The sequence below is a fragment of the Pan troglodytes genome, chromosome 3 (genome assembly GCF_028858775.2).
Source record: "Pan troglodytes isolate AG18354 chromosome 3, NHGRI_mPanTro3-v2.0_pri, whole genome shotgun sequence".
In the NCBI taxonomy this organism is placed as follows: Eukaryota; Metazoa; Chordata; class Mammalia; order Primates; family Hominidae; genus Pan; species Pan troglodytes.
In genome coordinates, this window is record NC_072401.2 from 11,982,072 (window position 1) to 12,054,160 (window position 72,089).

A 72,089-nucleotide genomic window follows, 5' to 3' on the forward strand; every position below is an offset into this window, starting at 1 on the left:
GGCTGGTCTCGAACTCCTGACCTCGTGATCCGCCCGCCTCGGCCTCCCAAAGTTCTGAGATTACAGGAGTGAGCCACTGAGCCCGGCCTCAACAACTCTTTTATAGATAATCTTCGCTCCAGCTTTACAAAGTTACAAACTTAGAGGCTTCTCAGAAATTTCCTTTTATATACCCAATTACTCCTCTCCTATTTGCCCCACTACATTTTACACATCCAATAGTATATATATCAAAAACCCCTTCTTCCAGGGAAGTCTTCTGCATTAATTTTCCGTGACTCCTGTAACAAATACCACAAACTTGGTTGCTTAAAACAACACAATTCTTTTCTCTTGTAATTCTGGAGTCCAGAAGAAATACAAAATCATTGAGCCCAAGTCAAGATGTTAGCAGGCTGCACTCCCTCCGGAGGCTCTAGGGAAGAATCTGTTCATTATCTCTTCCAGCTTCTGGTGGCTGCCAGCCCAGCATTCCTTGGCTAGTGGCCTCATCATTTCAGTCTCAACAATCATATGTCCTTCTCTGCCAGGTCCTCACATGGCCTTCTTTGTGTAACTGAGTGTCAATCACTGTCTGCCTCTTTCTTATAAGGATACTTAGGATTGTATTTAGAACACAGGTAGATATCACAGGATATTCTGTCCGTCTAAGTTGAGATCTTAAATTGATCACATTTGTAAAGACTTTTTCTGAATGGAGTAACATTTACAGATTACAGAGATGAGGAGCTCTTATCTTTGCGGGGCATTTTTTAGTCTGCTACACCTTCCTTGATCTTTTTCTTCCAGTTCTAGCTGGGCTTCCAAGGCAGGACTATGGACTTTTTTTTTTTTTTTTTTTTTTTTGAGACAGAGTCTCACTCTGTCACCCAGGTGGGAGTGCGGTGGTACTATCTCGGCTCACTGCACCCTCTGCCTCCGAGGTTCAAGTGACTCTCCTGCCTCAGCTTCCCGAGTAGCTGGGATTACAGGCACCCACCACTGCACCTGGCTAATTTTTGTATCTTTAGTAGAGACAGGGTTGCATCATGTTGGCCAGGCTGGTCTTGAACTCCTGACCTCAGGTGATCCGCCCGTCTTGGCCTCCCAAAGTGCTGGGATTACAGGCATGAGCCACTGCGCCCGGCCCTGGACTTCTTATCTGAATGTTGATTTAAAACTTTTTAGTTGGCCAGGCACGGTGGCTCATCCCTGTAATCCCAGCACTTTGGGAGGCCGAGGCTGGCGGATCACAAGGTCAGGAGATCGAGATCATCCTAGCTAACACGGTGAAACCTGTCTCTACTAAAAATACAAAAATTAGCTGGGTGTGGTGGTGGACGCCTGTAGTCCCAGTTACTCGGGAGGGTGAGGCAGGAGAATTGCTTGAACCTGGGAGTCAGAGGTTGCAGTGAGCCGAGATCGTACCACTGCACTCTAGCCTGGGTGACAAAGCAAGACTCCATCTCAAAAAACAAAACAAAACAAAAAACAACAAAAAAAACTTTTTAGTTAACTTTATCATGGTACATGTAATGACAATGATGATGACATTTATGTTGATGATAGCTAAGACATATTGATTACTTTACAGTATGCTGAGCACTACTCTAAGAGCTTTTTAGGTATTGTAGCAATTAATTTCTTCAGCAATTTTATGATATAGGTCCAGTCTTCATTCCCATTTTTCAGGAGATGAAACTCAGTTACCCTATAGAATAAGTGGAGGATCAGAGATTTAAACCCAGGCAGTTTGTTCCAGAGCCTCTGTAGTGTTGTTATATGGATGTTAATTCATCTGCTGTATCTACACTTAACTTTAAGGTATTGGAAGTGAGCCAATATCCCCCACTTCTAGCATACGTCTGGTGTTCAATGGTGTTTGTAAGTAAATTTATAGACTTTGATTCTCAACTGGCTCTTTCTATAACTTGTTATGGGCCCTCAGGCATGTTTATAAACTTTCCTGGACCTCAACTATTTAATGAAAGTATTGAATTTTAGATGGTTTTTAAGACCCCTAATGCCTTTTGAACAGATCATCTCAGAAGTCCATCTGAGGTCTAAACTCTGGCTCTGGGATCAAAGTGACTGAGACACATGGCCCATATTGTTGAGAACACTGAGCACATAACTCAGGGCACTGTTAATGATTTATCACACTGGGGGAGTTACCTTTTGTAGTAGAAGTCATTACATAATGTCTGTGTCTCAAAAGCTTCAGAACAGGGTAAAAAGTATTGATAACATCTGTTTGCCCAAGATGGGTAAGCTGCTTTTATTGCTGGTTTTATATATATATATATTTGTTGTTGTTGTTGTTGTTTGTTTGTTTGTTTTGTTTTGTTTTGTTTTTTGAGACGGAGTCCCACTCTGTCACCCAGGCTGGAGTGCTGTGGCGTGATCTCGGCTCACAGCAATCTCTGTCTCCCAGGTTCAAGCGATTCCCCTGCCTCAGTCTCCTGAGTACTGGGATTACAGGCCTGTACCACCACGCCCGGCTGTTTTTCGCATTTTTATTAAAAATGGTGTTTCACCATGTTGGCCAGGCTGGTCTCAAACTCCTGACCTCAGGTGATTCACCCACCTCAGCCTCCCAAAGTGCTGGGATTACAAGCCTGAGCCACTGTGCCCAGCCGACTTTAGCTTTTATAAATGATCTCAGAAGACTGCACTTTATTCATTTATTACCTGTCATCCCCACAGCCTAACAGCAGAGAACCATTTCACCTGAGTGACCTACCCACATAATAAATGAATACTAATATCTCAATGCTTGGGTTTGAGGACTCAGGTCACGTACGTATATAACATTCTGCCAATGGGTTAATGAAATGTGAATCCAATAAATTCCGAAATTAACCTCAGATGTAAGAGTTGCATGCATGCACACACATTCAGTGCCTTCTACACAAGTCACTTCATAAAGCAGTTCTCAAATGCTGGGATGTGAACTTTCTAAATACTTATAAATATTAATTGATAATAAAGGGGAAAAACTGAAAAAGTTATCAACAGCATTATATAGTGCTTTCTTGGTCTCTGAGAGTCCTCACAAACCCTCTCCAGTTAGAATAATAATCATGGAAGTACAGACAAAATAAAACACTTTAGACTAAACTCAGAATGGAGTTGCACGCGATTAACTTTCAGTATCATTAATATGTGCTATGGCCATAACCGCAATGATGTGTGAATGGAAGCAGTGCTTTTTTAGTGGCAAACTTTTGTGGTTGTTTTTGCTTTGATTTCAGCTCCTGCTTTGTTATTGTTGTTATTATTGTTCCTTTTGTTATTGTTGTTGTTGCTTTGATTTCAGTTCACCTCCTGGTGAGAGGTGATGTTTGCGCAGTGCTCAGAAGCTGCTTATTATAATGGAAGCAGTGCAGGCGTTGGAGCCAGACAGGTCTAGACTCAAATCCCAGATACCACTGGTTAGTTGTGTGGTCATGGGAACAATGCCTAACCTCTATTCTTGTAAAATATGGGAAACAAGGTAGGGGTTTCATGGAGACAGAAACGGAGAGATGAGAGGATGGCCAGGAGGAAGAGTCCATATGACCACTATTCCCATACTGGGTTTCTCTACTAGGCTCTTGAGGGAGAAATGCTTTGTGATAACCCTCTTCCCAAACACCACACACACAGAAAGTCACTGTCTTCCAGCTTTGGTTCCAACTCTGTATCTAAATTTTTTAATCTAATTTTTTGTTACATGTTTTTTGAAAAATAATTACGTACCATAAAGTCCACCTTTTTAAAGGGTATGATTTAGTGATTTTTTTTTTTTTTTTTGAGATGTAGTTTTGCTCTTCTTGCCCAGGCTGGAGTGCAATGGCGCGATCTTGGCTCACTGCAACCTCTGCCTCCTGGATTCAAGTGATTCTCCGGCCTCAGCCTCCTGAGTAGCTGGGATTACAGGCGCCTGCCACCATGCCCGGTTAATTTTTTTTGTATTTTTAGTAGAGACAGGGTTTCACAATGTTGACCAGGCTTGTCTCAAACTCCTGACCTCAGGTGATCCTCACACCTCGGCCTCCCAAAGTGCTAGGATTACAGGTGTGAGCCACTGCGCCTGGACGATTTAGTGAGGTTTATAGTCACAAAATTGTGCATTGATCACCACTAATTCTAGAATATGTTTATCACTCCTCCCCTTACCCTCCACGTACACAAAGCTCCACACCCATAATCAGTTACTTCTGACTCTTCCCTCAGTCCCTGGAAACCAATAATCTACTTTCTTTCCCTATAAGTTTGCCTACTCTGTAGGATTCATATAAATGGAGTTATACAATTAGTTTACTTTTGTGCCTGGCTTATTTTGTTACCATAATGTTTTCAAGGATTATTCATGTTGTAGCATGTATCAAAGCTTCATTTCTTTTTATGAACAAATAATATTTCACTTTATAGATATAATACATTTTATTTATCCACTCAATAGTTCATGAACATATGGGTAATTATATTGGGCTCTTATAAATAATGCTTCTTAGAGCGTTCTTATACACATTTTTTTTAATGGGCATATGTTTTCAGTTATCTTGGCTATATCTAGGAGTGAAATTGCTGGGTCAAATGGTGCAGTGAGAAGAATAATAGCCCTGTAAAGATGTCCATATTCTAATTCCTGAAGCCCATGAGTCATTTATGTAACATGACAAAGGGGAACTAAGTTTGCAGATGAAGTCAAGGTTGCTAACTGACTGACCTTAGAATCGGGAGATTATCCTGGATTATCGGAGCACGCTCAGTAGTGGGGTCCTTAAAAATGAAAGGAGGCAGTGTCAGAGTGTCAGAGAGAGATGTGATTGTGGAAGAATTTTCAAAGAGATGCAACTTTATTGCATTTGGAGATGGAGGAGGGGATTCTGAGGCAAGCACTGCAGGCAGCCTCTGGCAGCAAGAAAAGGCAGACAAATGCCTTCTCCCACACAGCCTACAGAAGGAATGAAGCTTTCTAACTAATACCTTCATTTTAGCCCAGTGAGATTGGTGTCAAACTTCTGACCTCCAGAATCATAAGATATTAAATGTGTGAGGTTTTAAGCTACTCAGTTTTAAGTTTTTTGATCAGACTCTTCTTAGTAACAACTGGTAATGCTGCTGTGGCAACTGTGATGTTAAATGATCGTGGCTGATTATTTTTGCCAAATACCTTGCGGGTAGTGCACAGCAAGCTTTAAGTTATGTCAAATAAAGACTAACTCTGAAAATGGAGTTTTTCAGCAAGCTCTAGACCCATCAAATGGAGCTGATCCTTTGGGGAAGGACTTTTCATAGGTCTAAATCAGTTTTGCCCCTCCAGTGGCATGCAGGCATGTCGCTGCCTTCACAGCTACTGCTGTGGGAAGTCTCTGGCTTTAGTGACTACTTTGGAGCTGGGGAGACTGATGAGATTAGGGCACATGAAAAGGCTACCAGGCTCTGTGCTTACTGAGATTCAGCCGTGTTTCTTGAATAAATATTGCTTTGATTGTTATAATCTTACGTTCTGAAAAGGCAGCTTTTGGCAGTTTTTGCCAGTGTTCTCTTCACTTTTTAAAGACGTGAATTTTCAGAGGTCCTTTGTCTACCATTCTGAAATCTGAGCCCTTCTTTTACTGGATTTCCATTCTGGAGAGTTGGGCAGTTCAAGAATGGGACTGAAGCCATGCCTCCTCATGCTTATCTTTTCTCAAGGTGGACTCGAGTAGCCTACTTCCTATGTCCTAAATCCAAGAGTCTCACCCAGGTCATATTTATCCCTCTGGATTTTACCATTTATTGTCGCTTCCTGTACCTGAGTCTATTGTACAAATAATTAGGTTGGTGCAAAAGTATTGCCGTTTTGCCATTGAATGTAATGGCAAAACGGCAATTACTTTTTCGCCAACCTAATACTTAGCTTTCCACCATGAAACCCTTTCCCTGGCAATATCTGAGTCTAACTGGTCATCTGAATGTGACAAAGCCTTGGGAAAACAAACACATCAGCTTATTTTGAAGGAGACTTTACAAATCTCTGGTCTGTAGCTTTACTTAGGATCTAAGAGTTCCCAGGAATGCCTTCTCTATCAGCTCCCTCTCGCTTTCTGCTAAGCAGCTATACGCAACCTCTCCTCTCCTCTCCTTTCCTCTGCACTATGCTCTTGAAGTCAGAAAAACTGCCTCCAGACCCGAATCTGGTGTTTTGTAGCTTTGTGGTGTTAGACATGCTATGGTACTTCCCAGGAACTGATAGGCAAAAGCAATAAAGATAGCTGTATCACAGACTATTTTGGATATGACATATGTTAATTACTAGAAAGTGCCCTCTGCAGTCTCCAACTCATTTAACCAACTTATTTTAGGTTATAGGAATCAACATACCTCAATATTCCTTTTGCTAGAGCTGTTTTTATTCGATTTTTGTTTTAGAGTTCTCTCTAAAGATTTTTTTAAAAATATTTTTGCCTTAAGTCAAGTAACTCAGCAACAGAAAGTCAAACACCACGTGTTCTCACTTATTAATTGGGAGCTAAATCGTGTATACCTGTGGACATAGAGTAGAATAATAGACATTGGAGACTTAGAAGGGTAGGAAGAGGGTGAGGAAAGAGAAGTTACTTAATGGAGAAAAATACACTTGTGTAGGTGATGGCTGCATTAAAAACCCAGGCTTCACCACTGTGCATTATAGGCACATAACAAAACAGCACTTGCACCCCCTCCATCTATAAAAATAGAAAATAAAAAAAAATTAGCGATACGTTTGAAAACAATCTTTAAAAATTAACTTTAGTCTATTCTAGATGATTTAGAGGACTTCATAACCTCATATGTAGTACTTTGGAACTATATATTGGCAAGTAATTTCCTTCCCCATGTTTGTGTGCTTTTCATTGTGTTGCCATCAGCTAACATGATTTTAATTGTGGGAAAAGAACCAAAGTCAAATTTAATAGGAAAATAATACATTTGCTTCAAATAAAAACCAAATGACATTATAACTCACACACTCGTAAGTCTAACGGAAGAAACTGTTGAAAGATTTGAATTATTAATTCACACCAAAGTGATAAAGACAACACACACACACACACACAAAGACACATCGCCAAAGCCATCAATACTATAGTCATACTGCAAACAGACCTTTTAGTTTTAGCAAAATCATATCCATAGGCATGTGAATCTGATGTTGATCTTTTCAACTATAATTCTAATTTTGTTTGTGATTACTTTTGTAAATATTTTTAGGTTTGTACCAGTATAAGACTCATAAGCCTATGATGATTATAATGAGTTTGTGTATATGCATATTTGTTAAATTATAATAAAATTATCCAGCCAACACTTGGTAGGGGAGTGGCATCCATAAGTAGGAATTTTTTTACAGAAGCCATCTGTATATTACTCACATTTGAGAACATTGCTGTCTCTTATAGAAACCAGAAACCAGGCACAGCTCTGGGGGAGCCTTGAAAGGAGTTTATATGCAGGCTGAAGACATATCTTTACGCCACAATGACAAAATAAAGAGATGAGAGAGACTTCCTCAACATGAAGGCTAGGAAGCTGTGCATTACCAAAAGGCACATAAAACTCCTGGGCAGAAACCAATTAAAAATAATGAGGAGAGGAGGGTTTACTGGGAAGGGAATAAGTAAAATAAGAAAACATTTTGGAGGCCCATTTTTAAGAGGGTAGGCTGGGATAAAGAAGACCTGACTTAGAATTCTCTTTTCACCCCTCATTGAATGAGTCCCATTGGCTGCATAGCTTAATGTTCCTGAGTCTCAATTTCTGCAACGTTAAAATGCCACCTTCACAGATTTGTTATGTGGGTCAAATAAAATTAGAGAAGTGAAAGTACTTTGTGAGCCACAGAGCACGGTGTATATGTTAGTGGTGCCACTATATTTCATGATTTAGATGTTCATGAGGGATCCCTAGAAATTTTTTCAATTCTTTATAATTAAACATTTCAGCAAAAAGATAAAAAGCCCTAGAAAGCTCAAGGTCAATGAAATAAGCAATTCTTGCATCTAGTCTAGGCTCAGATCTTGGCAAATACAGAGTTGATGTATTTTATTAAAACAAAACCTTGGGGAGACTGGTTTAGGCCAAATGCCTAACTGATGGGGAATTTTTATTTTGTCAATAGATTTTCTTTTTGTTAATCACAAGGTTTCTTTTATACATTAAAACACACACACATTCCCATAGTTTGGCACAAATATGTTCATGCATATATTCATGCACAGAAATATCCAGGCTTGTCCATTTATTGATACTTCCAGAGACCCACAGAGTTTCATGCTTTTATATGCACAAACCACCTGCATACACTTGCCCCACTCACCCTTGAATGAGCCCAGTTCTTGTCAACCATAGTGACCAGAGTCTCTCAAGGATTCATTTCAAGCCTGATTCATAAGTAAGAGGCAAAAATGTCAAACTATCCCATCTCACAGCATTCATCTCAGCCAGTGATGCCATGCTATCCTAGTCTTTAGATCATTCTTAGAAAGCATTTTGGAACCCGTGAAGATAGATTTCAAAGGCAGTCATGCCTAGGTTCAAATCATGACCTTAGGCAAGTGGCTTGATATTTCTGAGCCATAATTTCATTGTTTCTAAAATACTGGACAGTGAAAACTACCTCACCGATGTGCAAACATGAGGTGCAATGATGTAATATATATTTCCTCTATGCTCTTCTGGGCTATTTTAAGGTGAATTTTTTGGTTGGGGGACCATACACACACACACACACACACACACACAAACACACAAACACACACACACACATAGAGTAATCTTAACGTCCCAAAATGGCCCAGGACCCAGGACCCCCAGCTGGAGGAACTCATGGACCTCTTAATGCTCACCTGCTACTGGCTTGATGACTTCTCTTTCTACACACCTTCTCCATTCTCCTCTCTCTAGCATCAAACTTTCTTTCTTTGCATAGATTTAACTACTGTCTTCTGACTTCCCATGGCCTTACTGAATGGGGCTCTAACATAAGGCATCCTCTTAGCTTCTGACCCAATTATAATGACTATGATCTCTCCATGTTGATCAATTCTACATTTGTGAGAGAGGAATTTGATAAGACTTATCTTTTACACAACAGGCCATAAGAATTTAACTTTGGAGTCCCACAGACTTCAGATAAAAATATAGTTCCAGCACTTCTTAAATCTCTGACCTTAGGCAAGTTGCTAAACTCTCAGAATCTTAGTTTTCTCATAGCTGTATAGGGAGAATTATAGTTTTTACTCCCATTGGATTGTTGTGAGGAATAAACCAGATAATGCATGGGAAGTGCTCAGCCTAGTACATGGTACTTGTTGAGCCATAAAAAAATGCTAACCACAGTAAGTGTCAGTTCTGGCCCTGGGCCAGAGGTCAACCTAAAAGCGGGTTGTCTTTTTGTTAGCTGACAACTGCTGAGCCTGTCAGCCATAGCCACTGGGCAACAGAGGCTGGGGTTGTTTCCTTAGATAGAAGTGTAAGCAGGCTGGGTGCAGTGGCTCACGCCTGTAATCCCAGCACTTTGGGAGGCTAAGGTGGGCAGATCACTTGCGGTGAGAAGTTTGAGACCAGCCTGGCCAACATGGTGAAATTCTGCCTCTACTAAAAATACAAAAAAAAAAAAAAAAAAAGTCAGCCGGGTGTAGTGGCACGCACCCCTAGTCCCAGTTATTCAGGAGGCTGAGGAAGGAGAATTGCTTGAATCTGGGAGGCGGAGTTTGCAGAGAGCCGAGATTGTGCCACTGCCCTCCAGCCTGGGAGACAGAGCGAATCTACAACTCCAAAAAAAAAAAAAAAAAAAAAAAAAAAAGCGTTAGCAGTCCAGGCTTTCTGTAGTTAAATCTACTAGCATATGAGATGTGGGTTTTCTTTACCTCTACATAAAGTTGAAAGATAATGCAATACAATCAACATATACATGGTACAATGTCAGCATTGGGAAAATACATTACTACTCAAAAAATAAAAAGTTTTCTCTTACATATTCACTACCGAAAGAAAACAAAAGCCACCTGATGAATATTTTAAAAGATGTGCCCAGGGTGTTATGGGGGCTGTAACCAAACCTGGGAAGCTGGTAGAGTAAGTGGAGTTTCCTGGAACTGATAACGTAAGCTTTGAAGAATGAGCAAAAGTTAGCTAAAAATTGTTAAATTTGTTAGCTAAAGTTAACAAATTTAACAATGGAGACAATTGGATAATTTAATTGGACAAAAAAAGTTAGCCAGGTTAACAAATTTAACAATGGAGACAATTTAACAATGGAGACTCTTCAAGGAGAAGATAGGAGGCTCACGTGTATCCATATTATTGGTAGATGTACACCTTACCTGTTCAAAGTGAGAATCTTCATCCCACAAATCATTTTTCTTCAGAAAAGTAATGATGACCTTAGGACTTGAGTTTCTCAACATGTGTATCAGGAGTGTCCAATTTTGTGGCTTCCCTAGGCCACACTGGAAGAAGAAGAATGATCTTGGGTCACACATAAGATATGCTAATACTAACAATAACTGATGAACTAAAGAAAAGGGCAAAAAACTCATAATGTTTTAAGAAAGTTTATGAATCTGTGTTGGGCTGCATTCAAAGTTGTACTGGGCTGCATGCGGCCAGTGGGCTGCAGGTTGGACGAGCTTGATGTATATTCTCATTGATAAGATGGTTTGAGTTCAGAATAAGGGAAATCTAGGTACTGTTAACAATTGCTGCTTAGAAGAATTTACTGAGAGCTTACCAAGTGTCCAACACATAGGTTGGAACAATCTTTATCCATTATTCTATAGATCACTATAGGAAGTTTCCAGAAAGTGTCAGAATCTACAGTGCAGTCAAAAGAGGAACCCAGGCTATGTTAAGAGTGCCTAGAAATATTTCTGGGCATCTAAACGGAGGGTCAGACACAGGCTCAGACTTCCACTTCCACAGTGTGCATCTCATTATGCCAGTCACTCAGGGTCCCTTCTAGGGACTGCTCTGGGCCTTAGGGTGGCCAAAGCAGTGTAGTCTGCGACAGATGGAGGAACACCTCTCAGACCTTAAGTTTGTGTTCCCACAAACTGCTCAGGAATCCCAGAGCAGGTGTGCTTGGCTCTCAAGGTGAATTTATTAAATAGATATGTTTTGATTTATTTTTAAAAGCAAATACTGAACAATACAGAAGAAAAAGAGAATAATTTAGCAACCATCTGTGTGCTTGCCATTTATAATTAACAGGTATTAGCATCTTGTAATATTTATTTCACACATTGTTATTAATAAAATAACATTATTGTAAAGTTGATGCTTGCTGCCCAGTCCATCTCAGATCACACCCTTCTTTACAGAAGACAATTATTAGGATTACCTTGATTTGTAACTTACCAGTCAAATGGTAAAGTTTTAATCCATTAACAATATATTGATGTTTTCAATATTTTATACAAATATTAATCATATGATTTTTGTCTTTCTGTAATTAACTTTGATTTCACTCATGTGATGTTTTTTAAAGGTCTGTCTTGATGAATATAGGTCTAATGAATTCATCTTAATTGCTGAATTGAATTTCAATGATGGATGCTTAAGTTGGGTTTTCAAATTTTGCCTGAGTCATTCAAGGACTTGTCATAACATACTTGATAGAAATTTGTACAGATCAGGTGTAGAGGACAGTCACTGTGTGATACTGAGATACCCATGGTTCTCTTGGGATTAAGGCTGGTTTTTGTTATTGTTGTGGTTCGCCCTTCTAAATCTAGTTTACTGTTCTATATACTTTTTTTCTTAGGATGAAACTTCACTTTACTGTAGTGTTGTAAATTAACTTTGATTAGGCCATGCAGCAACTTCCTTGATACTTCAATGTATGTTTTAAACATACCTATATATTTACATAGATCTATCTCTATATATCTCACCAGCAAACATGATAGAAATAGATTTTCATGTCCCATTCCTTCCATTTATCACGCATTTTCACACATGCCAAAAATCAGCAGCAGAGGGGAACAGCATGCTCAAATATACTAATCACAGCTCAACCTACCACTCTTCATCATACATTGTTCTCTGTCTCCTGCAGGAGTTCTCAAGTATAAAATTGCTTTTAGACAAAACTTAATATCTATACTTCTTATGTTTTTGTGAATGAGTAGCACACCACAGGCCATATAATATTTTTGCTGTGGCTGTTAGAAAGCTCAAAACCAAATTTGTGACTAGATCATTTAATCAGAATTGCACCCCTTTCCCTTGCTCTAACAGTCTACTTCTGCCTCATTTCGAGCTTTACAATGTGTCACATTTATTGCAAACCAACTGGATTTATTTGTTTAAAAAAAGTCATAATGTATGTGACCATATAATTATTGTGCAAACTGGACACTTTTAAAAATAAAAGGGGCTAATAAAGTAAGTTAACATTATATACTTTTTGAAACATCGTACTGTATTGAATGATATGTAAATAAAATCTTATAGCTCTGTAAGACAAATATTTACCTTCAGACATGGTCTTATTTAAATGACTTCCAACTGTTGAGAAAGACATCGATATTTTTGTGAGTTTGGGTCTTTGGTCAGTCCTGTGGATATTGACACTGCTTTGACCATGCCCCCTCCCCCTTGGTGGTTTGTAAAAATTAAATACCTGAAATATAGAATCATTCTTGACTCATAGTAAACACTATGTGTGATTTTGCCAACATTTTTTTTTTTTTACCTTCTGTAGGGTATAGTTTTCTTCCACTAGTGGACTGAAGGAAACAAAGAAACCAGTCATCATCATCATCATCATCAACAATAAAACAACAATGCAAAGTACCTTTGGTGATATTTTCACAGCCCATCTTATAATATGAAGGCTTCTTATCACGTATTCAATGCTTAACATGTCAAATGCAATGCAATGTGCTCTACCTATATAACTTACATATTTTAATCTTTGCTACAGCACTCGATTCCGATATTTATTTCCTTGTTTTACTGAGATGAAAACATGGGCTCAGAAAGAAAGAGCTACTTTTCTAAGATCACACAGCATGTGAAAAAGGATTTATATCCTGGTCATTTCACTCTAGGGTCAGTGCTTGTAATCACTAAGCTTCTCTATGTTCATAAAGTAGGCAGAATTAAAAAGACATAAAGCAATGATGTTTCTTATCAGCATAGCCATTGATTCCATCATTGAGTTGGAGAGGGCATTGTAATTACTAACATGAACAATAACTTAAAGAGAGGCTTGTTCAGGCTAAAGACATGATTAATAAAAATGAACAGCCCTTATCTAGCAATGATTATGAGTCATTCTTGCTCATGACGAACTAAGTTCCTGTCCTTTATAGGGTCAAAAGGGGAAGACTGTTTGGCTGCACATGGCTGATCAAGTCCCTCTTCGTCTACTTCCTTCTCCCTGGTTGTTTTCCCCACCTTACTTTCTTCCAATCCCTGTCTTCAGGATCACTCCAAGCTGTGGTGCTTAAGAGAGAAGTTGCTAAGAAGGCTTCTGTTGCAAATGGCACAAGCTGAATGTTTCCCAGTGCCAGGCAATCCCTCACCCAAGACAACTTGTACAGGCCCTTCACATCCTCTTGGTGCTTTTTCAACACAGCAGCTGTACAGGCTGACTTCTGTCAATCTGTGTTTTCCAAAGGTATGCCAGTGCTCAACAACCTCTGTTTTATGCTCTCCTGCTTCTTCCTGTTCCATTTACCTTTTTTTCTGATTATCTCCTAGAATATATTTGTCATCTAAATATATGACAACCCCAGTCCCACATCTCTCTAGCCTTACAAAGTTTTGTACTCAAATGTTGTTCTTATCCATTACATTTGCTTCTGTCTCCGTCCATCCTGATTTTGGCTTAGCTTTTCTGGATGAGTTATACTTGAATAAGATCTACTGGTAACACTCTCTCCATTGGACAAGCCCCAAAGCTGACTTCTCTTAGAATTCTGTTCTTGGAGGAATCTCTTGCTCAAATATTCCCTAGCTTGTTCCCAGATAATCTCTTCTTAATAGTCATAGAAGGAAATTGTTGTCATGGTTAAAGTAGAACCTCCATAGTTCAATTTAATATGAACAAGGATGTAAAGCATTTAGGCATCATGCATAGAGCTGAACATATAACAAATATATAGCCAACAGGTTATCTAAATGACAAAGAATGTTCTAGAATAACTCCTGACTTGAATCCACACAGATACAGAAAATGATTGAGCCAAAGGCAGGCTTAGCAGCAACTAATAAATTATTTCCCTCCCCAAAACATGCTTGTTCTAACATGGCATTTATTCAGAGTTATGTTTAATTTGGCTGTCGTAAATGCAAAAAACATATACGGACACAAACACATATTTTAAGACATAGTTGTTGTTTTTTTCTCCAGAGAAATGGCTCCTTTGATATACTGAGAGAGTGGAAGTAAATGTTGCTTTGAACTAGTCTCTTTGTTCAGCTGCTAACTGTGCTACTTATAGCACACACACAAAATTCTGGAGGGGCCATATCATAATGTATGACAGCCCGGGTGCTGGAATCAGCCCGCCTGAATTCTGGCTCTACAGTTTCCAGCTGCATGATGTTTGTTAAATTACTTTAGCAACCTAATCTTCATTGTCACCATTTTTTTTTTTAAATAACATAAACCTCCTTGGATGGTTTTGTGAGGACGAGATGCAATAACTTGAGGTCAAGAACTTTGAAGAGTGCTGAAGTACAGTCAGAAGTCAATCAATTTTAGTTGAGAATTTTTACAAAGTGTAAGAGAAAGTGCATAGGCTCTGGAGTCACAGATACCTGGCTTCTCTTTCTTCTCTGCCATTTACTAGATACGTGATTTCCATGGAGTTGCTGCTTGGAATCTCAGTCCCTTAATCTATAAAATGGGGACAATCATACATATTTCCCAAAGGCTCTTAAATGAGGTAATATGTAAATCTTCAGATAACAATAGATGTTCACTAAATGTTAATACGTTTTCACCTTCTCTACCACTGGAAAACCAGTAGAATAAATAAAAGAGGGAGGAAATAGGGACATTAATAAGGAAATTGTTTCATAGGAAGCTGTGAACATTAGGAATTAGTTGAAGGGTGACTTATAGCCAAATCACAAGGTATGAGTTTCTACTTTGCCAGTGCTCTTTCTTCCCCTGCCACACCTCTGGGTCTCTATTCTGAGCCCTGTCTTGGGACTGAAATGGGGTATTAGAACCAGTGAGTCTTCTTTCCTAGTATGCAGAACCCTCTGATCTGCTGAGACAGCCTTCAAAGATTCCATGCTTGCAGGATGTCTGCATGTGAGTCTGTGTGTTTGTCTGTTTGCATACACTGATGTCCATGCATAGTTTCCAGCATCAAGGTGAAAATATCGGTGCCTGTCATCAGATATATCTGGAATGACTGATATTCCTACTTGAGCACTTGATATGTGTGTCCATGAGCAAGTCATTTAACTACTATATGAGGACTAAGTGAGACAAAAGACTGAATTCATAATGGCCGGCAGGCACTAAGTGGGAGATCAAAGCTGACTACAATGATCAGCATAGTAATTATCAATCTCCCTATAGATAAGCACATATAGATCTGTGGCTGTGGCTGTATAAGAGACATCCATGTAGGTCTCTACTTCTCTTTTTCTAAGAGAACAGGCAGAGGATCTCCAGGCCTCTCCTTACATACTTTGTGTGAAAGCATCAGCAGGCCCTACTGACTCTAATTAACTCATTGTATCAGTTCAGAGCAATGCATTCCAAATGCGGCCGATCGCTCTGTGCTGGCTGTCTCCAGGCAAAGCTTTTTGTAGGCATTGGCCATGAGCTCACTCTAACGTACTAGACAGTGGAATGTCGTCGAAAAAAGTAAGAAAGTTGGCTCCAGAAAGACCTGATTCCATTCACAGCTCTATTCCTTACTCTCTGTTCAATACTGGGCCAGTTTTTCTGCCTCTGGGAATTCTTGTTTTCTTATTGGAAGAATAGAATGTTAATAAACTTCACAGATGAATCAGATTCTAAATTTATAGATATGGAACCAAGCACAGAGACCAGCATTCATCTCAATCATTCAGCAAGTAAATACGATGCTTCTCCTGTGAGTCAGGCACTGTGTTAGGCTCTGTAGATGACATAAGGGTGAGGTTTTTACTCTATTGGAACTTGGAATTACTGGGATGTAATAAATGTGTCCAGAAAATATATATTTTTTCTCCTTTCATCTCTTTGTATGGAAATTCTTTCTAATTTTTGGAGTGTCTGGCCTCTTATTGTCTGTACTCTGCCCCACTGGTGAATTTCTAGTTCAGTGTGCCTCATGAAAATCTATTATTTTAAAGGCAGGATGTGGATCAAGGTAGTTTCAAGCTTGAGGAAGTCTTGAGGTGGGATAAAGCACATGGAGCATCGCAAAGGTGTTTTGTTTTGTTTTGTTTTGTGTGTGTGTGTGTGTGTGTGTGTGTGTGTGTGTGTGTGAGTGGCTGGCTGGAAAGCTGCCAAATTTCTAATAATAAATGAATTTGCCTTTATTTAAAGAAGGAAGTGGTACTTTCCCTCACAATAGAGGAAGGAGAAAGGCTGTCTCCTCAGGATTTTGTTACCAGCACCACCTCTCCCCTGACTGGAAGGTGGCTTGAGTTAGGAACAAAAATGACAAATGCAAGCCCAGCCTCAGAGAGCCTCCCAGATAGGTGAAAATGAAAGGCAGAAAAGTACAAGTTACTGAAAGGAATGATCTAGCATGCAAATGGGATGTGGCAGCATAGCACTGGACATGCAGTATGGGTGGTAAGTTGGGAGAAGGGGCTGGACCAGCACTGATTATTCTCATGTCCTGGATATGACAGAGATGGCTGGAGCTCAGCACCTCTCTCTGTCCCTCTGCACTTCCCAGGGTACCCCGCAGTTAGATTACGGTCCCTGCAACAGGGTTCTAGCCGATGGGATGTGGCTGAAGTGGCTCATTCAATTTCTTGAGAGCCTTCTTAGTGCCAGATCTGTCCTCAGCCTTGGAAATTCAGCTGGAAACACAACCAATACAAATATCTGTTCTCAGAGAGCTTACATATTCTGGCGAGTGAGATAGACAATGAATTTACACTCATTGAATAAGCAAAATATAGTGAATCTGATAAAATATATGAACAAATAAAATACATGAAAATAAATATATGCTTTTATATGTAATTTGTTTATAAGTAAAAATGTAAATGTTTCTATATAATTTTATAAGTTTATGTAAAATTATATAAGTATACACATATGTGTGTGTGTATATATAGTATGTATATAATATATAGTACAAAATATAAAGATGATGATAAATGCCAAGCCAGTAAATAAATTAGGTAAGGAGAATCAGAAGTACTGGGGGAATAATTTTAAAGAGGTGGCTATGGAACCCTAATAGAGAAAGTAAAATTTGAATAAAGAGACATAGAACTAGTCATGCAGACATCTGAGAAAAGAACATTGCGTGGTTATCAGGAACTCCACTCAGCAGAGTGGAAGGCGGGGAATAGAACAGGGAAAAGTCTGGAGAGAGGATGTATGTCTGGATCATCTCTGGCCTTGAGGCCACTGCAAGGTTGTTGGCTTGCAGTCTGGGGTAAATGGAGAAGCTAGTACATGAGGAGTGAGATGCGACATATTTCATGAGAATTACTCAAATGGGTATTTTGAGAATACACTGAAAGGGATGTGGGAGCAGGCCAGAAGCAGAAAGACAGTGTGGAGCCTCTTGCAGTGTTAAGAGAAGAGGCTGGCATGGACCAGGAGTTGGGAGTGGAGGTGGGAGACTCAGATACATTTTGAAGGAGCCAATAGAATTTGCTTATGAGCAAGATGTCGGGAGTGAGAGCAAGAGAGGAGTCATAGGAGACTGCAGAGTTTTGTGCCTCTAAGGCAGCTGGAAGTTGCTTAGGCTGGAATGGAGTTGCCAGTCTGAGTATGGAAAGACTACAGGAGGACCATGCGTGTGGAGTGGGTAATGGTGTCAAAACCTCAAATTTGAGATGCCCATGGGATATCAAAATTAAGATTAAACGTAGACACTGGATGTGTGCCTTGGATGCTGGGGGGAGAGGTTGAGATAAAAATGCACAGTTTGAAGCCATCGGTGTACACATAGTACTTGAACCCTTAAGTGGTGACAAGAAGGTGGGGTCACCCTTCTTATCTTTCTGCATCCAAGGTGGTTGAGTAACAGGTGCAATGGCAGAAAGGGAATGAGTCCACTTGAAGAACAGGAATTTCTGAACAGGACAGGAAGGAGAATGGCCTCAGAGGCAGCCTGCTTCCTGAAAAAGTTTTCTGGACTTCCAAGCAGAATCCAGAGATATTAATAAACAGAAAGGGAAAACAAAATTATGGTAATTTTACTAATGTGAGAAAAATAACATAAATTGTTTACTAAATAATTTGGTAACCACAGACTTTCTAAGCAGTGACTCAGAAGGTTCTTGCTGGAAGGTGCACCTTGAAACACCGATACTGGAGTGAATGACAGGCACAGAGGTTCTGATGACTCATCCACTTGTTTCACTTACATGTCATCTGGAAGCTCTGGGGCCATTCTAATGGCAGTCTTAGTTCTAAGGCAATTTCAAGAGAACAAAAATAGAATTATTTTTTCATTGAAAGCTGTATAATGTGTTACAGGTTAACACAGAAATCACATAATATCAAATGTGTGCATAGACCAGGAAGCAAATGTAAATGTTATAAGTAAATGAAAATGCATGAATGTATAGACAAGAATGGTGGAGTTCGTGGCAAATTAGGATACAGTAATTATTCAGTTGACTGCTGTCATGTGTGACTAGAAGTCAAATTTTCTTCAAATTTTCAAGAGCCTAGAAATGTGGGTTTTTATGTGGAAATGCCCAATATTTAAATGTTGGCAACCAGTTTACTTTAGTCAACATCTGTGTACATGAAACAAAGTATGTTTTCTGTCTAATGGTAGCTGATTGGACACAAATTTTCAACCACTGATGGAGGACTTTATTTACCTGTTCTTTTCCCAAGCATTTGCTGAGAAGCTGCTGTTATTGGTGGATACAAGTGAAACAAAACTACATATGGCATGATTGATTCCCACCTAGTAGGGAATGTGCACAACTCTACATATGGTGTCATGCTTTGTGTTTGTAAAGGATAGTTCTGAGGCAAAATGGGAAGAAACAAATACCTCTGCAATGACAAGACTCTAAATACCCCATGAGGAGAGTGACATTTGGGGTAAATCCAGCTTGGGGATGAAAGAGTGTGCAAGATGTTAGAAGTCTGCTGAACTTGTATTTGGTTTATTATAAAGTATACAAATGACTAAACTGTCCTAATCTACTGTTGTTGTGAGAGTGGACTGCTTATCTTCCATTTTTCATTATGATCTGTGATCCATGGTAGTCACTAACTACAACTTCTAATTAACAGTTTTACTGAAATATAATTTGCATAAGATACAATTAACTTATTTAAAGTGTATAATTCAACATATTTTAGAATATGTACAGGGCTACACAACAATTACCACAATACAGACAGTCCTCAACTTAGGATTGTTCCACTGATCATTTTTCAACTTTATGATGGGTTTGTCAGGGTATTAAATGTGCTTTTGACTTATGATGGATTTATTGCAATGTAACTCCATCATAAGTCGAGGAACGTCTGTATAAATTTTAAGACACTTTTCCCCTATAAAATAAATCTCATATCCATTAACAATCATCTCCCACTTTCTCCTCCCACTCAACCTTAGGTAACCACTAATCTATTTTCTGTCTCTATTGATTTGCCAATTCTGGAATAATAGATGCCACAGAATTTGCCATTCTGTGGAATTCAATTCCACAGAAATGGAATAATATAATATTCGAGTCTTTTGTGACTGCTTTTACTTAGCATAATCTTTCCAAGGTTCATTCATTTCCTAACATGTTTTACCCAATAATTTCTTCTTATGGCCAAATAATATCCCACTAAATAGATACGCCACATTGTATAAGTTCATTGATCAACTGATGAACATTTGCATTGTTCACACTCTTTGATTATTATGAATAATTCTCCTATGAACAGTGTGTGCAAGTTTTTGTGGATATCTGTTTTCCATTCTCTTGAATATACACATAGGAGAAAATTGCTGGGTCATATGATAACTCTATGTTAAATAGTTTGAGGCACTGCCAAAATATTCTTCAAAGTGGCTGCATCATTTTACATTTCCACCAAAAATATATGAGGGTTACAGTTCCTCCACAACCTTACAAAACACTTGTAATCATGTGTTTCTTTTTTATTAGAACCAGTCAATCGGTATAAAGTGATATCTCTGTTGTTTTTACTTGAATCTTTAGCAGCGTATGATGTTAAGAAGCTTTTCGTTTGCTCATTGGCTATTTGTATGCATTCTTTGAAGAAATTAAATTTTTCTCTCCTATAATTGAATTGTCTTTTTTTGATTGAGTTGTATATATTTTTTTACATTTTTCTACTTAAAAGTGCTAATGAGATTTATGGTTTGTTAATATTTTCTCCCATTCTGCTAGTTGCTTATCATTTCTTAATAGTATTGTTCGCAGAGAAGAGTCATGAAGATTTATGCCTGTTTTATCCTAATAATTTTATAGTTTTTATGTTTTGTTTTTCCATTTAGGTCTGTGATAAAAAATTTTTTTTTCTTTTTTATTTTTTTATTTGAGATAGAGTCTCACTCTGTCACCCAGGCTGGAGTGCAGTGGCATGATCTTGGCTCACTACAAGCTCTGCCTCCCGGGTTCACACCATTCTCCTGCCTCAGCCTCCTGAGCAGCTGGGACTACCGGCGCCCGCCACCACGCCTCGCTATTTTTTTTGTATTTTTAGTAGAGACGGGGTTTCACCGTGTTAGCCAGGATGGTCTTGATCTCCTGACCTCGTTATCCGCCCGCCTCGGCCTCCCAAAGTGCCGGGATTACAGGCATGAGCCGCTGAGCCCGGCCGGTCTGTGATAAATTTTATGTTAGGCTGGACACAGTGGCTTATGCCTGTAATCCCAGCAGTTTGGAAGGTCGAAGTGGACAGATCACTTGAGCCCAGGAATGTGAGACCAGCTTGAGCAACATGGCAAAACCCTGTCTCTACGAAAAATACAAAAATTTGCTGGTTGTGGTGGCATGTGCCTCTGGTTCCAGCTACTAGGGAGGCTGAAGTGGGAGGATCACTTGAGCCTGGGAGGTTGAGGCTGCAGCCAGCTGTGATCACACTGCTGCACTCCAGCCTGGGTGACAAAGCGAGACCCTGTCTCTAAATAAATACATCAATTTTAAGGTAATTTTTGTGAATGGTGTGAGGTCGGGGTCTGACTTCATTCTTTTGTGTTTGTCCTAGCACCATCTATTGAAAAGTCTCTTATTTCTCCATTAAATTTTTTGGCACCTTCATTGAAAATCAGTCGAGCATAAATGTAAGTAACTATTTCTGTATTCTCAATTCCATTCCATTGATCTGTCTGTTTATACTAATGCCAGCACAACACTGTCTAGATTACTGTACTTTTGTATTGTTTATCAATCAGAAAGTTGGAAGTGAGTTTTCCAACTTTTTTCTTTAACTTTGTTCTTTGTTTTGGCTATTTGTGGTACTTTGGAATTTCTTAAAAATTTTAGGAAAAATTTGTCAATTTGTAAAGAATAAAGGCAACAAGAATTGTGTTGCATGTGTAGACCAATTTGGGAGTGTTGCCATCTTAACAATATTAAGTCTTTTATTCCATGACAATGTGATGTGATTCTATTTATGTAGGTCTTTATTTTCTCCCAATGATATTTTGTTGTTTTTATACAAAAATTTTAAATCTATTGGTAATTTTGCCAGGTGTAGTGGCTCATGCCTGTAATCCCAGAACTTGGGGAGGCTGAGGTAGGAGGATCACTTGAGCAGGGTCAGTTTGAGACCAGCCTAGGCAACATAGTGAGACTCTGTCTCTACAAAAAAAAAAAAGAAAAAGAAAAAGAAAAAGAAAAAATTAATTAATTAGCTGAACATGGTGGCACGTACTGGTAGTCTGACATACTCAGGGCATGGAGGTGGGAGAATCACTTGAGCCCAGGCAGTCACAACTGCAGTAAGCCATGATTGTGCCACCACACTCCAGCCTGGGTGATAGAGCGACACCCTGTTTAAAAAAAAAAAAAAAAAAAAACTATTATTATTAATTAAATTTGTGCCTGAATATTTTATTTTGTAATGCCACTGTAAATTGAATTATTTTATTAGTTTTATATCAAAATGCTCATTTTTCATGTGTAAAATTCAATTAATATTTGCATTTTGATCTTATATCCTGAAACTTTGCTGAATGAGTTTATTGGTTCTATTTTTTTTTCCAGTGGATTTCTGAGAACTTTCTATATACAAAATTATGCCATTTTTAAAAAAGATAATTTTACTTCTTTCTCTTCAATGTGGGTAACTTACATTTCATTTTATTGACTAATGGCCCTGGTTATAAACCCCAGTATTATGATGACTCAAAGTGATAGAAGCAGACATATTTGCTTGGTCTTGGACCTAATCTTAAGGGGAAAGCATTCATTCTTTCACCATTAAGTATGATATTAATCAGAATTTTTTGTAGATACCTTTTAGAAGGTTAAGGGAATTCCCTTCTATTTCTAGTTTGTTGAGTGTTTTTATCATGAAAGGGCATCACATTTTTCAATTTTTTTCTATACCTGTTGAAATGACCCTTTTTTTGTACTTTATTCTATTAATATTGTAAATTATATTCATTAATTTGCAGATGTTAAATCAAACTTGCATTCCTAGAATAAGTTCTACTTGGTCATGACTTAACCTCTTTATTTATTTATTTACTTTTGATGTTATTGAATTCGGTTGCTGAGTATTTTTTTGAGGATATTTGTACCTATGCCCGTAAGGAATGTTGGCAGGCGGTTTTCTTGTGATACTATTTTCTGTTGTGTTTTTTAGGATAATATTGGCCTCATAGAATGAGTTGAGAAGTACTTCTTCCTCTTCTATTTCATGGAAGAGTTTCTGAAGAATTAGTTTTACATCTTTTTTTGGTGGAAGTGAAGTGACACACTCTGGGCCTAGGGTTTCCTTGTAATGGAAAGTTTATAGAATTACTAATTCAATTTGTCCACTCATATGGTTTATTATAATCTTGTATTTATTCTTGAATAAGTTTAGCAATTTGTGTCTTTCTAGGAATTGTCCATTTCATCTAAGTTCCCTAATTTGTTGATTCAGTTTTTATATAGGACTCTAATAATTATTTTTATTTTTAAAATAACTATAGATTCAAGGGTACATATGCAGGTTTGTTACATGGATATATTGCATAATGGTGTGGTTTGGGCTTCTGTTGTACTCATCACCCTAACAATGAATATTGTACCCTATAGCTAATTTTTCAACCCACACTCCCTTCCTGCTGTCCCCCTTTTGGAGCCCCCAGTGTCTATTATTTCCGTTTTTGTGTCCATGTGTACCAATTGCTTAGCTCCCACTTATAAGTTAGAAAATGTGGTATTTGATTTTCTGAGTTATTTCACTTAGGATAATCACCTCCAGATCTATCCATGTTGCTGCAAAGGGCATGATTTCATTCTATTTTTATGGCTGCAAAGTGTTCCGTGGTATATGTACGCCATATTTTCTTTATCCAGTCATCCACTGATGGATATTTAGGTCGATTTCATGACTTGGCTATTGTGAGTAGTGCTGCAATAAACATATGAGTACAGGTGTCTTCTTTACACAGTGATTTCTTTTCCTTTGGGTAGATGCCTAGTTGTGGGATTGCTTAGATAAATGGTAGTTCCATTTTTAGTTACTTGAGAAATCTCTATACTAGCTCAGTAATAATGGCCCCCTTTCACTGCTGATTTTATTCATTTTCCCAATGCCATAAACTCCTGGTTTTCTTACCATGATTTATTAGATTGTCTTGATTGAATATTTTGCCATTTGCTATGTGCCCTTTGGACAAGGTCAGAGATTTTAAGTGATATTTTAAAATATTTTTTACTATTTAAGTTTTTGCTTTGCTGGGGAGAGCATCTGCCGAATTTCTTAATTTACCATTTCTGAAAGTCTCTCAATCGCTACAAGTGTTCTGAAAAATTTCTGAGAATCTAAGGAAACGTCTGAATATTTTCCCCAGAGAAAGTATAATCACAAAAAGAAATTTTATCCAAACTCAGGTGAAATCTTTAGTCTTTCTGAATTCTAGGAACACAAGGTTAAGAATCCTTTTAGACCTCTAAAATTCTATTTTAATAAAAAGTTTACAGAAAGGGAAGAGTGTGGGTTTGCAGATTGTTGTAGATTGCAAATTTGTATGTAACAGATTTGTACCAGATTTCAGCTAATCATTTATGAGGCTAAATGGGGATTTGGAGAGTCTATATCTGGCTTGTCATCAGTAAGGAAGAGTTGGGGAGTGATCTCTGAGTCTTGCCTAAGTTGTTTGGAGAAGTGTAGTTCTTTGCAGTAAATCCTTTCCTAAGACACAAGAGGGTGGGGAGATATCTTAAGCTTTGCTGTTTGCCAGGAGCACGGGTCTCAGGAAAATTAAACATAGCCACCACAGAACAGCTAAGATGTTCAGTGGCATCATCTCTGTCCCTATCTGAGTCTCTTGACTGCATCACACATCTACACTTAGTTTTTTTAAAGAAAGAGTTCAGTGGGAGGCAGGAAAGCCACCCACCCAAACCCTCTGAGCTCTGCATCCCAGAAATAATAACTCCTAATCTAATTTTCTTCCAGATGTGACTGAGCCCCTTTTTACCAGTGGGCAGGGTTGCTGTACCTTAACAATTCCTGATTGCTCTGTCTTTTCAATGGGTATGTTCTGATCCCTTTGGCTTTTGGTCAATAAAGCCTAAAATATTTACTACCAGTATTATTAAGTCAAAATTATCTACTGTTTCCCTAGAACAGTGGTTCTCAAACAAAAGCATATGTCAGAATGACCCAAAAACGTTAAAACTGAGAATGCCGAGCTGCACTTCCAGAGATTCTGGTTGAGTAGGCTTTATTTGTGACTAAATATTTGCATTTCCATCAAATTCCCAGGAAATGCTGATACTGTTAGTCCATGGACCACACTTCGAGAAGCATTAGTCTGGATCTTCAATGTTCCTCACTTACTACTTTCCACCACCTTGGAGTATCTGTTCTCTTTAAATAAAAGTTTTTAAAATTATTTTTTGAAAAAGAAAAAGAAAATGTGTTGCCCAGTTGGTAAGAACATTCTACCATTCTGAGATGTGAAAGGGTAGAATGCTGTCTGGAAGTAGGGAGGTAAAACTCAGACAGACAATTTAGGGAATAGCCTAAAAGATACCTAATTGTTCACCACTCATTATTAACAAGTGTTAACATTTTATCATGGTCTTTTCATAGTTTTAAAATGTTAGCTGTAATAATACTGTTGATCTCTTTAACAAATGCTGCTTCCATCCCATATATTTTCCTAGTTTCATTGCTCTTCCTATCACTTTTATTTACCATGATAGGCAGCAGTATCATTGATCTGTTATGTGTCCACCCTGTCCATGGTTTTTGTTATTACAACATAGTATGTGTACACACACAATATATAACCTTAATATTTATAATATGGCATCACATTTTATTCAACGTTTTGTTTTTTCACTCAGTATTGTATATTTTATATCTTTCCATCCTGATACAAGTTTAATTATTTTGTTTACTGTAAATATATATATTATTCTCTCATATGAATATCCCTCATTTATTTAATCATACCCCTATTGATGGACATTTAGATTTTGTTTATAATTCATTGCTTTTATAAAAATGCTGCAATGAAACTTTTTGTAAGTCATGTTATGCATGTGAGCATGAGTTTCTTTCTTGAGTATGTATGTGGAAGTGGAAAAGTGAAATTGATAAATGTATTAATCAAGGTTATCTACAGAAACAGAACCAATAGGACATATATCGATGCTTAGAAAAAGATTTATTATGGGGCATTGGCTCACTCAATTTTGAAGGCTGAGAAATTCCATGTTCTGTCCTCTGTAAACTAGAGACCCACTAAAGCTGGTGGTATAGTTCCAGTCCGAACCTGAAGACTTGAGAACCAAGGGAGCCAATGGTGTAGTCCCAATCCAAGTTTGAAGGTCCCCAGACTAGGTACCACTGATGTGAGTCCTGGCTCGAGTTCAAGGCCAAGGATCGGGAGCACTGATGTCCAAGGGCAGGAGAGGATGGGTGACCCAGCTCAAAAAGAGGGAGAAATTTGCCCTTTCTCTGAGCTTTTGTTCTTTCTCTGAGTTTTTAGTCTGACCTCAATAGATACAATGAGGTCCATCCACATGGGTGAGGGCAGAGTTTCGTGGCTGTGTCCACTGGTTCATTTGCTAATCTCTTCCAGAACACCCTTACAGACACACCCAGAAATAATGTTGAACTAGCTATATGGGCATCCCAAAGCCTAATCAAGTTCATACATAAAATTAACCATCAGAGTAAAGATTGTACATTTTGAAGTTTACTTACTAAATATCACCAGATCATTCTCAAAAGTGGTTGTATCAATTTGCACTCTGAATGAGAATGTCCCTTTCCACACACCTTTACCTGCACCTGGAATTTCAGGACTCACTTCTTAAAACATAATGCTTTTAATTTTTTGTGTTTTTAGTAGAGACGGGGTTTCACCGTGTTAGCCAGGATGGTCTGGATCTCCTGACCTCGTGATCTGCCCGCCTAGGCCTCCCAAAGTGCTGGGATTACAGGCGTGAGCCACCGTGCCCGGCCCCTCATAAGGCTTGTTTTCATAAATATCTGATGCCATCAAAACCTGTTTTCTTCATTGACATCTTAAGATCAAATTTCTCAGGACAAGATAATCTTCAAATGAAAAAAATATCTTTTTGAATAAGAATTTTAAAAAAAATCAGAGGAGCCAAGATGGCCGAATAAGAACAGCTCTGGTCTACAGCTCCTAGTGTGAGTGATGCAGAAGACGGGTGATTTCTGCATTTCCATCTGAGGTACCGGGTTCATCTCACTAGGGAGTGCCAGACAGTGGGCGCAGGACAATGGGTGCAGTGCACTGTGCATGAGCTGAAGCAGGGCAAGGCATTGCCTCACTCGGGAAGCGCAAGGGGTCAGGGAGTTCCCTTTCCTAGTCAAAGAAAGGGGTGACAGATGGCACCTGGAAAATTGAGTCATTCCCACCCGAATACTGCGCTTTTCCGACGGGCTTAAAAAATGGCGCACCAGGAGATTATATCCCACACATGGTTCGGAGGGTCCTTTGCCCATGGAATCTCGCTGATTGCTAGCACAGCAGTCTGAGATCAAACTGCAAGGCAGCAGCAAGGCTGGGGGAGGGGCACCCACCATTGCCGAGGCTTGCTTAGGTAAACAGAGCAGCTGGGAAGCTCGAACTGGGTGGAGCCCACCAAAGCTCATGGAGGCCTGCCTGCCTCTCTAGGCTCCACCTCTGGGGACAGGGCACAGACAAACAAAAAGACAGCAGTAACCTCTGCAGACTTAAATGTCCCTGTCTAACAGCTTTGAAGAGAGCAGTGCTTCTCCCAGCACGCAGCTGGAGATCTGAGAACTGGCAGACTGCCTCCTCAAGTGGGTCCCTGACCCCTGACCCCCGAGCAGCCTAACTGGGAGGCACCCCTAAGTAGGGGCAGACTACACCTCACACGGCCGGGTACACCTCTGAGACAAAAGTTCCAGAGGAACAATCAGACAGCAGCATTCGTGGTTCATGAAAATCCGCTGTTCTGCAGACACTGCTGCTGATACCCAGGCAAACAGGGTCGAGAGTGGACCTCTAGTAAACTCCAACAGACGTGCAGCTGAGGGTCCTGTCTGTTAGAAGGAAAACTAACAAACAGGACAACCACACCAAAAACCCATCTTTACATCACCATCATCAAAGACCAAAAGTAGATAAAACCACAAAGATGGGGAAAAAACAGAGCAGAAAAACTGGAAACTCTAAAAAGCAGAGTGCCTCTCCTCCTCCAAGGGAACGCAGTTCCTCACCAGCAACAGAACAAAGCTGGACGGAGAATGACTTTGATGAGTTGAGAGAAGAAGGCTTCAGACGATCAAACTACTCCGAGCTACAGGAGGAAATTCAAACCAAAGGCAAAGGAGTTGAAAACTTTGAAAAAAATTTAGATGAATGCATAACTAGAATAACCAATACAGAGCAGTGCTTAAAGGAGCTGATGGAGCTGAAATCCAAGGCAGGAGAACTACGTGAAGAATGTAGAAGCCTCAGGAGCCGATGCCATCAACTGGAAGAAAGGGTATCAGCGATGGAAGATGAAATGAATGAAATGAAGCAAGAAGGGAAGTTTAGAGAAAAAAGAGTAAAAAGAAATGAACAAAGCCTCCAGGAAATATGGGATTATGTGAAAAGACCAAATCAATGTCTGATTGGTATACCTGAAAGTGACGGGGAGAATGGAACCAAGTTGGAAAACACTCTGCAGGATATTATCCAGGAGAACTTCCCCAATCTAGCAAGACAGGCAAACATTCAGATTCAGGAAACACAGAGAACGCCACAAAGATACTCCTCGAGAAAAGCAACTCCAAGACACATAATTGTCAGATTCACCAAAGTTGAAATGAAGGAAAAAATGTTAAGGGCAGCCAGAGAGAAAGGTCGGGTTACCCACAAAGGGAAGCCCATCAGATTAACAGCGGATCTCTTGGCAGAAACTCTACAAGCCAGAAGAGAGTGGGGGCCAATATTCAACATTCTTAAAGAAAAGAATTTTCAACCCAGAATTTCATATCCAGCCAAACTAAGCTTCATAAGTAAAGGAGAAATAAAATACTTTACAGAGAAGCAAATGCTGAGAGATTTTGTCACCACCAGACCTGCCCTAAAAGAGCTCCTGAAGGAAGCGCTAAACATGGAAAGGAACAACCGGTACCAGCCGCTGCAAAAACATGCCAAAATGTAAAGACCATCGAGACTAGGAAGAAACTGCATCAACTGACAAGCAAAATAACCAGCTAACATCATAATGAAAGGATCAAATTCACACATAACAATATTAACTGTAAATGTAAATGGACTAAATGCTCCAATTAAAAGACACAGACTGGCAAATTGGATAAAGAGTCAAGACCTATCAATGTGCTGTATTCAGGAAACCATCTCACGTGCAGAGACATACATAGGCTCAAAATGAAAGGATGGAGGAAGATCTACCAAGCAAATGGAAAACAAAAAAAGGCAGGGGTTGCAATCTTAGTCTCTGATAAAACAGACTTTAAACCAACAAAGATCAAAAGAGACAAAGAAGGCCATTACATAATGGCAAAGGGATCAATTCAACAAGAAAAGCTAACTATCCTAAATATATATGCACCCAATACAGGAGCACCCAGATTCATAAAGCAAGTCCTGAGTGACCTACAAAGAGACTTAGACTCTCACACAATAATAATTGGAGACTTTAACACCCCACTGTCAACATTAGACAGATCAATAAGACAGAAAGTTAACAAGGATATCCAGGAATTGAACTCAGCTCTGCACCAAGCAGACCTAATAGACATCTACAGAACTCTCCACCCCAAATCAACAGAATATACATTTTTTTCAGCACCACACCACACCTATTCCAAAATTGACCACATACTTGGAAGTTAAGCTCTCCTCAGCAAATGTAAAAGAACAGAAATTATAACAAACTGTCTCTCAGACCACAATGCAATCAAACTAGAACTCAGGGTTAAGAAACTCATTCAAAACCTCTCAACTACATGGAAACTGAACAACCTGCTCCTAAATGACTACTGGGTACATAACGAAATGAAGGCAGAAATAAAGATGTTCTTTGAAACCAACGAGAACAAAGACACAACATACCAGAATCTCTGGGACACATTCAAAGCAGTGTGTAGAGGGAAATTTATAGCACTAAATGCCCACAAGGGAAAGCAGGAAAGATCCAAAATTGACACCCTAACATCACAATTAAAAGAACTAGAAAAGCAAGAGCAAACACATTCAAAAGCTAGCAGAAGGCAAGAAATGACTAAAATCAGAGCAGAACTGAAGGAAATAGAGACACAAAAAACTCTTCAAAAAATTAATGAATCCAGGAGCTGGTTTTTTGAAAGGATCAACAAAACTGATAGACCGCTAGCAAGACTAATAAAGAAAAAAAGAGAGAAGAATCAAATAGATGCAATAAAAAATGATAAAGGGGATATCACCACCAATCCCACAGAAATACAAACTACCATCAGAGAATACTACAAACACCTCTATGCAAATAAACTAGAAAATCTAGAAGAAATGGATAAATTCCTTGACACATACACACTCCCAAGACTAAACCAGGAAGAAGTTGAATCTCTGAATAGACCAATAATAGGCTCTGAAATTGTGGCAATAATCAATAGCTTACGAACCAAAAAGAGTCCAGGACCAGATGGATTCACAGCCGAATTCTACCAGAGGTACAAGGAGGAACTGGTACCATTCCTTCTGAAACTATTCCAATCAATAGAAAAAGAGGGAATCCTCCCTAACTCATTTTATGAGGCCAGCATCATTCTGATACCAAAGCCAAGCAGAGACACAACAATAAAAGAGAATTTTAGACCAATATCCTTGATGACCATTGATGCAAAAATCCTCAATTAAATACTGGCAAACCGAATCCAGCAGCACATCAAAAAGCTTATCCACCATGATCAAGTGGGCTTCATCCCTGGGATGCAAGACGGGTTCAATATACAGAATTCAATAAATGTAATCCAGCATATAAACAGAACCAAAGACAAAAACCACATGATTATCTCAATAAATGCAGAAAAGGCCTTTGAGAAAATTCAACAACCCTTCTTAAACTCTCAAAAAATTAGGTTTGATGGGACGTATCTCAAAATAATAAGAGCTATCTATGACAAACCCACAGCCAATATCATACTGAATGGGCAAAAACTGGAAGCATTCCCTTTGAAAACTGGCATAAGACAGGGATGCCCTCTCTCACCACACCTATTCAACATAATGTTGGAAGTGCTGGCCAGGGAAATTAGGCAGGAGAAGAAAATAAAGGGTATTCACTTAGGAAAAGAGGAAGTCAAATTATCCCTGTTTGCAGATGACGGGATTAGAAAACCCCATTGTCTCAGCCCAAAATCTCCTTAAGCTGATAAGCACCTTCAGCAAAGTCTCAGGATACAAAATCAATGTGCAAAAATCACAAGCATTCTTATACACTAATAACAGACAAACAGAGAGCCAAATCATGAGTGAACTCCCATTCACAATTGCTTCAAAGAGAATAAAATACATAGGAATCCAACTTACAAGGGACATGAAGGACCTCTTCAAGGAGAACTACAAACCATTGCTCAATGAAATAAAAGAGGATACAAAGAAATGGAAGAATATTCTATGCGCATGAGTAGGAAGAATCAATATCATGAAAATGGCCATACTGCCCAAGGTAATTTATAGATTCAATGCCATCCCCATCAAGCTACCAATGACTTTCTTCACAGAATTAGAAAAAACTACTTTAAAGTTCATATGAAACCAAAAAAGAGTGCGCATCACCAAGTCGATCCTAAGCCAAAAGAACAAAGCTGGAAGCATCACGCTACCTGACTTCAAACTATACTACAAGGCTACAGTAACCAAAACAGCATGGTAGTGGTACCAAAACAGAGATATAGATCAATGGAACAGAACAGAGCCTTCAGAAATAACGCCGCATATCTACAACTATCTGATCTTTGACAAACCTGAGAAAAACAAGCAATGGGGAAAGGATTCCCTATTCAATACATGGTGCTGGGAAAACTGGCTAGCCATATGTAGAAAGCTGAAACTGGATCCCTTCCTTACACCTTATACAAAAATCAATTCAAGATGGATTAAAGACTTAAACGTTAGACCTAAAACCGTAAAAACCCTAGAAGAAAATCTAGGCATTACCATTCAGGACATAGGCATGGGCAAGGACTTCATGTCTAAAACACCAAAAGCAATGGCAACATAAGCCAAATTTGACAAATGGGATCTAATTAAACTAAAGAGCATCTGCACAGCAAAAGAAACTACCATCAGAGTGAACAGGCAACCTACAAAATGGGAGAAAATTTTCGCAACCTACTCATCTGACAAAGGGCTAATATCCAGAATCTACAATGAACTCAAACAAATTTACAAGAAGAAAACAAACAACCCCATCAAAAAGTGGGCAAAGGACATGAAGAGACACTTCTCAAAAGAAGACATTTATGCAGCCAAAAAACACATGAAAAAATGGTCACCTCACTGGCCATCAGAGAAATGCAAATCAAAACCACAGTGAGATGCCATCTCACACCAGTTAGAATGGTGATCATTAAAAAGTCAGGAAACAACAGGTGCTGGAGAGGATGTGGAGAAATAGGAACATTTTTCCACTGTTGGTGGGACTGTAAACTAGTTCAAACATTGTGGAAGTCAGTATGGTGATTCCTCAGGGATCTAGAACTAGAAATACCATTTGACCCAGCCATCCCATTACTGGGTATATACCCAAAGGACTATAAATCATGCTGCTATAAAGACACATGCACATGTATGTTTATAGCGGCACTATTCACAATAGCAAAGACTTGGAACCAATCCAAATGTCCAACAATGATAGACTGGATTAAGAAAATGTGGCACATATACACCATGGAATACTATGCAGCCATAAAAAATGATGAGTTCATGTCCTTTGTAGGGACATGGATGAAATTGGAAATCATCATTCTCAGTAAACTATCGCAAGGACAAAAAACCAAACACCGCATGTTCTCACTCATAGGTGGGAATTGAACAATGAGAACACATGGACGGACACAGGAAGGGGAACATCACACTCTGGGGACTGTTGTGGGGTGGGGGGAGGGGGGAGGGATGGCATTAGGAGATATATCTAATGCTAAATGTTGAGTTGATGGGTGCAGCACACCAGCATGGCACATGTATACATATGTAACGAACCTGCACATTGTGCACATGTACCCTGAAACTTTAATAATAATAAAAAAAAGGAAAAAAACAAGTCATTTTTTGAAAAAAAACAAAAAACAAAAGACGTAATGCTTTGTGAGATACTCACAGTCCAGGGAGACACTATCTGTTAAACATCTTGAGTATATTTAAATGTTCAAAAAATAATTAGTATGTGATGTGATGGATAGGATAGTTCAGTTTGATTAAATCATTCCACTATGTAAAAAGATATCGAAATGTCACATTGCACACCATAAATATATACGATTATTATTTGTGAATTAAAAAGAAAAAAAAGAAATTTTTGCAATGATGGAAGTTTTACTAATCTGTCCTGTCTCTAAAATAAGAAGGGTTAGTCACATGTGGTGATAGAGCAGTAGAAATGTGGCCAACGTGATTCCAAAACTGAATTTTAAATTTATTTAATTTTAATTAGTTTAATTTTAAATTTATATGGCCACATGTGGCTAGGGGATGCCAGTTTGGACAGAAGAGGTCTCTGTGGATAGAAAAGACCTTCCAGCACTGGTGGCGTATGACAAGCTTCAAGTGGAGGAAATGCATTAAATGTGGCTGATGTTCAAAGGCAGGAAAGATCACTGTCGGGGAGCTGAGGATCATTTGGAAAGGGAAAGTTTGAATTAGAAGTAAAGCTTATGTTGGGAGAGAAGCCTGAGCAAACAAGTTTGCAGTGAGGAGATGATTTATTAGCCACTAAAAATGACAGTTATGACAACCATATACAATATGGATAACTGTTTGCAATGCTTTATTAGGTGAAAAAATAAAAATAAAAAGTGGTGTAGATACTCCACAGCTTCTAAGAAGACATTTCATGCTCATGAAAAGTAAAGAAAATATACACAAAATAAATGTGTTAGAGTTGAGGCTTTAAACATTATTATTATTATTTAATAATACTATTTTCAAAATATCTTTTATTCTTTATCATGCTTTCTTTTTTAAAGATTAACTAGCAGATCTTGTGGCTTTATAAGCATAAGTAATTTAATGAACAATTAAGAGCAAAATTCATTTATGGTAGCAGGTGATATTCATGAGTTGAAAACAGCTAAGCATAATCTTGACTTGAACAGCAGAACTTCTAAGCAGAGCAAAACACAAATAAATAGATTGCTGAAAGTTTCTGACTCTGTGTGATCCTTCTGAAAATCGGTATTATGACATATTTTGAATAGATTATTCTAAACTACCTGCTGTGATCTTAGTCAATCAAAGTGTGAATTATTTAGGAAACAGGTTTTTTTCTTTCTTATTGGAGTGTAAGGCAGGTACTAGTTTCTCTCCAAATAAAAAATAAATAATAAATAAACAAATCTGATAGAACACATGTTTACTAAGTTTGTGATTTAATTTTCCTCTTTTCCTTGGTCTTTGTATATTCCAAAGGAAGTAGAGATTTGGCACACATTTCCAGCTAGATTTGGTTGGTAAGACCTGGGGTATACAGGTATTACTTTGCTTATTCTAAAAAAAAAAAAAAAAAAAAAAAAAAGAATGAATTTTTTTATTACAAAATCTCAAACTTGCTGAAAAGTTGCAAATGTAGAACAAAGAACTTTGAGGGTTTTTAACTTGATGCCACATCTCCCCTTAACAATGTAGTATTTATTGATTCTAACCAAGAATGTTCTTCTGCATAGACATAATAATATCAAAATCAGGAAGGGAACCTTTGATACGTTACTATCATGTAATCTTCAAACTCCAGCAAAGTTTTATAAATGTCCCAATAATGTCCTCTCTGGTGAAAGGATCTAATTCAGAATCCTACGTTGCTGTGAGTTGCCTCATGTTTTTAAACTATTTCAGGCTGGAACAGCTCATCAGTCTTTCCTTGAAGTTTATACTCTTGACATGTATCAAGATTACAAGTCAGTTAATTGTACAATGTTTCTCAGTTTTGATTTGTCAGGTATTTCCCCATGATTAGTTTCACATTATACATTTTAAGCAGAAATATCTGAAAAGGGATGCTGTGTTCTTCTCATTGCATCTGAGGAAACTCTTGTATTTCCCCCAGATGACCCTGTAAAGATCTTTCACTCCCCATGCTGTTCTTACAACATGTTATTGACTCTCCTCTCATTGAAAGGTGGGATCCATGTTCTGTTCCTTGACCTGGGTGGGTCTCTGATTATGGAGGGATATATATATATATATATATATAAAATAGGGAAGGGCAGGAAAGGGATAGCTTTTAGAGCTGGTAAATGATACTCATATTCTGGTGTTGCCACTTACAGCTTTGTCTTTGGTTTTTGGCTAACTAGGGACTTTCAATTTCCTCACCTGTAAAGTGTAGTGGGTGATGATAAAGGTGTTTCTCACATGAGTCTATTGTGAGGGCTGCCTGCTCATATTTTCCCTTTGCTCAGCCTACACTCTCACCAATGCTAAAACAGATAGACCTGCTCCTAGAAGGCAGGGGCTTTCTACTTATCTGTGTATACCTAATGCTTAGCACATAGTAAGCATTCCATGAATATACAAAGTAAATTCGTTTACATTAGGAATGAGTCAATTATATCACATTTTAAACTTTACGATTTTATATTTTTAATTTTTGTTGGTATTGTAAGTGCCACGTGAGTGATGGTTGTGACTTCTGAATAACGATTTCTACCTATCTGAAATATTCAAATATATATGTGTTTTGTACATACTGTTATATATATAGCCATTTTAAAACTTAATACTTGACTTTTAGCCCAAGTTTCTGGACTACAATAGGTGTTCAGTAAATATGAATAACCATCTAAATGGATATGTAGACGTATGAATAAGTAAATGATTAGTAGATATGTATAAAAAAGGACATTCTGAACTGATTTAATTTTTTAGACCTTGCACAGATGGAAACCACCAAGAGTTTCACTGAATTAAATAGGGGAAGTACTTGGCCAGCCACACAGTACAGAACAGAGAGGATATTTGCCCATTCTTCAGTTGAATGGAATGTTTAGATGTCATAAATGGAAAGTGTAGATTCAGGACTGTTATATGGCATAAGAAACTGAATGTGATTATTATACTGGTAATTTGAGCCCCTGTTTTGCAATATACCACAGGATAAAGTCCAAATTTCTAAGCACGGTATACAAAGTGCTTCCCCATCTGGCTGCAACCTATGTCTCCAGCCTTATCTGGCATTTCCCTTTCTGTCTTTCATTTTAGATACAGCCATGGACTTAACATTTCTCCTTTCTCAGCATATTTTTTTCCATTGCAAAATGGAAATAATAGCAACCCTGATTCTCTCACTGAATTGCTGAGACTCAAATGATATAAAGCATGATAATTAGCAAATGGTATTTAAAGCATTAAATATTTTCTAATTATGTAATGCATGCCACAGATGGCAGAAACACTAGGAATCAGTAAGCCACAGTTCTCATCCTCCTAGGGAAATGAGGAACACAGACATTAGAATGGACATGCCCAGTAAAATGCTATAAGTGCTATCAATCAGTATAGTGGTTATTATTGGCACATGTTGAGTTATTATGTATTATTTAAAAAAATTTGTTTATTGAGCACACAGTATAAGCAGTCTAGTTGGTATTTTTAACATTGTCCAAAAGATATAGTCTCTGTTCTCTATAGTTTGTTTATTTTAGGACAGTAAGGTGGCAATAAACAAACAAATGGATAAATAATATAATTATACTTGGAAATAAATATTATGAAGGAAAATAAAGGAGAGTAAAGGATAGAGACTAATGGAATTGGAGACTAGTTCGCTTATCATAGGGAAAGAAGGTCTCTCCTAAGTGGAAATATATAAAAATGCCTCACAGGACTGAGAATGAAAACCTTGTAAATAATGAAAAGGGAGGCAGATGGAACTGGGACTAAAAAGACCCCAGGGCAGGAATGTATTTGTGAATTACAGGAATAGCAATAAGTCCCATAATCAACATAGACTGATGGGGCTATGTGGTGTGAAATGAAGTTAGAGGTATCAGCAGAGTCCAGACCATGTAGGCCTCTGTCCATAGCAATAGAGTTTAAATTTTGTTTATAATATATATTAGTTTGTTCTCAAACCACTATAAAGACATACCTAACACTGGGCAATTTATAAAGAAAAGGGGTTTAATTGGCTCACAGTTCCACAGGCTGTACAGGAAGCATAGCTGGGGAGGCCTCAGGAAACTCACGATCATGGCAGAAGGTGAAAGGGAAGCAGGCATATCTTATATGGCCTGAGCAGGAGGAAGAGAGAGGGAGGAGGTGCAGAACACTTTTAAACAGCCAGATCTAGCGAGAACACACTCACTCTCATGAGAACAGCACCAAAGGGGAAATCTGCCCCGATTATCCAGTCACCTCCCACCATGTCCCCACTCCGACATTGGGGATTACATTTCAACATGAGATTTGGGCAGGGACACAGACCCAGACCATATTATAATGCATTCTACTCTTTTTATTAGAGTTTTGAGTAGGTGAGTGTATTAGTCCATTCTCACTCTGCTGTAAAAACTGCTTGAGACTGGGTAATTTATAAAGGAAAGAGGTTTAATTGGCTCACAGTCGGCATGGCTGGGGAGGCCTCAGGAAACTTACAGTCATGGCAGAAGGTGAAGAGGAAGCAAGATTGTCTTCACAAAGTGGCAGGAAGGGGAAGAATGAGGAGTGAAGGGGGAAGAGTCCCTTTTATAACCATCAGATCTCATGAGAACTCATTGACTATCAGGAGAACAGCATGGGGGAAACCACCCCCATGATCCAATTACCTCCACCTGATATGGGGATTATGAGGATTAGAGGGATTGTAATTCAAGATGAGATTTGGGTGGGGACAAAAAACCTAACCATATCTTAGAGTAACATGATCTGATTTATATATTAAAGTGAAAATAAATAGTAAGGGAGCAAGAATGGAGGCTACTGAAGAATTTGATGAAAGAATATAGTGGCTTGACCTGGTAGGTTAGTGGTAAAATTGTTGAGAAATAGTTCAAATCACAATATTTGTTGGAAGTAACCACAGAGGACTTTTTAATCCAAAGGATGTGGGAGGTAAGGAAAAGCAGTCAAGGGAATGAATAACTGAGAATATGTAGAGCTCAGGGAAGGGAGAGGGTGCTAACAATTTTTTATTTTGTCTTTTATTTAGCTGGGCCTTTAACCCTTAAATCCTAGGTATTATCCCTATTTTATTTTGAGAGATTTTGGCCTCAGAGGCTAGGGTGTCTGCTCAAGGTTACATACCTCGTTAGCAACCTATCTGTTATCAGGAGGCCAGCCTTTGTGTAAGGCTCAGTGCATGAACTGGCATTACAACCAAGTGTTGTTGTCTCATGCTATTCAGAAAAGAACAAATATATATGCAGGTGACCACTTCACAATGCAAAATGTGTATATGAAGAAGGCTGATTTCAGTATTGCCTGGGAAAGTGAACAAAATTACACTAGCCTGGAGGGATCCATTGAGTTTTTATTGGTGAAGGAAGAAGAAGTTACTCAAGGTTAAGGCACAAAACTGGGAATAAACATAGGCATATAATGACAACTAAGAAGAAGTGATGAACAGTTTACAAAGGAGTAAACATTTATTATTTATTCATTAGTGTGACAAACCTAGTGCCACACTGTGACAAATCATGACAAGTACTGGTGATCCAGTCCCCATGCTGCTTATCTCTACATACGGGTGATGAGACAGATATTCTCAGGGGTTACCTACAAACCCCAGTGTGCAAAAGGAAGTGAAAGAAGGGGAATTAGAGCCAGGACATCTGCTTTTATATTCATTAAAGACAAGGAAGACGTCTTAGAGACCATAGACTCTGCCCAGGTAACCACCTGATTGGAATTGCATGTGAATGAAGATCACAATAATTGAAAAATAAAAAATGGACATATTGAAGACTTAAAACATGGTGCTTTTATTACGTATGTATTGTGAACTGTTTATCACTCTCAAGATAACTCATCCGTCAGCTCAATATTACCATTTTTCTACCTGTAGTTAGAACATTAAAGATCTATTCTCTCAGTAAATGTCAAGTATACAATATAGGATTAATAACTGTAGTCACCATGCTTATGTAGTCACCAGAACTTATTCAACTGCTTAACTAAAACTGTGCATTCTTTGACTAACATCAACCCATTTTTGGCCTCTTCCCAGTTCCTCACGATCACCATTCTACTCTCAGCTTCCTTGATTTCAACTTTTTTTGATTACATACGTAAGTGAGATCATGTAGTATTTGTGTTTCTGCACCTGTTTTATTTCATTTAACATAATGTCCTACAGGTTCATCCATACTGTTGCAAATGACAGGGTCTCTCCTTCTTTCTTAAGGTGGAATTATATAGAGATATAGAGAGAACATATAAATAATGTATATATACACATATATGTATGCATATATATGCACATGCATCACATTTTCTTTATCCATCAATGGCTAGGTTTATCTGAACTATTGTGAATAATGCTGCAACAAGAATAATTTCTTCTTTGCTGTAGAACAATTGATATTTATAAAAACAATCTGTGATTACGTTAATAAACTCAGACCATCACTGTTGAATAAACATGGCCCTGAGTAAAAAGACTTGGTTTCTGGAGGTGGCAATGACACTGATTAGATTAGAAGGACACCTTTTATAGTCATTCTCCTTCTCTGGTCAGTTTGCTCCTCCAATAAATGTAATTTGACAAAATGTGGCAGTGTGACACAATGGTTAAGAGTTTGGATCTAGAGTCAGGGAGAAGTGTGTTTTCTTTCACCCTAGCTCCATCACTACACAGCTACACGGCTCTCAAATAGCCTGTTTCCTTTGTGTAGAATAAGTGCGTATACCTTCCAAGGTCAGTGTGAAGATTAGATGACAAAATGAATATAAAATATTTAGTATACTACCTGGGATATACTAAGTAGTTAATGTTACATTATTATAATAGTAGCATGTGTTAATATTATTACATTATATATTATGCTATTATGTTATTATTCCTATCATATTAATAGAATAAATATTATATTATCATATGCTACTATCATATTGTTATTGTTACCTCAGGTGTATTCCCATTCTTTATGTTGTATGAATTTATTAAACTTTTATGTTGAGTGGTACACAACGAATAGCTATTCTATTTCTTGAAATTTTCTTTATAGTGACAGTGTTAGTAATGTGATTACACAGATGAGATGTTTAAACTCTCAGAGAGGAGCTAAATACCTCCATGGGTATTATATTTCTAAAAACAAGCATTCTAAATATCCTCAGATCTTTTCTGTATTCAAAAATAATTAATACTATGAGAAATAATTAAACTTATTTATAGTCAAATGGCATTTTCTAAAAAAGCATTGATAGTTTCTATGGGATTTCAGAAAACTGTCTTAGTATATTTAAATATGACACATCAAAATAAGTAAACAATTGAATAAAGAAGCACTGTAATTCTTTACTGGAAACAACTTCATGTATCTTCTAACTACCACTATGCTGAGGTTAGCTGAGGCAAAAGGAAGTTGATAAAGCATTTTTTATTTATGGGAGAATATTTCAGTCTCTCATGCCAAAAATACATCATTTTTATGTACATTTTAACACATGTAGTAGCATTTTCTACAGAGTGTAAGTTTGTGTGTGTATGTGCGTGTGTATTAGAGTAAGGAGTCAAACACCATGGCAATAGGTTAAGAGTATACAAGTGCCTGATAATGATGGAAAAGACAGAAAATAAAAACTCTTAGCAACAGAGATAACCAAAAACCCTAGTAATACAGAACCATTCAGGATAAGAACAAATAATTGATTTACTTCAGACCTGCCCTTTGTAACGTTCATAACTACTACTTTTATCCAAAACTAATATTGTTTAATTTATGCGACTTAAGAAGAGGTCAATAAATTTAGAATGAATTCCACTGAGGATTGTTATTATCAATGTCCATGATTAAAATAAAATTTAAACACATATACTTCTTTTTTTAATGATAAGCTCCTCATAGGAGATTTTTTGGACTTTTAACTAAAGCCTTGTAGTCTGTACCTGCACTGTTCAATATGGCAGACACGAGTCACTGCAGCTATTGAGCACAAGAGGTGTATTTAGTTGGGATAGAGATGTGGGTGAGCATAAAATACGCATTGGATTTTGAAGACAATAGAAAACAATATAAAAGATTTCATTTATAATTTTGTATTGATTGCATGTTGAAATGGCCATATTTAGGATGTATTTTATTTTTAAATTCACCTGTTTCTTTTTACTTTTTATATGTGCTACTAGAAAATTTAAAACTGGCTGGACGTGGTGGCTCACGCCTGTAATCCCAGCACTTTGGGAGGCTGAGGCGGGCGGATCACAAGGTCAAGAGATCGAGACCATCCTAGCTAACACAGTGAAACCCCGTCTCTACTAAAAATACAACAACAGCAACAACAACAAAAATTAGACAGGTGTGGTGGCATGTGCCTGTAGTCCCAGCTACTCAGGAGGCTGAGGTATGAGAATCACTTGAACCCGGGAGGTGGAGGTTACAGTGAGCTGGGATTGTGCCACTGCACTGCAGCCTGGGTGACAGAGATAGACTCCAGTCTCAAAAACAGAAAAGAAAAGAAAAGAAAAGAAAAGAAAAGAAAAGAAAAGAAAAGAAAAGAAAATTTAAAACTGTGTATGTGTCTTGCACTGTATTTCTATTGAGCAAAGGTGCTACAGAATGATTTCTGATTTAAGGAGTGTATGTTCTTGTTGCTGTAACATTATTTAATGGATCAAAAAGGTAATGAGTATGCCTGTACATAACCACATGCTAAGCTACATCATTTATACCTGCAGTATTGTTTGAGATTAGGCAACAGATTTTTATTTATTAACTAAAAGATCCTCAGCCTAATGAAGGTCACAATAACAGGGCACTAGGGAATGTTTGTTGCTATTGTGTTTTTCTTCTCTTTGTTTTTATTTTATTTTATTTAAGTTCCGGGGCACATGTGCAGGATGTGTAGTTTTGTTACATAGGTAAATGTGTGCCATGTTGGTTTGCTGCACATATCAACCCATCACCTAGGGATTAAGCCCAGCATGCAGTAGCTATTTTTCCTCATGCTCTTTCTCCCATCCCATGCCCCACCCCACTGACAGGCCCCAGTGTGTGTTATTCCCCTCTCTGGGTCCATATATTCTCATTGTTCCGCTCCCACTTATAAGTGAGAACAAGCAATGTTTGGTTTTCTGTTCTTGTGTTAGTTTGCTGAGGATAGTGGCTTCCAGCTCCATCCATGTCCCAGCAAAAGACATGATCTCATTCTTTTAATGGCTGCATAGTATTCTGTGATGTATGTGTACGACATTTTTTTATCCAGTCTATTATTGATAGTAATTTGGGTTGATTCCATGTCTTTGCTATTGTGAATAGTGTTGCAATGAACATACACGTTCATGTATCTTTATAATAGAATGATTTATATTCATTTGGGTATATATCCAGTAATGGGATTGCTGGGTCAAATGGTATTTCTGATCCTAGGTCTTTGAGAAATCACCACATTGTCTTCCACAATGGTTGAACTAATTTACATTCCCATCAGCTGTTGGTTTTTTTTTTTTTTTTTTTTTTTTTACTGTTTTGGCCAAGACTTTTAGGATTCCCCTTTCTTTCCAAGTGAAAATCCAGTATTATTTGCCTTTGTTCTTAATGCATTCTTAGGATAATAATGAAAATATGCAATGATATAAAATACCTTTAAAAATGCCTACTATCTACCAATTACTGGAAGAGGCAGGTTGCATTTGTTTTCTTACTGTAAATGAAAATTTTAAACTCGTCTATTAGAAGTCATAACTCCTTGAGATTTTGACTATATCTTACACATAGAATGCCTTATGAATAATTATTGCTTAGTAAATATTTGTTGGATGGACAGATGAATGGATACTGCATATAAACAGTGTTTCTCAAGCCTGAGACTATAAGACAGAATGAGTTCTGGGCAGTTACTCAGAGACCTGCCTCGGATGTGCAGGACCAAGGGCAAAGCATACCACATCCTCCCAGAAAGCATCCATTTTCTTAATGGTAGGTAATTTAAGTCCTATTTTTATATCAAAGCAAAAATGAAAGTATTGTTTGAGAGACTGTCAAAAATCTCGTGAATTTTTAAGATAGAGTAAATAAGAGACTTCAAAGGAATGCCATCATGTTGCAGACTTTTTAAGGCTAAGTTCTCCGTCTCTGACACCTTCATTTTTCACCCACCAGCTGGTCCACACCTAGACTTTGGTGGAAAAGTTTGCATTGCTCTTAAAGGGAGCTTCCACCATCCTTAATATTAATAAAATAGAACCCACTGGAGCCAATTACCCCATGGGCGGTCCTGGGTTATTTTATAGGCCACCTCATACTGCATGTGGCTTTAAAATAGCAGAATTTTTTTTTTCTGGGAGTATAGTGGTATGAGAATTTATTTCTACCTTTCTGCCGTTAAGTTACTAACCTTTCCACCATGACATTACAACCTAAAACTCTGAATTTCCAGGACTCGCAATGAAGTGCTCAATATCCTCACATTCTCCTTGCTAGCCTTGACATCTCCCCTGGCACAGCCAAGCTGCCTTCTGGAGTTAACATCTACTTTAGCTTAAGCGTCATCTTACATGTGCCTGTCTCCTAAAAAAGGCCCAGGGTCAGCAGGTTGGAAGCAGGGAGAGGATGCATGTTAATTTCCCTGGGATGCTGGTAGCCTTAGTGGGGAACTTCAGCTCAAGTACCACTCCAGGTTTTTCCTCCTTCCCTCACTCATTCTTTCCCATGGGAGGAGGGCTGCCTTTCTGACTAGTGAGTTTCAGAGATGGAGTCAGGCATCCTTGGGGCAGCCCACTCCCTCTGCACTGGACACATGCATTCTGGTCTGGCTCCCTGCTGTGCCCTCGCAGGCGAAGCCTGGAGTGGTCCATCCACGCCAGGACCTGTACAGGTGAGTCTGCTAACTCAAGGGAAAGTGTTTGCAGACTCACATGGCTGCGGATGTGTGTCCATGTTCTCTCACACTGGTTTAGTTAGCTAGAAAGCTGATTCTTTGGATCTTCATTCCTCTGATTCTCGTGCCATTTTTATGCTTATTTTCAAACTCATGAGGGAAAGAAGGATACTACCCATGGACTCCTAATCTTCACTGCATCTTGTCATAGCACCAGAAAATGTGAAAGAGGAGCACTTAGAGGACTAATACATCAGATAAGTGGGTTTATAGCGAACACTTACTTATCTTCTGCTTGGGGTCTTAAGCTATCGCCTTGCTGGCCTTGTGTTTGACAAGGCTGTTCCTAACTCCCGCTGGCTAGAAAATACTTCAGAGTCCATGGACTTCCCATCTCTAAGTTAGACCTGCTGGAGACTGCCCTTTGAAGGCCAGTTATTTTCTCTTGGACTTGTCTTTGCCTGCATCACCCACAAAAGGGATGAACAACTATGGAGAAATCATATTAATGTGACAGGAGGGTTGGGAGACACCCATAAGAAATTTCTGCAAGATGAAGAAAGCTTGGACTAAGATGAAGGTGTAGAGAGAGGGAGAAGTGACATATAAAGGCCTTTCTAGCTCTTAAAATCACCTTAGGATACCTTGAAATCTTGCTCTTGTGCTCATCTGTCTTCTCCCACCAAAACAAATAGCTGAACAAACAGTGTTGCTAAAAGGTTTAAAGTAAAATTTTCTGAAGTTAGTGCCAGGTGAGGAGGAAGAGCAGAGGGCAAAGCAGTGCACCTTAAAATAGAGTGGCTGAAATGAGACCCTACCATCTACTTACTGTAAATCTCAAGGGCCATAAGGAATAGCTTCTTTAACCCACGGATTTAACAGCCCTCATGGGTTGGAAACAACTTCAAAGACCCTTGTCCATGATGAAGAGGAGAGTGCATGTGGTTAAGCAGGTTCACTGTGCACTGGTTAGCAATTTGTCTGAGTACAGTGAGACAAAACACCCACACACACAAGCTACATGAAGCAGATTTATTACTTTCAGATAGGCAGCTAGGGATAACAGAAGGCTAGAATTCATTTCGAGTCAGGCCTCAAGGCTCAGGAAAGATGCCAGGGCAGATGGATTCTCATCAGCCCATTCCTCACTTGCACCATATCTAAGGGATTTCAGAAAGAAGCCCACTCTGGGTTTTATACCCTGTGGGAAACATGACACTCTGGGCTAAAGCAGTGAAGGGCATCGTGTTTGGGGGGGAACTGTAACAGAACTGAGGCAGGTCCAGTCAGTCCCTGTCTATCTCAGGATGTTGCGTTTCCAGCACATTCTACAGCAATTCTTGCAAACCATAAGCAAGGAAGAGGGAAAAGCAGGGTTGGCCCAAGGAATCTGTACACATGAGAACAGGTATACAGAATCAGTGATAACAGGAGAAGACCATTTTACAGCATGTGAATTCAGCTTTCAGAAGCTTATCATAACTCACTGCTGTTCATTCAGTTATTTGCAGAAACCTCACCTTAAATCTTCCCAAGAGGCTGGTCAAAGCCAATGAACAGATTAGATCTTCTGGGTCTAAAATCAAGGCAGCTATAACTTCCAGTCTCTGTGCACCAAACTTATAAAATGTAGCGATTAAGTTTTGCATTAAGGTAACTTTAAAATTTCTACTGAGTTTCCATATTTTAATATGATGCTGAAATTCCTTATGCAATTCTTGATGACTATGCATTTGAATGATTGAATATTTAGCCGAACATTTTAATCTAAGTGTGAATGTGGAAAACGTTTAGAAAATGAATATTAAAAATGTAACTAAATTCTCACTTGAAAATAATCAAGGTAGAAAAGATTGATCTTTTTACTGAGAAAGTTTGTTTCATTTAGAGAAATCTTGTATAAAGTGAAATCATAATTTTTTATTTGGTTGTAAATGATGATACTAAACACTGAAGTCCTTAAATCTAAGGATTCAGAGGAAAACTGAAATGTTTAGTGCTCTAAATTATGGCATTAAACTTTCAGAAAACTCTGCACTTTAATCCTTCTGCACAAAATCCTTTCATACCCCATTTTTTTTGTTTTTCATTCTACTTATCCTATTTTCCCCTTTTTCCTTCTTATTAAATTATCATGCAGTAAAATTGACTTCTTTTCTGTGCAGTTGTAGTTTAACACACATACAGAGTTATTTAACCACCACCTAAATCAGAATTCAGAAAAATTCTATCACCTGAAAAACCTCCTTGTGTTACTCCTTGATAACCACACTCTTTTCCTCCAGTAGTATCGAACAACCATTGATCTGTCTTCTTATTTTCTAGATTTTAAAAATTACTTATAAAATTTCTGTTAAAAATCTGGAAAGGAAGGGAATAGGTTGGCAACTTTAATCTCAACAAACTTTTAAAAGAATTAGATCACCTTTTCAAATCTTCTACCAGCTTTTCTTAACTGGGTGTCTTCATCTGAATCATGGTACTCAGAAAATGATTTCAGTGACTCTTTTCCAACGTCTCGCAAGGATACCCCAAAACTAGTAGTACCATTGTAGGTATGTAGGAGAGAAATTAATTCACTACATACAATGAATGCTTTAGGGTGTCAGAACACATTCCTCTTGCAGAACAAGTTGCAAGAATCAACAAGACTAGTTAATAAACAGAAACTTATCCTAATATGCAGGTAAATATTTATATACAAGGTGATTCAGCAAAGAAGTAAAAAGTAGGAAGAACCCAAAGAGTATGAAATTAATAAAATGATGTATATAGATGATAAAATACTTTGTAGTTATTAAAATAGCTGAAGTCCTAAAAAATCTGTTAGATAAGAATATGCTCATTATAGACTGTCAAGTGAAAGGTATGCAGTGTAAGAGGGCAAAAACTGAGGCATTGTTGTGCAGGTAAAATGCATTGCCAGTGGTATAATCTTTTCATGGAGGACTTGTAAATGAGTATTATTTTGTTTTTTATACATTTTTCCTACAAATATTATATAATAAATTATAATTAAGTATAATCAAATAAAATATAGTTATTTTTTAATAACATAAGATAAAGAATAATTTGACAATTTTTGACCACTTATTTTACGTATGATGGTCTAATATGTTCACTTGTCTAGACTTCAATCCCCACTTTTATTTTATCTTATTATTATTATACTTTAAGTTTTAGGGTACATGTGAAAAATGTGCAGGTTTGTTACATATGTATACATGTGCCATGTTGGTGTGCTGCACCCATTAACTCATCATTTACATTAGGTATATCTCCAAATGCTATCCTTCCCCCCTCCCCCCACCCCACAACAGTCCCCGGAGTGTGATGTTCCCCTTCCTGTGTCCATGTGTTCTCATTGTTCAATTCCCACCTAGGAGTGAGAACATGTGGCGTTTGGTTTTTTGTCCTTGTGATAGTTTGCTGAGAATGATGGTTTCCAGTTTCATCCATGTCCCTACAAAATACATGAACTCATCATTTTTTATGGCTGCATAGTATTCCATGGTGTATATGTGCCACACTTTCTTAATCCAGTCTATTGTTGTTGGACATTTGGGTTGGTTCCAACTCTTTGCTATTGTGAATAGTGCCACAGTAAACATATGTGTGCATGTGTCTTTCTAGCAGCATGATTTATAATCCTTTGGGTATATACCCAGTAGTGGGATGGCTGGGTCAAATGTGCAGAAGCTGTTTAGTTTAATTAGATCCCATTCATCAATTTTGGCTTTTGTTGCCATTGCTTTTGGTATTCTCGACATGAAATCCTTGCGCATGCCTATGTCCTGAATGGTAATGCCTTGGTTTTCTTCTAGGGTTTTTATGGTTTTAGGTCTAACATGTAAGTCTTTAATCCATCTTGAATTTATTTTTGTATAAGGTGTAAGGAAGGGATCCAGATTCAGCTTTCTACATATGGCTAGCTAGTTTTCCCAGCACCATTTATTAAATAGGGAATCCTTTCCCCATTCCTTGTTTTTCTCAGGTTTTCAAAGATCAGATGGTTGTAGATATGCGGCATAATTTCTGAGGGCTCTGTTCTGTTCCATTGATCTATATCTCTGTTTTGGTACCAGTACCATGCTGTTTTGGTTACTGTAGCCTTGTAGTATAGTTTGAAGTCAGGTAGCATGATGCCTCCAGCTTTGTTCTTTTGGCTTAGGATTGACTTGGCGATGCAGGCTCTTTTTTGATTTCATATGAACTTTAAAGTAGTTTTTTCCAATTCTGTGAAGAAAGTCATTGGTAGCTTGATGGGGATGGCATTGAATCTATAAATTACCTTGGGCAGTATGGTCATTTTCACGATATTGATTCTTCCTACCCATGAGCATGGAATGTTCTTCCATTTCTTTGTATCCTCTTTTATTTCATTGAGCAGTGGTTTGTAGTTCTCCTTGAAGAGGTCCTTCACATCTCTTGTAAGTTGGATTCCTAGGTATTTTATTCTCTTTGAAGCAATTGTGAGTGGGAGTTCACTCATGATTTGGCTCTCTGTTTGTCTGCTATTGGTGTATAAGAATGCTTGTGATTTTTGCACATTGATTTTGTAACCTGAGACTTTGCTGAAGTTGCTTATCAGCTCAAGGAGATTTTGGGCTGAGACAATTGGGGTTTTCTAGATATACAATCATGTCATCTGCAAACCGGGACAATTTGACTTCCTCTTTTCCTAATTGAATACCCTTTATTTCCTTCTCCTGCCTAATTGCCCTGGCCAGCACTTCCAACACTATGTTGAATAGGAGTGTTGAGATAGGGCATCACTGTCTTGTGCCAGTTTTCAAGGGGAATGCTTCCAGTTTTTGCCCATTCAGTATGATATTGGCTGTGGGTTTGTCATAGATAGCTCTTATTATTTTGAGATATGTCCCATCAATACCTAATTTATTGAGAGTTTTTAGCATGAAGGGTTGTTGAATTTTGTCAAAGGCCTTTTCTGCATCTACTGAGATAATCATGTGGTTTTTGTCTTTGGTTCTGTTTATATGCTGGATTACATTTATTGATTTGGCTATGTTGAACCAGCCTTCCATCCCAGGGATGAAGCCCACTGGATCATGGTGGATAAGCTTTTTGATGTGCTGCTGGATTTGGTTTGCCAGTATTTAATTGAGGATTTTTGCATCAATGTTCATCAAGGATATTGGTCTAAAATTGTCTTTTTTGGTTGTGTCTCTGCCCAGCTTTGGTATCAGGATGATGCTGGCCTCATAAAATGAGTTAGGGAGGATTTCTTCTTTTTCTATTGATTGGAATAGTTTCAGAAGGAATGATACCAGCTCCTCCTTGCACCTCTGGTAGAATTCAGCTGTGAATCCATCTGGTCCTGGACTTTTTTTGGTTGGTGAGCTATTGATGATTGCCACAATTTCAGAGCCTGTTATTGGTCTATTCAGAAATTCAACTTCTTCCTGGTTTAGTCTTGGGAGGGTGTACGTTTCAAGGAATTTCTCCATTTCTTCTAGATTTTCTAGTTTATTCGCCTAGAGGTGTTTGTAGTATTCTCTGATGGTAGTTTGTATTTCTGTGGGATCGGTGGTGATATCCCCTTTATCATTTTTTATTGTGTCTGTTTGATTCTTCTCTCTTTTCTTCTTCATTAGTCTTGCTAGTGGTCTATCGATTTTGTTGATCTTTTCAAAAAACCAGCTCCTGGATTCACTAATTTTTTGAAGGGTTTTTTGTATCTCTATTTCCTTCAGTTCTGCTCTGATTTTAGTTATTTCTTGCCTTCTGCTAGCTTTTGAATGTGTTTGCTCTTGCTTTTCTAGTTCTTTTATTTGTGATGTTAGGGTGTCAATTTTGGATTTTTCCTGCTTTCTCTTGTGGGCATTTAGTGCTATAAATTTCCCTCTACACACTGCTTTGAATGTGTCCCAGAGATTCTGGTATGTTGTGTCTTTGTTCTCGTTGGTTTCAAAGAACATCTTTATTTCTGCCTTCATTTCGTTATGTACCCAGTAGTCATTCAGGAGCAGGTTGTTCAGTTTCCATGTAGTTAAGTGGTTTTGAGTGAGTTTCTTAGTCCTGAGTTCTAGTTTGATTGCACTGTGGTCTGAGAGACAGTTTGTTATAATTTCTGTTCTTTTACATTTGCTGAGGAGTGCTTTACTTCCAACTATGTGGTCAGTTTTTGAATAGGTGTGGTGTGGTGCTGAAAAAAATGTATGTTGTGTTGATTTGGGGTGGAGAGTTCTGTAGATGTCTATTAGGTCTGCTTGGTGCAGAGGTGAGTTCGATTCCTGAGTATCCTTGTTAACTTTCTGTCTCATTGATCTGTCTAATGTTGACAGTGGGGTGTTAAAATCTCCCATTATTAATGTGTGGGAGTCTAAGTCTCTTTGTAGGTCACTCAGGACTTGCTTTATGAATCTGGGTGCTCCTGTATTGGATACATATATATTTAGGATAGTTAGCTCTTCTTGTTGAATTGATCCTTTTACCATTATGTAATGGCCTTCTTTGTCTCTTTTGATCTTTGTTGGTTTAAAGTCTGTTTTATCAGAGACTAGGATTACAACCCCTGCCTTTTTTTGTTTTCCCTTTGCTTGGTAGATCTTCCTCATCCCTTTATTTTGAGCCTATGTGTGTCTCTGCATGTGAGATGGTTTTCCTGAATACAGCACACTGATGGGTCTTGACTCGTTATCTGATTTGCCAGTCTGTGTCTTTTAATTGGAGAATGTAGCCCATTTACATTTAAAGTTAATATTGTTCTGTGTGTACTTGGTCCTGTCATTATGATGTTAGCTGGTTATTTTGCTCGTCAGTTGATGCAGTTTCTTCCTAGCCTTGACGGTCTTTTACATTTTGGCATCTTTTTTCAGTGGCTGGTACCGGTTGTTTCTTTCCATGTTTAGTGCTTCTTTGAGGAGCTCTTTTAGGGCAGGCCTGGTGGTAACAAAATCTCTCAGCATTTGTTTGTCTGTAAAGAATTTTATTTCTCCTTCACTTATGAAGCTTAGTTTGGCTGGATATGAAATTCTGGTTTGAAAACTCTTTTCTTTAGGAATGTTGAATATTGTCCCCCACTCTCTTCTGGCTTGTAGAGTTTCTGCTGAGAGATCCGCTGTTAGTCTGATGGGCTTCCCTTTGTGGGTAACCCGACCTTTCTCTCTGGCTGCCCTTAACATTTTTTCCTTCATTTCAACTTTGGTGAATCTGCCAATTATGTGTCTTGGAGTTGCTCTTCTCGAGGAGTATCTTTGTGGCATTCTCTGTATTTCCTGAGTCTGAATGTTTGCCTGTCTTGCTAGATTGGGGAAGTTCTCCTGGATAATATCCTGCAGAGTGTTTTCCAGCTTGGTTCCATTTTCCCCGTCACTTTCAGGTACACCAATGGGACGTAGATTTGGTCTTTTCACACAGCCCCATATTTCTTGGAGGCTTTGTTCATTTCTTTTTATTCTTTTTTCTCTAAACTTCCCTTCTCACTTCATTTCATTCATTTTGTCTTCCATCATTGATACCCTTTCTTCCAGTTGATCGCATTGGCTCCTGAGGCTTCTGTATTCTTCACGTAGTTCTTGAGCCTTGGCTTTCAGGTCCATCAGCTCCTTTAAGGACTTCTCTGCATTAGTTATTCTAGGTATCCATTCGTCTAATTTTTTTTCAAAGTTTTTAACTTCTTTGCCATTGGTTTGAATTTCCTCCTGTAGCTCGGAGTAGTTTGATCGTCTGAAGCCTTCTCTCAACTCGTCAAAGTCATTCTCCATCCATCTTTGTTCCTTTGCTGGTGATTAGCTGTGTTCCTTTGGAGGAGTAGAGGCGCTCTGCTTTTTAGAGTTTCCAGTTTTTCTGCTCTGTTTTTTCCCCATCTTTGTGGTTTTATCTACCTTTGGTCTTTTATGATGCTGATGTACAGATGGGTTTTTGGTGTGGATGTCCTTTCTGTTTGTTAGTTTTCCTTCTAACAGACAGGACCCTCAGCTGCAAGTCTATTGGAGTTTGCTAGAGGTCCACTCCAGACACTGTTTGCCTGGGTATCAGCAGCGGTGGCTGCAGAACAACAGTGGCTGTAAAACAGCGGATATTGGTGAACCATAAATGCTGCTGCCTGATCGTTACTCTGGAAGTTTTGTCTCAGAGGAGTACCCGGGCGTGTGAGGTGTCAGTCTGCCCCTACTGGGGGGTTCCTCCCAGTTAGGCTGCTAGGGGCTCAGGGACCCACTTGAGGAGGCAGTCTGCCCATTCTCAGATCTCCAGCTGCATGCTGGGAGATCCACTACTCTCTTCAAGGCTGTCAGACAGGGACATTTAAGTCTGCAAAGGTTACTGCTGTCTTTTTGTTTGTTTGTGTCCTGCCCCCAGAGGTGGAGCCTACAGAGGAAGGAAGGCCTCCTTGAGCTGTGGTGGGCTCCACCCAGTTTGAGCTTCCCGGCTGCTTTGTTTACCCAATCAAGCCTGGACAATGGCAGGCGCCCCTCCCCCAGCCTTGCTGCTGCCTTGCAGTTTGATCTCAGACTGCTGTGCTAGGAATCCTTGAGACTCTGTGGGTGTAGGACCCTCCGAGCCAGGTGCGTGATATAATCTGGTGTGCCGTGTTTTAAGCCCGTTGGAAAAGCACAGTATTAGGGTGGGAGTGACTCGATTTTCCAGGTGCCGTCTGTCACCCCTTTCTTTGACTAGGAAAGGGAGCTCCCTGACCCCTTGCGCTTCCCGAGTGAGCCAATGCCTCGCCCTGCTTCAGCTTGCGCATGGTGCGCCGTACCCATTGTCCTGCACCCACTGTCTGGCACTCCCTAGTGAGATGAACTGGGTACCTCAGATGGAAATGCAGAAATCACCCATCTTCTCTGTCGCTCACACTGGGAGCTGTAGACGGGTGCTGTTCCTATTCGGACATCTTGGCTCCACCCAATCCCCACTTTTCAATCAAATACTTAGCAATACTTGTTATAAAAGTATTTTGTAGATCTGATTAAAGTCCATAATTCATTGACTCTAAGTAAGGGAGGATTTCCTTAGATAATCTTGATGGGTCAGATTCAAACAGTTGCAAGTTCTTAAAAGCAGAGTTGAGGCTTCCTTTGGAGGCAGAAATTCTGCCTGTGAACTGCAGCACCAGCTCTTGCCCAAGAGTTCCAACCAACCTTCACAGAAACCTGCCATGGAAATTTCAGACCTGCATAGCTAGCCCCACAATCACGTAAGCTGATTCCTTGCCATAAATTGCTTCAGATATATCTCCAACTGCTTCTGATTTCTGATTGAATCCAAATAGATAAAATGGGCCAAGAAATGTGCCAAGCTTATGCCATGAAATCACTCAGATGTACATAATATTATCCTCTGCTGTGTTCTGCGTCCCTTCAGAAACTGAAGGATCCCAGCATTTTCAGGTAGGTGTGTGAGGAAGTAAGACAAGGAAAGAAAAGCAGCAAATAAATGATGTACTCTCAAGCAAATTGTCCCTGTGTGTAACAAGATAATGCTGTTGGAGAAATCTGAGATACAATGTAAATTGCTTCAGAGAAATTTCAAAGAAGAGAAGGGGTGGGAGTGAATGGATGTTTATCAACCAACTCTCCAGTCATCTTGGGTAAGGGGCTTCCAGGGGCTCTAACATCTGCTACACTCAGGACTTTCTCTGTCCTTGATCTCAGAACCCCTTGCCCAGGAAAAGACCCAGGAAGGGGTTGCAAGGACAATTTGTATAAGTCTTTATTAAAGGTGAAATCTAAAGGCAGTTGGAGTGCTGGTGCATTGATGGCAGCTGCTGCATTTTTCTTATTTTTATAGATGAGAAAACTGAGACTAGACAGTTAATTTACCCAAAGTCAAATAGCTAGTAAGACTAAAACTGATTTGTCTCCAAAATCCTTTTAAAACTTTTTCTATGGGGCCGGGCTTGGTGGCTCACACCTGTAATTCCAGCAGTTTGGGAGGCCGAGGTGGGTGAATCACGAGGTCAGGAGTTCGAGACCAGCCTGGCCAACATGGTGAAAACCCATCTCTACTAAAAAAATAAAGAACTAGCCAGGCATGGTGGCAGGCACCTGTAATCTCAGCTACTCAGGAGGCGGAGGCAGGAGAATCGTTTGAATCCTGGAGGCGGAGGTTGTGGTAAAATGAGATCGCTCCATTGCACTCCAGCCTGGGCAACAGAGTAAGACTCTGTCCAAAAAAAAAAGGAAAAAAAAATTCTATGAAACATATAACTAATAATAATAATTTTTTAAACAAAAAAATAGTGCAGACGGTAACACTCATGCCAACAGAGAATCAGATTGACTGCTATCACTTTCTTTGGTCACACTAATTTTTAGGAGTGTCAGCAATGCTTATTTATCCACATTGAATTAACTCAAATTTTTATATTTTTGAGACTCAAGATTCTCTCATTTCTTAGTAGTAAACACTTCAGGGTGTGCCTTGGACATATTAGCACAGGTAGGGGAAGTCTGCAGTTGGGAGCGTGGGTGTCCCAATGACGCTCCACAATGAGGGTCTGGAAAGATGTTTGCAGTGTTTTATATCTCCTTCTGTCTTTTCCCTTATCAGGAAGTTTGTTTTGCTATTATGTTCTCTTAACACTCAGCCCATATGCATAATTCCAATAATGTCTGAAGCAAATCTTTTCATTATTCATGAGACATCTGCAGCACCTTTCTGAATACTATGCAAGACACTGTACAGAAGACAAATTGTTGAGGAGAAAGTTAAGTACTTTGCCACATTTATTAGAGGAGTATTATTATTTCAATTCTATAGGAGAGAAAACGAAGGATCTGAGAGGTTGAATATAATGATGGGGGACATGCCTGGTTTGGATTCAAAATCATGGCGTTTATCTTTACAGCAAATGTTCTTTTTATCATGCCATAAATAGTGCCTGTGCAAAAAGGACTGGATGACAGATTACCAACTAAGTTACATAAGAGGTACAAAATGTTGGGCAAGATGCCAGGAGGCTGAATTTGGTTATTGCCAAAAGAATAACTCAGGCAAGATGTATCAAGAGTTTCCTCTTAGAGAGCCTCAGGAACGTCTATGTAGAGAAGGTGGATGTGATAAGGATATGCAGAGAAAGGGAAGCACACACAGAGTGGGAGTGCACCTGCCTGGTGAGAGCAGTGCTGAAGATTTTTATTGGTTCTGGGTGTTGAATGTGTGCACAGCCTTTCTGACTCACAGAATTATAATTCTATCACATTGCTGTTCAAATGATGGCTCTTCTCTGAAGCCTTCACTGAACACCTAACAGAGTTAGCCTTGTTTTCTTAATGCTCTCAGAACATTCTCTTCTACGTTGCAGTGCAATAGTCTGTCTTGAGGGTCCTGAATCTGAGATACATTTCTTAAGCTAAAATCCAGGATCTACCTCTTCCTAGCTGTGACCTTCACATTTGTTTAAAGCTAGACTCTTCATTAATGAATGAATTAATGAATCAAATCATATATCTTAAAGCAAAATAAACCTAACCAAATTGTACACGAACAAGCCTCTGTGTGAAATAATTTTCCATTTACTCAGCGCAAGTGGTAATGACCGGGACATGTTGTGTGGGGAGTTATTTTAAATACTAGGAGGGTAAAGCAGCTACTGTACATTTCTATCAGTAAATATTCCAACTAAATATATTTTCATTTTCTTACCTGACTTAAGATAGCATAGGAGGCCATTTGAAGTTGATTCTAGCAACCAGGCCACACACACCCACTTTCAGGAGGTAGAGTTTAAATGTTTATAACCACACTCAGGTCCAGTGGGAAAGCTGTTTACAAGTGAAAAAACAAATACAATAAAACTTCTGAAATCTGCAACTTCTATACCCTTTTATGAAGGACAGCCTAGAGTAAAGCTTCAAAGTGGGTCTCTAGTCATGGGCTGGCTGGGCATGACTGAAAATGCTGGCTCTTACATTCATAAGGTGTATGACCTTAAAAATTACTTGACCTGTCTAAGCATAATATTTCTCATCTGTAAAATGAAAATAATAATAACCATAATATTGTTTGTGAGGTTTGAGTGTGTCAATTTCTACGAAGTTCATAGGATAGAAACTCACGAATAGTAACAGCTGTGTAAGTGTTGGCTGTTCCAAGATTGCTGCAGTGTCAAGGAAGGCTTCAGGTGGGAAGTCACCATTCTTCTGAGACCTGAAAGTAAAAAAGTTAGCTTGACATAGGCAAGAGTGATGGGCATGTCAGGTAAGGGGAGTGCAGCACGTGCAGAGATCTGGGGGTGAGCAAATATAACCCATGGTGGGATGAGGGTTCAAGGATACAGAGAAGGAAGCAGGCCAAGAAGTGAGCAAGCAATGGGTCTCAAATATCAGGGGAAGCATTAGAATTGTATCCCAGGCCAGGCATAGTGGCTCACGCCTGTAATTCCAGCACTTTGGGAGGCAGAGGTGGGTGGATCCCAAGGTCAGGAGTTCGAGACTGGCCTGACCAACATGGTGAAACCCTGTATCTACTAAAATTACAAAAATTAGCCAGGTGTGGTGGTGTGCACCTATAATTCCAGCTACTCAGGAGAATTGCTTGAGCCCGGGAGGCAGAAGTTGCCGTGAGCCGAGATGGTGCCACTGCACTCCAGCCTGGGCAGCAGAGAGAGACTCCGTCTCAGAAAAAAAAAAAAAAAAAAAAAAAAAAAAGAATTGTATCCCAGATATGTAGATTGGAATGAAGGGTCGCAACGGGGGATTAAGAGGGTCAAAATTTTCCTGACTTTTTCTCACCTGCTGCTAATGCTGGTGGATCTCCAACTCCATATTTTTACATGCAAGTTGACAGAAGCTGTGGTTCCTCTGATCTTGTTTTCAGCTTCTCTCCACTGACAAGACTCGAATTTGCAGCTCTAGTCACTTCTGCCAGCAGCTACAGAAATGTGACTTTCCTGTGCTGTCTTTAGGCTGCTCTCATGGGACCAGAACATGTGGCTTTGGGGCAGGGGAAAATTAAGATCCTGCGACTTAATCTGCACTAAAAACATAATGGCGATTCTCTTCTTATGTGCAATTCAAACTAAAATGTTATTATTTTGAATTTCCAAAATTGAAACAGCTTTTTGAACTAAATTTCCTAGCTGTGTAATTCTAAAGAAAGCTTATTGACCTTGAATTTCTCTCTTGTCTCATGACTATTTTGCTTGTGTTTAAGGACATGATTAGTTTTATGTCGAAAGAAAAAAAACCAGCCAGATTTTAGGGTTTTTCCTAACCGCCCCAGATGGTAACTGGACAGCTCAAGTTTGAACAAAGTAGCTTGTGGGTTGCACCTAGAAGAATCAGTGGGAGAACAGTAGGCAGAGAGTGTGAAACATAGTAAAGTATGACTGGCTGATTGGGTAAATAATGTCACCCAGTGCCACCTCACTATCTACACACCTGGTGGCCTTCACATCAGATACCCTGACTTCCTGGGTGTTAACCATAGTAACAGCCAGTCCTTCTGCAGCACACAATGTCCCATCACATTGCTTCAGCATGTCTCCGTTCTCTGCTGATAAAGATTTCCTCTATCCTCATCATTTCAGCATTCAAACATGCTGCTATTTATTTTATCTTTAAACCACAGAAAAAAAAAATTCCTCCTGGCCACATTCTCCCAAACAGGTACCACCCCTCTTCCCTTTGCAGCAAAAGCTTTGGCTCCATCTCCCGACTCCTCCTGAAGCCCTCAGTTCTCAGTCTGATTCAGTCATCAGTTGTCAGTGTGCATCTACTTTGCTTGTCAGCGACGTCTGACACCATCACTCCCTCTTCTTCCTTGAAATCCCATTCTCACCTGGCTTCAAGCATGGTTCTCTCCTCACCTGGCTTCCAGCAGGGTCCTCTCTTCACCTGGCTTCCAGCACGATCCTCTCCTGGTTTCACTTCTACCTCCAGTGGCTGCTATTTGGCTCTTTCATGATGTGCTTTTCTAATGTCTCCTTCCAGTCTGCAAGGCCTCAGGAATCCAGGCTGCTACTTTGTTCTTTTCTTTCCATCCTCACTTCTCTGTGTTGCTCTCATCCAGTCTAATGGCTTCATTATTTTCTGTATTTTTTATTGTCTATATTTAAGGTGGACAACATAATGTTTTGATATACATATATACAAAATATACATGTAATACACATGACATACATATATATGATTACTACAGTCCATCAAATTAACATGTCCATCACCTCACATACTAATCTTTTATATGTGTGATAAGAACACCTAAAATGTACTCATAGCAAATTTCCAATAAACAATGCAATATCATTAACTACCATCCTCATCCTATACATTAGATCTCTAGACTTACTCATCCTACATTACTGCAACTTTGTATCTTTTGATATAGATCTCCCCATCCCCCCAGTCCCTGACCCTGGTAACCACTATTCTACTTTCTTTCTATGTATTTAACATTTTTTAGGTTCCTCATAAATGAAATCATGTCATATTTTTCTTTGTGTCTGATTTCTTTCACTTACTATGATGTCCTCCAGGTTTGTCCACGTTTCTGCAAATGGCACAATCTCCTTTTGTAATGCTGAATTATATTCCTCTGTGTGTGTGTATGTGTGCATGTATGTGCACACATGCCAGAATTTATTTATCCATTCATCTGCCAATGGACTCTAGATTGCTTTCATATCTTGGCTTTGTAAAGAATGCTGCAATGAAGACAGGAGTGCCAATATCTCTACAAGGTGCTGATTTCATTTCTTTTGGGGATATAACAAGAAGGGGGATATTCTGGGCCCTATTATAGTTTTATTGTTTTTTGTTTGTTTGCTTTTAAATTCTACCTGGATGCTTTTGGTAATAAAATATTTAAGCCCAGCCCGGAATTGTAGACTTGTATATCCAACTGTCTACCTGAAATGTATTTATGGGTTTCCAACAGTCCATTTAAACTTAGCGTTTTCTTTCCAGATCATTGACTTATCTTCCATGACTTAGTTTTCTCCATTTCCGTTGATGGCAATTCCACCCTTCTGGTGTGCAGGTCAGTAATCTTGGAATCATTCAGATTTATTCTCTCATATCCCACATTCAAACCTTCAGAATTGAGGTCCTCTTAAGTCTCCCTTCAAAACGTATATCCAGAATCTCATCTTCCCCTCCTCTACTGATCTATTTATTCTGAGCCACCATTTCCATTTCCTCTTTCCTAGACTACAACATTTGCCTCCTAACTGATCATCCTCATTGTTTTCTTGCCCCTGTACAGACTCCAACACTGCACTGCCAGGGTGATGCTTTTAAACAAACTACATGACTCACTGCTTAAAACCTTCCAGCAGCTTCTCACCTAACACAACATAAAGGCCAAAGCCCTTATAATGTCTAAGATTCTCTGTGAACTTACTTTCCTGTTACCTTTCTAAATTATCTTCCTACTCTTTTCTCACTGACTCTGTTCCAGCCTCACTGGCCTTGATATTCCTCAAAGGCATCAGACAGGCTTCCATCTTAGGGCTTTTGCTTTAGATCTTCCCACTGCTAGAATTGCTCCTGCCTCAGGTATCCTCATGGCCACATTCTTCCTCCTCTCCACATCTTTGCTCAAATGTCATCATCTCAATGACCCACCTGATCCTCCTACTGAACACTGCATTTCTAGTCTATGACCCCAACCAACCCTTTCTGCTCTTGGGACTCCTGTGGTTGGCTGAAAAATAAGTCCCCTGGGAGATACGATTATTCAGGAGCTCACGGCAAGTGACTTCTTACACAATCATCCTGTAAGAAAGTGTTTATAGTTTTCAAACCCACTTTGGGCCATAGTATAACAAATTCCATAGCATTTAGCTCATACAAAATTAATGTGATGATTGGGGAGCACTTTGTGCCTATGAAGAACTGTCTGAATGCCTCCTAATAATGATGTTCAGATCTGAGTATTCTCTTAAGAGCATTTGCACTTCTCTTCTGGCTCTCTTCAATACCTTTTACTCTTATGGAAAAAAAAAATAACTACCCTCCAAAGAACAGGGTGCAGCCTCTGGTTGACCTAACAGATGGATTGCTTTTAGGAAGTGAGTCGGAGCTGCCCTATAATAACAGAGGCATGCCTCTAAGTTTCACATCTTTTCTACCAGAATCTATCCTGGTAAAGTTTTTGACAAATTTGGACAACAAAGCTGCATCTAAGTGACACATTAAATGTAAGGCCATGCAAACTTATTGTTTATATTTCTTTTTCTCTTTCTTATGTATAAATCAAATCCTATGTCATTTGAGATTTCACAGCTAAAATATGGTATGGGTATGCATGCATCTATGACGTGTGAATGTGTGTACTCACATTGCATAGCTTTTCAAAGAATTATCATACTTCTATTCATATGGAGACATCATCTTTGGGAGCTAGAGGGGCCTTTTGAAGCCTTTTGTTTCACCCGCTTATTACAAAAATAAGAAAATTGGAAACCCAAAGCAATTAAATGGCATACTTAAGGTCATATTATGAGTTAATGGCAGCATTGATGAGTAATCATCAACAGTTGAAAACCTTCTAGAGTCTCTTCTCATAAAGTCTTTTGAAAAATGGCTGTCAGCTGATCAATTTGATAGTTTATTTGAAACAATGACAGTATTAACATGTTAGGTTGGTGGCAGAAACTGGCTTGTGTTTGGATGTGGCAAGATGATGCAGAAGGGAGTATAGACTTCCGTGCTCAGTAACTGTGAATTATTGGCATTCTCTTAGGTGGGCACTTGCTGCTGTGGCTCACTATGGTTCTTTCCAACTCTCTCATTATAAAAAGTGAGCTGTTGTTCTGAGATTGCATATTTGCATACGTTGGCTCTGTAGGATCTTATTCCTGATTAAAGGGCCCATTTCTGCCAATTCTCAGGGAAGGCGGCTGCTGCTGAAGGCTTGATAATCATTTTTTATGCATCAAGGAAGGCACAAGAAGCTTCAAACCATAATCATTTCTATAAACATAGACAAGCCGTAAATTGTGACTGATACAAATTAAACTATGTTCCTCGGTAATTATATTTTAGAGATTGTGCACCACATACCCAAACATAATTTTAAACTCAGAAAACTATAATTGCACGTTTAGTGCCTAGCACTCTTTGTACTCCTTGTATGTTTTGCTTTGCTTGAGTTATTCCAAGGAAATTGATTTTCTAGGCACATCATGTTCAGGTTCATTAGGCCATTGGCACGACTCTCACTACATTATTATTATTCTCATCATGTCAATCATGTCTTTCTGGAGGGGGACCCAGAACCCATTATGATAAGAAGTAACTAAGTCCTCCCAAATGTGTCTGCAATCTGTTTCCTCCTCTCCATCATCACTGTCACTACTATTGTTAAGGCCTTGGATATCTTTTCTCTGGGCAATTGTCACTGTCTCCAATTGGTCTCCATGTAAGCAATCATCCTCTATAGCTACCCTCTATGGCAGATGTATGATAAACTCTATCGATCATGACATTGGTAACAAAATTACTTTGCATCATAGCTCTACAAACATGCACACACACACACACACACACACCCTACTGAAAGGTCAGTTTTACAGTGCAGCACTAATGTCTGGTCTCACCTCCCTTAAAAACTGTGAAGGTTGTCCTGAAAGTTGGTAAAGTGACAGGAACTTAATTCTAGGAGGCCTATGTTTGGTCATGTGACAGTACCGAAGGCTGTATTTCTCAAAACCAGACCCCTAGACCAGGATTTGGGTCCCAGTAATTCATTTGGAAAGTGGTTCCTGGAATCAAAAGTGAGAAAATGGAAAAAGTCAGAGAAGGGATGGAGGAAAGCCATATAAATCAGGTCACTGCCCTGGACAAATGGGGCTCATCTTGCTGGCAGATGCTGAGAACCTGGAACCAGGCACCTGGAGTTTCAGGAGATAGGCACACATCCACTGACTCTCATGTTCCATCGGTTAAGGATTCTCCCCCAGGAATATTGCTTCCTTCTTCCTTCCCTATTTTTTAGTTGCTTCCTGTGCACTTTAGGGAAAGCCCCCTTGGTTCTGGAAGAAGTCCCTGGGCAAACAGCAATGGAGATATAGGTCCTTGAGGTAGGAAGCTGTATATATGAAGAAAACTTTGCCTGTAGCTTCAGGTGAGCTCAGGTGAGCTACAGGATGTGGGACAGGACATCATCAGCACCTTCCACCCCAGAAACTACAGCAGCTGCCTTTCATCACTGCATCATAATCACTGCATTGCTGTTATCCTTGCAGCCTTTGGTGAAAAATGCCAGGTCTGTCCTGCAGACCCTGGTGGATGGATGAAATGAGTACTCAGACACAGGTATGCAGTATAAGAGCAGGTAGGTCACTGCCTGGCTCTAGTGGCCAGACAGCAGCCCCAAGAAGCTGGAGCTGCTTGTTTTTATTCAGTGCAGGCACAATGCTGAAAACCTGGAGCCCACACAACCTGTAGGTAATAAACATTTATTGTTCCCCTTTCAGGGAATATCAAGTGCACCAATGATCAAAGGTCAGTTCCTCCTCAATGTAAGTAAACAAGCCTGTTTAAGATAAATTCCCCCACACTCCTTTGTACCTACACTTTGCCCTCTGCCTCAGGGTTATAGAACAGCTGCCTTCAGCTATTCTCCCCCGTGGCTCTGGAGAACCTTCCTACCTTTCAGAAGGTTTGCATTCTTTCCCTATAGCTTTTCCCACCTCTCTGACTGACCCCCCCCCCAGCAAAACAGAATATAGTCCTTTCTCTATGCCTGAATCCCATCCTCTCAACTTAGCTCTTGCCTATTCAGCCCCTTTTGCTAAACAGGCAGTGAGATGAAGACAGTTTTGGACTTAGCACATAGGCTGGATTGAGCAGCATCACTGCTATGCAGCAGCATCTCTACCCACTCTGCTCTTCCCTCTCCTTTCATAGCAACTCGACCATTCTCTCTGCCCTGCATGCTGTAGCCATTTTGAGGTGGCTTTATTGCCTAAGTGCACCAACATCTCTAGTCCCTGGTTTGTGTGTGTGCTTCTCCCTCAGCCTAACAGATTCTCCCCTTCTCCTCTTCTGTTAATTTTTACTAATCCTTTAGGTTTCAGCTCAGATAATATTTCCTTTGGCAACCTTCCCTGACTGTTCGAGTACAAATTAGGCTTCTTTCTTGTATCTTGTTGTGGCTCCATATATTTCTTCCATCATGTTGCTCTCTATTGAGCTCTGTTTGAATTGTTCATGTACTTGTTTTTCTTCCCCCAAATATGGCATGCTTGCATCATGAGGATGGTGGCTTTGTCTTATTTACCATGGTTGCTTCAGCATCTAGGACAGTTTCTGTTCTGTACAAGCTCAGTAAATATTTATTGAATGAATCAATGAACTGTTAACTGTTATTTCTATGCTTAGCTAGATGCACAGTATTTATTTAAGGAGCACATACAGGAGACATAAAGAGGCCACACACCCCTGACAAATATAGGCCATCAAGGGTTCTAGCTGGAGGCCAGTGGTGTGAACACCTATGTGGAGACCAGAGGCAGAGGGCTGTGACATGTTCTCTATATATATGTATTAGCTGGGTGAAGATGTCTGCTCCTGGAAATAATGACAGACTAGTTTTTCTAGATAGGCTGGAAACATATACAAAGCCCTGAATACTGGGCAAAGGCGTTTGGACTGTGATCTGTAGACGAGGATGAATTATCAGGTAAAATGGCTCCACATCTTCAGGACATGGTCCAAGCTCGTTAGCAGGCTGTCATGGGGCCTCCATTAACTGGCACCCACTTTCCTCTCCAGCTTCACTTTCTTCCACTGTTCCTGCGGCACTTCATCATCAACACCGCTTTCCTGCTTGCTAACACTCAGACATGCACACACCCACAGGCTTTGTGAAGGAGTTTGTGACCCAAATGATGTAGCTTGAACTGCTGTCATGCTCTTGTTTTCCTTGGCACACATTGCCTCTTCTATTAAGACAAATCTTCCCTTCCCACTCTTCTTCCCTCGCACTCTGGTATCTCCCTGAGAACAACCACGCCTCCGGGATTCAGGCCTTGGGTATCCTTCATCAGACCTTCCTATACCCCTAACATTGCAGTGCAATTCCCTTCTCAGGACACATATCACACTGAGATTTACAACAAACAAACAAACAAACAAACAAACAAAAAACCTGACCTGCGTAAAGACAAGGCTGGCTGTTTTTTCTGCCTCTACTCAGGGCTTCCCATCCCAGAGTCCGTGTGCACTAGACACTCTAGCTTCCCTGCTGGAGTTGCTGGTGCACAGAAGCTGCTCAGGAGAGACTCATGAATGAAAGAACAAGTGAGGACATAAATAAATAAAAGGACTTTGAGCAGAGGAGTGAGACATGCAAGCAGAGATCCAGGAAATTGATCTGATTAGAATACGCATGATGAACCGCAGGTGGGAGAGACCTGTGGGAGTGAGACTCGTTTTGAGGCTTAGGGGGAGATGGGCTAATATGTGTCCATGCTAGAATGGTGTTAATGGACAAAAAGGACAAATATATTCTAAAGACATATGGAAAATATTAAGAAATTGGCAAAACACAAAAGAGACCTCTATTTCATCTTTTTGGGATATCTCTGCTTCTGTGTTATAGGTTTTGGAGCTTTGTAGTACACCTATCTCATTGCATCTAAGCTTTTGCTCCATGTAATACTCCCATCTGTCAATTGGGAGAAACATGAGGGACTTGGGGACCCCAGCTCAGCCCTCAGAGGACAGCCCAGGCTGCAAAGCTGTTAGCCGAGCTGGCATGCTTTGTGGAACAGATGAGCTTTTAAAAGATTCAAGTTTGGTTCAAAATTCACAACTCGTGAGTTCCAAATGGTTCTAAATTTGGCTGAATGCATTTTTCCCTAGCCGTGTGCCACTGAGCAAGACGTAGTGACTTCATCGAGTTAGAAAAACAAAGGGCTGATATTGCCTCTTTGCAGAAATAAACTTGATGAGGACAAAGGAAGTGCATTGCAAATACTACAGCAGCAGGCCCTTAATTTTGTGTATTTTCCACTCAAACAGCTTTCTCTGGCATCAACAACAAAACCATTCACTGGAAGAACACTGCCAGTTACCGGCTTACTTATAAGCAAAGTGGCACTAAGTGAGTTATCTTTCAGCTTTGTTGAGCAAGCAAATTATATAGTAAATTAAATCACATTTTACTGTTGAGTTGGTGTGGTACAAATTAAGGAGTGCACTTTGATTCACCCTTACATCTCCTGCTTGTTTCATAGCCCTGATGTTCCAGTGTCAATATGGGAGAATTCAGCAGAGAACTTATGTGAATTCTGTTTTCTTTGTTGTGTTTACAAGTTCATTGCAACCAGCTCATTTGGGATAGCGTTGGCCTGAAAACAAAATGGCGTGTTTTAGCTTCTCATCAATTATTTAACTGAATGATTTATTTATTTATTTGTTTATCAATTTATTTATTTATTTATTTATTTTTAGTGCCCTCCAAGAAACCTAATGAAAGTATCCACAGAGGGAGAAACGTAGTGACTAAGTCTAAAGGAAGATAAAGAGAGTGAATTCCTGGAGATAACTAGCTGATCTCCAGAGAAGAATGCTAGCCAGATTCCTTCTGGCAACATTATAGAATGGGAAGTGACTAGTCCCTAATTCCTGAGATTCTTAGACTTGGGTTGAAGTCTTTTTTTTTTTTTAATTGAAAAAATTGTATATCTATCACATACAATATAATACTTTCTTTTTTATTTTTATTTTTTAATTATTATTATTATTTTCTGAGATGGAGTTTCGCTCTTGTTGCCCAGGCTAGAGTGCAATGGAGCAATCTTGGCTCACTGCAACCTCTGTCTCTCGGGTTCTAGCAATTATCCTGCCTCAGCCTCCTGAGTAACTGGGATTACAGGCAGTGGCAACCACACCTGGCTATTTTTTGTATTTTAGTAGAGACGGGGTTTTGCCATGTTGGCCATGTTGGCTAGGCTGGTCTCAAACTCCTGACCTCAGGTGATCCACCCATCTTGGCCTCCCAAAGTGTTGGGATTACAGGCGTGAGCCACTGCGCCTGGTAACATAATGCTTTGAAGTAAATATACATTGTGAAATGGTTAGATCTTGCTGCTTAACAAATGCATTACCTCACATGGTTATCATTTTTGTGGTGAGAACACTTAACATCCACTGTCTTTGCGTTTTTCCATAATACAGTATATCTTAATTAACAAGTTTGGAGGAGTCTTGACTGTAACATTTTAGCTGTGTGAGACTGGGCAGGTTGCTTTCAAGTTCAATGGCTTAAAGGAGGTTACAGGTGTTGCATGAAACTAATTCTATTCCAAATTTAGCGCAAAACAGGTATTCCATAGAGTTTTGTTTCTCCTCTTTTGTCAGGATCTTGTCTCAATGACTATTTGAAGAATCTGAAACAACAGCTCTGCATGTCCTCCCTGTTCTCCAGAACAAAGTCTATGTTTCAGAATGGCAGGTGTGGTTCAGTTGATATGATTATGATAAAGAAGAAAAGGAAAAACAAATGATAACCATTACTCCAGGTTTGTCAGAGTGAGGCCCAATGACACTCATTATTTATATTTTTCAGCAAAAAGGTCATGTGGGTCAGCCCACATTTTGGCATGTCTGACAAATGGGTCAGTGGAGATGAGAGTGTTAATTTATTTGAATGGATGTGTGGGAATGACACTCTAAGGAAAAGGTACTATGCAGTGATACTCTGTCACAAAATCAACAACAGACTGACAAGGCCTCAGAGCATCCACCAGGTGTATCCTTATCCACCCAAATTCTGTAGTCATTCTGATTCTTCTAGGTGTCCGTTTCTCGTGATTTGGAAGGGCATCTAACTCTATCCTTGCAATCCTAAGTCTTGCAGACCACCTTCCTCAAGGTCGGAGTATTCTACTTGAATCACTTTACACAAATATTCTCCCTTATTTCAGGATTTACTTTTAGCTACAGCTCAAAGGACTCTATGACATTTTATTTTATATTTTATTATGTTACATTATATTATTCTATTTTATTTAGTTTTAAGGTCTCTTAACCTTTCTCAAGCAATTTTCTGGCCCATCAGAGAAAGGTGTTGAACCAAGATTTCTGATGACCCATTGTTACTCCGGAAGCCTGAACCTACAAATGCCTATAGCAAGAGAAATCCTGGTATACATGTTAAATAGAAAAAGGATGTGTGTGCCCCTAAGTCCACATTTTATGTTTCACTGACTGGGTTGAATCACCATGGATATCAAGTAAGGAATGCCTGTCAAAGAGAGGGAACCCTATGAAATTGCCAATATCCAGCCATTTATTTGACCTACAAATATAATAATGTCATGCGATTTGACCTGTGATACTTCTTTTGCATGGGGGAGGGAGGTGGCTATTAGCAGGGCCTTCAACCTTGCACAGTTTTGTAAGGTATGCATTTGTTACATTTCACTCAAATAACATGTCTTTTTAGGTATCCCAATTTCATTCACTTTTCTACATTTGTACCACTCTTTCATTAGTCCAACCAACCATGAGCGTAGTCTTTTAACCAGTCTACTGTCATCTACTTTGGCCTTTTGCTAATCGGTTCAATACAGCCTGAGTAAAAGTCTAAACTGTAAATCTAATTGTCTAACACCCTCTTTTTAAAAGAGGGTGTCTGTTGTCTTCTGAACTTTGTAGGAAAGTGCCAAAGCTCCTTGAAATGGTCAATAATGTTCTTCTTACTCTGACGTCTACCCGCTCACCAGTCTCATTTTGTACCTTATTTCTGGCTCTAGCCACACTGGCCTTCTGTCAGCTCTCTGCATTCTCCATACTCTTCACCACTCCTAAGTTCTTTCTATTAAAAGCAATGGCAAAAACTGCAAATACTTTTGCACCAATGTAATAAATGCTATTCCTATGTCCTGGAAAGCTCCTCCATCCCCTCCTCCTTGACCTCATTCCTGGTCATATTTGTCCAGGTTTGTCTTTGTCTAGACATCTTTTCTGAATTCTAGGAATGGGCCAGAACCCACTTGTAGAAGCTTTTGAGGAGCAGTGTGCTTTTCTATATAGCATGTGCCCCCCTCCCTTCCTCTTTCAGACTTGTCTGAATGCCTAGTGGATGAAGATCTGCTTCCCCACACAAGTTCTCTGAAGGTAAAACTCCTGCTTGATTTTACTGTCAACTTTATCTCCAGCGTCCAGCCCTGTCTATGACTGATGCTCTGTAAATATCTTAGAGTAAATGGCTAATGCATGAGAAAGTGGCAGACAGAAAGAAAAGGAGTCAGTGCTTGTTGGAGAACTTGAGTATAGGAAGCGTTACCCAGGCTTTCTTTTACACCTATTTTCATGGCAATAGATTTCTGGTTTTGCTTTTTATCCATGAGAAGGTTTAACTCACAATATAGTAGGAACAAGGACTAATCTCAATAGTTAGGAGAAGCCGAGTTTCCCAGGAATTTCACTCATCACCGGCTTTCATCTCACAATCAGATAGCCCAGTCGTTTACTTCTAACTTGTGCTTTGGCAATTATTTCTATAGTGTGCCTATGTTAACACAGGTGGGCTCTTGAGAGTAAATTCAGGGAACTTAGAGTCCTATTAATTCAATAATATCCTCTGTGACTATTTAGGTAAATGAAAAAGGATCTGGCCATAGCAACAGGAAGTTTGTTCAACAACAAGGAAGTATTGGTTCATTTTGTTTTTTCCCAGCAGGTATTAAAAAGACTAAATTGGCTTAGTTAGCCTAGCTGTGGTTTAAGTTTTCCTTTGGTTTATCTTGCTACGTGACTATTAGAAGCCGTGGGTTCTGACTGGCCCACACTACATTCTCAATGAGCACAAGCTTAGCCATACTGGGAGGCATTAACAACACAAGGAAAGAACTTCTGTAGCTGGGAAATTTAATGTCTGAAAAATGTATTTGACTATTAACAATAGTAACAAGTAACAAAGTGAGACCAAGTGGCCCAGTTTTGAAAATAAGGAATTTATACCAGAGAGAGTAATTAAACTCCTGAAAGCACACTCTAAGTACAAGCAGGATAGGGATGAGATCTCAGGACTTCTCACTTTTCAAAGTATTCATGTTTTGTACTAGTTCAAGCTTTCATATTTTTACTCAGTTACTTTTTCATTAACTTATACTTTTGTCCCATTGAATACATACTCTGTGCATGAAGCTCCATGTTCTGATTGGGAGTTATCAAATCATGCTTTGCATTGTAGCTAAGCGAGCACAGCTCCAGCCCTATAACCAGAGTATTCCTTATTTTCCCCCAGGTTCATCTCTCCCAAGACTAAGCACAGCAGCTTGTATATTTTGGGTAATCAAGATATTTTTCATTCATTTTAATGTTAATAACAACACTAACAATAGCATTCATTTAGCAAACATCTACTGTGCTCTAAGCATTTTGCATAAAGTATTACTCTAATTACACAGACAGTTATTGGGTACCTATGTGAGATTGCTATAATTAACACAGCACAGCCTATGCATGCAAGTGATTTACAAGCCTACTAGGAGCTCATAGTCTCATCTTATTCCTATGACATGTCCATGAAGTGGCTCTTATTATTCTTCTCCCCTCCACCCTTTTGCTCATGATGGAACTGAGGCTTAGTAAACATGAAGTCAGTTGTATAGTCCAACATGACTGATGTGAGATTTTAGTCCACATCTTTTTGATTCCAAAACTCTTCTATGACATACTCCTTTTATTCAGTCATCAATTTGTCTATTTATTAATGCTTTGTACCAACCATGTGTCTAAAACAAATAGTGTTTACACTCAATTCTTTGAGGCATTTCACAGTCAAATAGAGGGAAGTTGAGAAGCCAAAAACGGTGGCTAACCGTCTTTGTTTGCCTGGGTCTGACACTTTTCCTGGGACAGGGAACTTTTAGTGCTAAAACCAGGGAAGTCCAGGGTCAATGAAGATGACAGACAATTGGTAGAATAAGGAGAAATTAGGGAAGTCAGAACATCTAAGTTGTCTAGATCGGAAGGGACATAGTATGCTACAGTAAAGAGTTTAAATTATATCATGAAAGGCAGAAAAAGAATTTTGCAATGTATCGCTACGGAGCCACTAGTATATCCATAACTGAGCATTCATTATACTCACACAAAAAGGAAAGAGGTTTCTCCTCATGGGAAAATTCTAATTTTTTTGCCATGAATATTATTAACACTAACAGAGAGAGAGAGAATTCCCCATCATTATTCCAATGTTGAGTCTACCTGGAAACTTTGAGGCATGAATGCTAGAAATAAATGGAGCATGTCATTGTTGTCTGAGTCATTGTGAGTGACAGACAGAAGGAAGACTCACAATTTAAAAAAAAAATGAGAGGAGAGCTGGTTAATAATATTTCAAGATTTCAGAAAAGAATGGCAACTATTCTTTATTCATTCCACCAACATTGCTTGCTTCAATACTTTGAGCTTGGTGCTATAAATACAGCATTAGGATACATGCTCTGGCTTCACAAGCAGACAGAGGGACACCAGAATTTAATGAATAATTACCAAGTGGAGTGGTAGGTGCTAAAACAGAATCAGGGCGTACAAAGTACAAACCATAAGGACGGCTCAGGATATTACATAACACAAAGCTTAACACTGATCCTTAAGGGCCTTAAAGTTAGAGGAAAGAAAACTATTTTAAATTTTTTGTATAGAACAGAGAACAGCACAGATAGTGAATGTACAACCATAAATGGTGATTAAATGAAGTGCCAGCACACTTATGTCTCTGTAACAGATATATGAAATATATATGTATATATATGTAAACATACATACTACACCATATGTCTGTGTATGTGTGTGTGTATATATATGTATATATATACACATATATATACACTTATATATATATACACATATATATACACATATATATACACGTATATGTATATATACACGTATATGTATATATACGTGTATATATATATACACACATATATATATACACACATATATATATACACACACACATGAGAGAGAGAGTGTGTGTGTGTTTCCCATACTTATGAAAGTATCAGAAAAATGTCACTCAGACTGGCTTGTTCAGTAAAAAAGGATATCATTTTATGGAAAAAACCTAAAGCTTGAGATTTCATCCTCGGAAGGTCAAGACTCCATCATAACTCTCAGCCATCTTGTTCTTGCGTCTGCTTCATCCTCAGGTTTGCTCTTCTCATGGTTACAACATAGCTGCTATTTCTGTTCTCCTACTTTAGGAAAAGAAGAAATATTCCTTTATTTGTTTCTTAAAGCTGCTACAACAAAATACCACAAACTGGTTAGCTTAACACACATGCAAAAACAACAAACAAACACACAAACAGGAATTCGGAAATGTGTGTCTCCCAGTTCTGGGGGCTGGAGTTCTGAAACCAAGGTGTTGAGAGGGTCATGCTACCTCTGAACGCAACAGAGGAATGCTTCTTGCATCTTTCTTTCATCCAGTGTTTTGTCAGAAATCTTTGATGCTCTTGGCTTGCAGCAGCAGACCTCCAGTCTCTACCTTTGTTGTCACATGCTGTTTTCCTTTTGGGTCTCTGTTTTTTCTCGTGGTCATGTGCTTCTAAAGAGACACCAGTCATATCGGATTAGGTGCCAACCATACTCCAGTATGACTTCATCTTTACTAATTGTGTTTTTTAAGGACTCTATTTCCAAATAGGGTCACATTCTGAGATATGTGATGTTAGAACTTCAAATCTTTTTTTTTTTTTTTTTGAGGTGGGGAAAGATTCAACTCATGACACTTTGTTCAACTATAGAATCTACATTTTTTCTTTCAGTTTGATAGGGTTATCTAAGGTCATATGTTCATTTTTGAACCAGTAACATTTACCCAGAAATATGATGAACATATTGGTTTAGACTAATAGGGATTCATCTCTGGAACTGAGGATGGCTTGACTCTCTGAATAAAACAGGGTTCTGTTACAGTTCTATTAGACTGGAGAAGGAATGCTGAATAGATAACCAGAGTTTACGATAATATATGACTATGTATATACGTATGAAAGTATAATTCATCTTATTATAATGACAAAATTAGAAGCCAAGTGCCAAAACATTTAAGTCACTACAAATAAAGGATATTAGCAATTGCTGAGTATGTATTAGGCTTTATGCTGCGCATCTACATGTATATTATGATTTTCTTTAACCAAAGCTTTATGGG